The sequence below is a fragment of the Molothrus ater genome, chromosome 1 (genome assembly GCF_012460135.2).
Source record: "Molothrus ater isolate BHLD 08-10-18 breed brown headed cowbird chromosome 1, BPBGC_Mater_1.1, whole genome shotgun sequence".
Lineage (NCBI taxonomy): Eukaryota > Metazoa > Chordata > Aves > Passeriformes > Icteridae > Molothrus > Molothrus ater.
In genome coordinates, this window is record NC_050478.2 from 131,255,839 (window position 1) to 131,327,303 (window position 71,465).

At 40.9% G+C, this 71,465-nt stretch overlaps 3 protein-coding genes across 4 annotated transcripts; 2 read left to right on the forward strand and 1 right to left on the reverse strand.

Annotated features, from left to right (window-relative positions):
- Positions 1-11,741: 11,741 nt before the first annotated feature.
- Positions 11,742-41,231, reverse strand: PTDSS1 (phosphatidylserine synthase 1). Of its 2 annotated transcripts, none has more exons than XM_036406935.2 (13): positions 40,928-41,231; positions 35,569-35,660; positions 34,041-34,085; positions 31,793-31,917; positions 28,587-28,745; positions 25,862-26,013; positions 23,808-23,949; positions 22,779-22,891; positions 21,242-21,307; positions 18,331-18,430; positions 17,105-17,173; positions 16,510-16,579; positions 11,742-15,139 (listed from the first exon to the last, which is right to left on the reverse strand). In XM_036406935.2, exons 1-13 carry the CDS (start codon positions 41,104-41,106, stop codon positions 15,030-15,032), a joined length of 1,422 nt encoding a protein of 473 aa, XP_036262828.1. In that variant the 5' UTR covers positions 41,107-41,231; the 3' UTR covers positions 11,742-15,029. The 2 variants fall into 2 exon arrangements, with proteins under 2 accessions (XP_036262828.1, XP_036262827.1); XM_036406934.2 differs by having other exon boundaries at positions 11,742-15,142.
- A 174-nt stretch (positions 41,232-41,405) lies between these two features.
- MTERF3 (mitochondrial transcription termination factor 3) lies at positions 41,406-55,178 on the forward strand. Its single transcript, XM_036400187.2, has 7 exons — positions 41,406-42,218; positions 44,598-44,750; positions 45,739-45,928; positions 48,326-48,473; positions 49,657-49,728; positions 52,486-52,647; positions 54,922-55,178. Exons 1-7 carry the CDS (start codon positions 41,888-41,890, stop codon positions 55,114-55,116), a joined length of 1,251 nt encoding a protein of 416 aa, XP_036256080.1. The 5' UTR covers positions 41,406-41,887; the 3' UTR covers positions 55,117-55,178.
- Positions 55,179-57,389: 2,211 nt separating this feature from the next.
- On the forward strand, positions 57,390-63,012 carry LOC118697507 (cytochrome b-c1 complex subunit 7). Its single transcript, XM_036400199.2, has 4 exons — positions 57,390-57,513; positions 58,767-58,838; positions 60,537-60,703; positions 61,885-63,012. The coding sequence occupies exons 1-4, from the start codon at positions 57,495-57,497 to the stop codon at positions 61,960-61,962; spliced, it is 336 nt and encodes a 111-aa protein (XP_036256092.1). The 5' UTR covers positions 57,390-57,494; the 3' UTR covers positions 61,963-63,012.
- The last annotated feature ends 8,453 nt before the right edge of the window (positions 63,013-71,465 follow it).

The following is a 71,465-nucleotide window of genomic DNA, read 5'->3' on the forward strand; positions in this document are numbered from 1 at the left end:
AAGTACCCCTGGTCCTAGAACAAAAGTGTTGTGCTGGCAGAAGTCTAGACTCTAAGCCATCAGAGCATTTTCACTGCTGTAGATGGCTTGAGGGGACTGAATGGGGGAGCAGGGAGTGGCAGGGGCCAGGAGGCAGAGGCACCTGCTCAAGAGCCAGGCAGGAGTAAGATGCCTGTTGATTGGGTGATGGGCAGCTCACTGCCTGAGCGAGGAGATGGCGGTGCTCGGGAAAGCAAAGCTTGCTGAAGGCAGCTTCTGATTAGTTTTTTGCTTACTCAGGAGCTGGCTGGGATTTCAACAGCTGGTTCAACCACAGTGAACCAAACTGTCTCCTAGCAGAGCCCTGTCTGGAAAGGGGGAAGAAGAAATTTAGTTGAATCCAAGGAAATAATTTTTCAAGATCCTGTTGTCAACTGCCAGCTTCTTGAATAGCTTTTCCATTTCTCCTGTGCTCCTCAGGTCTGTGCCTGTGGTTAATGTGTTGGGTTTGTAAACAGGCAGAGTGTAAAGTCAGCCCTTCTGTGCTGAGAATAACAGCTCTGTGGTCAATAGCATAATATTATCTAATAATCTTTCTTCATTATTTTCACAGAGCAAGGGAAATGATATGCAATTGTTCACATATATATGCACACACACCTATATATATATATATATATGTGTGTATTTTCTGACATTACAACATGAAATATTCATATGGAGAGTTTTTCCATTATTTCCCAAGTTCAAGCAGAAATTTCTTACATGGGTTTGTCTGACTGGCATTATAATAGATAATCTTAGAGGTTTTTTTAAAGGATTGAGATGATAATTCCAGAACAAAATGAAAAAAAAAAATACCAGTCTGCTGATTTTGAAAGTGGGAAAGTTTTATAAGTTAAATTTTCAAATCCTTGAAAAACTCTTCATTGAGTAACTTTCAGACTGAGACAGACCCTGTCTAACTAGCTCTGTTATGCAGTGGCAAGACTGCCTGAGTAATTGAGAGATGTGTTAGATACGGTTCTCTAAATGCTATCAAAAATTATATAATAGGTCCTGTGACATACTAGTCATGATGGATGTTCTTTGGTAACAACCACCAGTCAAGTGGATGTGTGTGCTCTCCTCTAGTTAGTTAAGAAAGTTTGTGTGCCAGGCCATTATATCCAGAGTACAGACCCAGCAGTACAGAAAGGGCAGCTGAAAAAATACACTATGCCTTTGAATAACAGCTCTGAGTCCTGTCAGCTCCCTTATTTAAATCCAATCTCCAAGCTGGAAAATAAGATGAAACAAGTTTTCTGTCAGGGACTGTATCACCCACTATTCAATCCATCCTCTCAGTGGAGGATATCTTCCCTCTCTCCTCAACAGTTTGGATGAACACTTTTTTTTTTTTTGCCATTTGCATTTCACCATATTAAATGAGTAAAACTTGCACAAGAGTTCAGAAGAAAAGAGGATGCCCCATATCCCAGACACTCACTCTTTCCCACGCAGCATGGCCACCCTCCTGCACTGTCCATCTGCCAAGTAAAATTCAACATCTTGGAGACAAATGGCAAGGGGGAAAGATTTTTCATGAGAAATGGTGAGTTTTCAGAGCAAATACTATATTCATATTTGTCAGGAACAAAAAGTACCATTTATAGCCACGTGTGGCTGAATATAAATGAGTTTGTACAGCTGAGTTAACTTTAACCCTGCTGGGGAGGAAGAGATTTAGCTTAACTGGAAAACCCCACATCAGATTTCTCCAGCCACAGCTCCATGCACTCCTATACTGGCTCTTTTGGTCACACCACTGCAACCTGCCAGCAGCCTGAACGATTTGTAAATGAAATACCACACTGCAGGACCAGGGGAAAGAAATACAGTTGGAGATTTTTTTCCACTCCATCAAATCCAAGTCCAAATGCATTTGCAAACCTACCAGGAAAGCCCTCTTACTTATCCAGACTGCATTGTGGCTCCGTGAGGTCTGAAAATGAAGTCAGGGTGACCCATCTGAAACAGGAAGGGTGAAGTCAGAGGGCGAGGCAAACAAACACAATTGCTACCTTTCGTCCCATTTCAGAGCCAGTCTCTCAAGGTCTATAGTTTCTCATCTAGAGATGTGGCTTCAAGTTCCTGCTCTGACCCAGCTGTTCCCATAGGTGTTTCTGATGGAGCTGGCTGGTTTCTTGGCCTGCTCTAGCACTCACAGCACCTCTGTCCTCCCTGAGGTAGTTGGCTCTGTTGCTTGGTCAACAAGACCTTGTTTCACTCCTGCAGCCTCCCACTCAAGCCTGGTTTGGGGCTCCCTGGTAGGACTCCCCATTGCTGATGTGGAGCTGTGTGTGCAGGCTGGAGAGAGGATGTCTGCATGTGACAGTGGCTGAGTGTGCCACTTGTGGGGAAGCCCAGAGGAGACCAGGGGTGTCTCTGATGAGGGTCAAGGTCTGCCACTTTCTTCATCATTTGTTAAGGAACAGTTGGGGATACTCAGGAAACACTGTGATTAGCTGATGTGGACTCACTATCAAACACAGGCTGCCAGAGGAAAGATTAAGGGATAGAAAAGAAGGGAAAAACAATATATCTGGGATTTGTCCTCTTTCCACCCCGTGCATGTTGCCTGAGTTGAGTTTCAAGGCCTTGTACATGTGCCTGGCTGGCAGCTGAGAGCAGGAGCAGCAGGTGGGCTGTGACATCCTGCAGTGCTGGGGGTGTGCAAGCTCCAGAGCAGAGCAGGACAAGAGGTCCCAAGCTTTCCAGGCATGGCTCTGGCTGGGCCCACTCAGGAAGGCAGCAGCTGCTCTACAAGGAAAGGTGTTTGTGTGGCTGTAGGCTGGGGGAGCTGATGCAGCCATCCCTGTTGAGCTGGTAGATCTGATGTTGCTGAGATATCGAGCTGTGACACCAGTCAAGTGTCACAGGCACCAGATGACAACCTTGCATGCAAGCAACTTCTGCCCCTCTGTGAGAAACAGGTTTAAAAGATAACATCTTCAGGGTAGTACATCTTCTAGCTCATCCTTTGAATCAAAGCTAGTCAATTGTGGTTGTAAATAGGTAACCTGAATGACTTGGCCTTAGAATTCAGATGGATGGATGGATGGATGGATGGATCTACCTTTGATAAAACTCCCCCAGCCTTGGTGGCCTTGTACTAGATCAGCAGCTGTCCACATCTGGTTCCTGCTTGCTGACAGCTGGAAAGGCTGACACAGGCTGTGATTCACCTAAGGGTTGGACCGGATGATCCTTGTGGGTCACTTCCAACTCAGAATATTCTGTGATGGAGGAGCTTCTCCAGATTTTTAGTCTGTTCAAGGCCACTTCAACATCAACCAATTTCTTGAAGTACATGCAGTCCCTGGAGGGAAGGTGGAGCCCTGGACTCGGCAGGGGAGCTGGCAGGCACATGTTTAGTCCTTGATCCCTCAGCAAGAGAGTAAATACAGGACAGCAAAGAAAAGTTTTCCACAGGAAAAGGAAAAAGGGAGGGGGAAGAGTCAACTTGCACACATTTTTATATTGAGATGATCTTGTCAGGAGCCATGAAACCAACAGTTCACTGAGAAAGCAGAAGCCGTGAAGGGCTCATTTGCTGACAGGCTCAGTCTCCTGTGGCCGTTGAACTTGAGACCTACAGGGAGGTGAAGTACAATCATTTATATTGTTCAAAAACCCACTGGGCTTTATCACAGCCTGCCACAGGAGTACAGACACCTACAGATCTGGGAGTGTAGCTCAGATCAAGGGCAAGACTAGAAAGGAGGGAAAACTTCCCTGGGGGTATTGAAAGCAAAACAGCCCCTCAATCTTCAAAGGCAGCTTAGCAAGAGAAGCAGATCCCACAAACTGATTTCTGCAGGCACTGCTTATCTTTTCCAGTGCTGGAGGTTTCACACTTTGAAGACTCACTTCCTCTACAGTGCTCACACAACATCAGTATAATATTATTTCCCCCTCCTCCCTGGTGTCAGTCATTATCTTCCAGTCTCCCATATGTCTTACTCAGATCACAAACACTGTTTGTGGGCTCTTCTGCAGTCACCCCTTCACATGGACAAACAACAAATAACTGCAAATCATTCCCAAGGTTTGTTTTCCCAGTGCTGCCAGATTTTTTCAAGACATTTTATAAAACCATGCAAAATGACTTGTCCTGACCCATGGGCAGCAATGCCTGTAGCTCATGGCAAGGGAGCTGTTAGCTGCAGCCTGCCATTCTCTCTTCTCCCATTCCATCCACTAAGGTCTCTGTCTGTCTGTCCTGCCGTGGTCTGTCAACGCACAGTCCCTGGCTTTTGGGCAGTCAGGAGTCTGGCAGAGGTGGCATGGGAAACCAGGCAAAAATCCTGCTCTTCACCCCTTCACAGGCACCCACAGAAATGGTACAGATAGTAGTCCTGATATGTTCCTTGTTTTCAGAATGCTGTAATGGTCTGGGAATGCACAGCTCTGCATCTTTCTAAGTCATCCTTCCTTTAAAGAAAGTTGAAAGCCTGTTGTTTTGCATGTCATGTGCAGAGACAAGCAGAACAGACTGGGTCCTCTGCAGAAGAAAGACAACACAGAAAAATTAGTAACATTTGGGGTGATTTTACCTAACCTAGTAAGAACTGTAGTTCTGACAAAAGATAAATTGCCAGTAACTGAAGATGGCATAACAAAGAGAACCTGAAATATCCTATATTAGCATGTATGTTGGCTCAGTAAATTATCTAATTTCTGTTTTTCTATCTTTGGTCCCTGCCTATCCACAGCACTGCTTCATGCAATAATAAAATGTTTTCTAAATAAAGCTCTAAGCCCAAAGACCCCACTCTGGGTAAATTAACAGAAGTAAACAAGCAAGCAGCTAACTGGAGCTAATTATATATCTGCCAGCAGCCTTGCTTTTAAGCACCTTACAGGTGAACATTTTAATTACTTAATGTGCTCTATTGTTCTTGAATTAGATATAAAAAAATAACACTGATCCAATCCTTTTCTTATTTTTACACACTGGAGTTGGAAGGCAAGTGGCTTTGTAAGGGGATTATGCATGCGTTAATCCTCTTTAGCTATGATAAAGTTCTCTGCTTCCTAGTGAGGTTGTTTAACCCTCTTCTAACAGCTGAAGGAAGCTGGAGAAGATGAGTTACAGCTTGGGAGAGTTGAAAGCAGAAATAAATGTTTCTTATCTTTTGCCATGCTGAATACTGCTTATCACACTAGTAGGAATACAGCCTCAGATTTAGCAGGTCCTGTAAGAAAGCAGGTGAATGTCATTCCAGCATGGAACCCTTAGTTTCCTTTTTTATGCTGCAATGGGCTCAGAGTATCAGCAGCATCCCAAAAGCACACCATCAGGAAGAGGGGTTACATGTAATTCCCATGTCATCAGATGGAATTATCCATTGCTGAAGTACAGTATTCCTGCATCTAGAAACAGCATCATGCTGTGAGGACCAATGGGGAAAACAGATGGATGCCTCAAATCAGTGGAGCACTGGGAGCATGTACCTGGACTCATCCCTTGTAATTTGGGTGCTTGCAGGAGGTGATGCATTGTGAAGAAGGCTGGTGTAGCTACATGCCTGCTCTCAGCAGTGAAGGCTCCTTTGGAGATCACCTGCAACCCCAGAGAATGATTAAACCATCTACAACCTCCCTTGCTCTTTGAATATGCCTAAAGAATATTCTTGACTGGGAAGGAAGCCTATGGGGACTCTGCACCTAATTAAGGCTCTTCTGTGAATTGTCTTAAGTGGAGATGAATCCAAGCATCCCATCCTGCTGCTGGGAGGGGCTGACTGCTGCATGACAGAAAGTGACATGGCTGCTGAGGGAGAACAGTGAAAAGCCATTGTTAGGGGAGCAGAACAGAGGCTGATCCAGACTGTCACCTGCTCAAAGATGAAGCCCTGTGGGACCATATTAGGTGGAAGGATAGAGATGAGCCAGGAACCCAGCTCAGAAACAAAGGTTTTATTTTAGTTCCTTTTTCTTTTCACTTTAAAATGGCTGTTATCCTCTTATCAAGTTCAAAAAGTAATTAGTCCTTAGTGAAAGACCTCTGATGTGTCAAGGCAGAAGAGCATAGCTGATGGAAACAAACACCAGGGTCTGACAGGCTCAAGAACAGTATTTAAAAAGCAGAAATTGAAACTTTTTAACCTGGTACAAAGGCACTTGGGCCATTAACTCTTTAATTCTTGCTATAACAAAACAGGCAAAACGCCCTCATGCAAAGATCAGCTCACTCAGCAACTGCAATAAATGCAAAACCAAAACCATGAGGGCCTTAAGGTCCTGGTGTTAGTGGCAGGCCTTTACCAAATTGTCAACTTTCACAAATTAGTTTCTTCATGCAGGAAGGCATTGCATGCCTAGGCAAAAAGCCCACAGCAAACAGGTTTCTCTGGAGTTGTCCACCCAAGAACTGTGCACAGCACTGCAGGCGAGGTCTCACCAGAGCACGGCAGAGGGGCTTGAATCCCCTCCCTTGCCTTGCTGGCCATGCCGCCTTGGATGCAGCCCAGGACACACTGGGGCTGGGAGCACACACTGCTGGGTCATGTCCAGTTTGTCACCCACCAGAACCCCCAAGTCCTCCTCCTCACGGCTCTCAATGAGTCCTCCCAGTTTGTATGCAGGATCTTCTACTTTGTCCTATGTGTGTTGATCCATCTTTAGCAAACCCTAATTTTACATCAACAGCCAAGGTATTGGTCATGAAAGCTCACTGGAAAAGGTAGGTAAACTGAAGTAAGCCAGGGAAACAAAATGACATGAAGATCAGAATATAAGAATGGAGGGGGTATCACCTTGCTCCTGTTCCATCTTACATTATATTTTCATTTTTAAGGACTAAGAGATGTGGATAATATTCCTGGAGTTACTACACAAGCCCTTTATTAGGAAGTCCATGGTAATTTTCAGATAACAGCATGGAACCCAAAGTTCTGGGATTTTACTCTTCTCTTTGTCTTCAGCTTCCTGAGGAAGTGTAGACAAGTGACTTACCCTTTGTCCCCATTTCTATTCTTTAACATGAACTTACTGGCCACTCCCCCCATCAAGTTTGCAATGACCTATGCATTGTTCCAAAGAGATTTCTTCAACATGGAAGTGGTACAAGAAAAAAACCTCTGCAGCATGAAAGATCATTACTGTTAATCATGTTACCATCCCCGTGAGAAGCACTGGGACTGAATGAACAGTGTGTGCTGCCGAAACCCAAAGTCACCAAGTGGAACATTTCACCCTGAGATATTTTGGGATGTTTAGAGAACATCCATGTCACCAGGAAATTGCAATTCAGCTCTATCTGGTTTCTCCACCCCAACCTCTGTCCTGCTATTCCAGATGCATTTTAAATGTGGGCAAATGGAATGCATAGATGTGGATTTGGGAGCCAAATATGGCAAAGTCAGCAAAAGGGCAGAAATAATAGTATTTAAAATGTTACAAACATCATTTTGCATCACCTACAACCCTTACAGCACATAAATAAGAAAAAACACAAACCTAAATGTCTCAGCTAATATAATAAAAGGTCTTGGTTTTCTTCCAGGTTATTTATTTGATTAATGGAAAAATATGACTCTTTAGCAATATTTTTCACTGTATTCTTTTTCCTCTCTATTAAGTACTGAAGTCAGGCTACAACAAAAACCAATACAGGCTTATCTATATTAGTGGCTTCCCTATGCAGAACCAGATTGAGAAGAGCAAGGACACTGTTTCCTCCTGCAAGGAATGATGACTGCAATTTCTTCTTCCAGCTGACCATATAAAAGTTAAATGATCTTTTTCCCCAATAGCCATCTTAGAAGTCATAGTAATTGGTACAAGTTGGGTGCCTTGTTGAGGTTTGTGACCAGGAGGATTTTCCAAAACTTTAGAAAAAAATTACACTTAAAGGAGAAATAGGAATTTTTTGCAGATGGTATGAAGTTTTGAATGCTTGCTGATAAATACTCTGAGTCATCAAAAACTCTGAGCCTCATAAACACATGAAGCAGTAACAACCTGCACCCAGTGGCTTCCCTGTCCCAAAGAGATTAGCAGAGATGAGGGACAGCTCATCCAAGCAAGGAGGTAAATTCACAACTCCATGGCTACAGCCACAAACTCAAGGGAATGGGCAGCACTGGAGATCATGCCCTGGTTCAGCTGAGCTCCTGGGAGCAAAAACCAAACCACCTTTTCAAACAGCAGTCATCCTATCCCTCCTAGTGCCCTACACAAAGGCCCAGTGGGAATAGGAGGAAAGCCATAAGAGCCCTGCACAGAGCTTCATCCCAAAGATCCTCAGGAGAAAGTAGTGCTCCCTTCAAATCAGCAAGGTCTTCAGACAAGAAATTGGTAGTCTTTGTATGGTGGAAACCAGAAGAGAAGTCTATTGCTCTTGCTCTCCAAAGCCTAGAGCTATCATTTAATGCTTTAAATAAAAGTCTTCTCAAAGCTACTCATTTGATTTTATTTTGCTTTGGTTATTCTGCAGCAAGTTTGACAACAAGGGCACTTTGCAGGACTGTGTGCATGGCACTTGTAATTAAAGTCAACGGGAGTTATGAAATCTTTAAAACCAAGCCTGGGTGGCTCAAGCCAGTAGCCCAAAATTAGAAGCAACATTTGAAAATGCAGTCATATTCTTTGTGTGTTTGTGTTACAGCATCACCTAGGGGCTGCAGCTGAGATCAATGCCTACTGCTCCCGGAGCTTCCAGGGGTACAGACAGACTTGGATGCTTCCTAATGCTCAGGTGTGCTGCAGTCATTGTCACAGAGACTGTACTGAACCAGGCTCTAAGCATTTCGATGAGAAAGTTCATCTGGTAGATTTATGTGTACATATACAAATGCACACAACTATTTTATGCATTGTTTTTTGAGCAAGAACCACTAAAATACTGAACTGGAGGGCAAAGCAGTTGTAGAACATACTTTGGATCACAGCCACAGGAATGCTGCTGCTGTAAATTCCCCTACTCTAAAAACATTAAGTAAGCCATCCAGCTATTTCATGATCATCTGAAAACTGAGATCCTCAAAAACGATGAAAATTGAACCCATGTGTATCCTTAGTATAGTCTGGCACTCACACTGTTGCTGATTATAGGAATTCAATGTTTATAATTTGCATTCTTTCCCACACTTGCTTTTTTTTTTCTGCACTGAAGTAAAAACTTGCTTGGTCTTACCATAATACAATTTAGACTGTTGAGGGCAAGACTGCTTCTTTGTGAGAAAAACAAAATCCAAGCATGAAAGACCAATTCTGGTCTTTTACTGAGAAATGATAGAAACAGGAGAAGATACAGTCCAAATTAAAGACACAGGAAGGAGCTGGAAATAAAAATCAACACCTCAAATTTCCAAAGTTCTTTGAGATAATCATGAGTTGGACTCAGAGTACAAAGGAATTTGATACATTTTGCTGAGCAGCTGCCCAAAGTGGACAGGTCTCAAACGTACAACAGGAGACTTGTGCAGGATCTACTCTGTGTGATGTTCTTCAGATGGATAGCGTAATTGCAAAAAAAGCAACAGCAGATCTAGAATCATCCAGAACCAAACAAACCAACCAAACCAAAGTACTTTCTCCAGACCCAAACTTTGTTCCTAGAGTCACCCTCATGGTTTATGCATATGGCTCTCACGTACAGACAGGTTACTGGCTTCATTGGTACAACAGAAAACGTGAGCAAGTCTATGTATTATCTTCACACTGCCTGTGGGAAGCCCTCTGGCCCCAGCTGTGCTGACATGTCTGAAAGGTGTGCTACTCAGTGCAAAAAAAGGTGGAAGCAGCAGAGCCTGACTATCAGCTGGCTTCAGGGGGGCTCCTGCAAATGAAAGCAGCACAGGAAGGCGCCTGAGGTGCACCTGCAGCCACAGCACTGACAGAGGGGTGAGCAGGCATAAAGGTAACAGACCATGTACCCTGCTAGGCATAAGCCAGGAGTCTGGTTGTCCTTGTACCTTTCAGCCCACTGCATGAAGAGCTTATGGTTTTCTAGTCCTACTTTGAGTAACATGTAAGTGGCCAATTCCTGACCAGCCACGCTAAAGCAGAAGTAACATGGGCAGGGTGTTTGTCCAAAACACCCTGGGAAACTGCACCCTGAGGGAACTACATTAATTTGCTGAATTAGGACCAGGGCCTGCCATGGCTCCAGAGAAGAAAACAGTGGTATGGATAAAGAAGGAAGATCACAACTGCAGACAAAAGGAGCCAGAGTACTGCAGGAAGTATTTTGAGCATTCAAGCAGCTCAGAAACCTGTGGTTAAAATTAATTGTGTGTTCCTTAGAGTGCTCCAGCATATACCAGAGGGAACAGGTGGCTCAGGAGAGTAGTGCTCAGGCCCATGCATACATTAACAGGACAGAGCTGAATGTGAGCACTCAGACACTGAATTAGGCACACCAACACCTATTTCAATCATGCTGCCAGCTTTTGGCTCCAGCTTCTAGTCTGGGCCAAATCATATGATCTTAATAGTGTGCAAGTTGTGCCTCAGGGTGACTGTGCACAAATGAAGCCACTAGGCCCATCTGACACTGCTGATTAAGCTCCACCCTCAACAGCAACTACCAAGACATAAAACAAAGATTGATCGTTCAAATGCAGTAGAGCTCCATGCTTATAAAGGAGCCCATTTTTGAAGTGTTGCTTCTTACACGAAGTTTCTTCCGTTGTTCCAATTTTTTCCCAGTATTTTTAATGCTTTAACGAAGAATGAAAAGATAAACACCCTCCCCTTCTCTAATGTAGTAAGCAGTGTTCTGAGAGAGGTGGCTCGTATAAATTTTTAATCAGGTATTTTCCCATCCTTCAGAAGAGGTTTACAAACTGAACACTTGACTTCAGCTGTTCTTACCACACTATGAACAAGCTTAAGTCCTTAAGTCAGGCTATCCCTAACTTTACTACTACTTTAGAAGGCCTCTCTGTAAGCCAGAATTCAAAAGGATGTTGAAGGAAAGCCCTTCCCAGCAAATCAGAAAGTCCCAGTATTGAATGTCTGTATAGAGAAGGAACTGAAGAAGAAAAGGAAAGCTATGCTGCTTTACAAACTACACATCTGGCTCTGAAGAGCAATCAACAGCTCACAATAGCTCTTAGGAATAACAGAACTGGAAACTGCTGTTGTGGGAACTGTCAGCAGTGGAAGCCAAGGCAAAGTAATTTAGGCACTCAGTGGCACTTTGTACTGGCTGTTTACTTGGTGACAGCCTGTCCTGCAGTCCTCGTACAGGAGGCCTCGTTTCTTCTTTGAAGGTCTGCCATGAGACCATCTTGCAACTCAGCTCTCCCATCCAACAATAAATAAAACCCAAAAAAGAACTAGTAAGACAAGAACTTATCCTGTACACTAGAAAAGCTTCAGAAATGATAATGTAACTGTTCTTGTTATCAGATCTGCTGCTCCAAAATAATAAATTAGAGCAAAACCTTAGAGTGCACTGTAGGCTGCCCAGGAACCACCACATTTGTCAAAATTCATTCACTTAGAATTAAATATAAGAGCTTCTAAAGGCAATATGTCAATTTCCCATGCCTTACAGGTACAGACAAACACACATTCCAGTGCCATGGGTTGATTTACACAATTATTGCAAAATACAATACTTTGCAATCAATACAAATCAATTCTATTCAAAAATTATTAAACATGTGGTAACATCTGTGTCCTCTTGTGATAAAGGTAAAAAAAAGTTTTAACAGCTGGAACATCAAATGATGATCTTCACAGAAGAGTAACAAAAGAATTGGTTAAAGCCACGCTCAAAATATTTAATAAGATGTGGTGTATGATCCATGCAGCAACCTTAATAGTGGAATTCAGTACTCAACATGAGCTCTGATTCATTGTATAAATCTATTTTTAAACTCTCAATTTTTATTTAATCTACTACTTCGAGTTCTTGCCACTACCCTCTGCTTACACCACGCTGCCTCAAATTAGCCTCCCTTCAGTGACTGACATTGATGGACAGCCTCTGGAGGGCCAACTCCAATCACTCCACAGCAGCAAGGGAGATTACTGGAGGACAGAGAAAGGAAAGAATATCAGAAGCAGGAAAGCAGGAATGAGAGGTTGTGGCAGAACAAGTAGTTTAAAACAGGACAGCACATCCATGACTGTTACAAAACACTGTTCAAGCAGCAGAACTCACACATGGATGCTTGTTGCTAAACAGCTCAGTGATTTGTCATTTATAGGTGTTACACACATACAGAATTCAGCAACAGCACAGTAGCTGATAAAACTGAGATCACTAATTTTACAGCAGTGATCAAAAGCACCTTTCCAATGCCTTCCAGTGCAAAGCTCACATCCAAAGAGATGGGCTGAAAATACAGTTGTCAGTCAGTGGAGGACTTGTAAGAACACATGAGAATTCCAGCCAGAACTGCTGATAGAGGAGATAAAGTGCCATTTACCAAGCAGCACTTGAATAGTTTACTTATGTTTCCCTTTTCCCTAGCAATCTCTCTTTTAAAGTAAAGAAAGAAAAAACCCCAAAAACACAAGAAAAAAACCCCAAACCACCAACTAAAAAAAACCAAAAAACCCCCAAAACACCCCCAAAACAAATAACTAAAAAACCCAAACAACCAACACCTTCCCAACCCCCCCCAAATGAAACACCACACAACAACCAAAAAAACCCAACCAAACACAAACATTTAAAGTAAAAAGACTTAATTGGAAATAATTTAAATGTGTTGTCAAACAACATTTTTTCAGAACAAAGCTGTTGTAATAGTGTACAGAAGTCAGCTTCCATCAAGATGACACTTCAATATTTCTCTTTCCAGTATTTTTAGGGTGCAGTTCAGCAATGTGAGCACCAGGCCTACATGTACAAAACATGTGCTTGTCCCCAGGCAGGTAGATGACGTACTTCAGCATCTGTTTACACATGTAAGCTTTGTATACATAGTTGGTGTGTATGCCCCTTGCAAGTACAAAATAGGCTCTCACACTGGAAAACCACAGTACTTAAAATACCCAAACCATTAGATTTCAAATCTCTTGCTTTGGTATTGAATCAATAGAAAATTTACAATGCCATTCTTCAGTCTTGCACAGACTGAGTTTTTAACCAAGGAAATAAAAGAAATAACATGTCTCAGTATCCAAAGAAATCTACAAATACATTCATCAATATGTAGTACATTACAAATACAAAGGCAATATATGGAATTGCTATAGTATGAATAAAAACCAAGTAGTTGTAGGAGAGCTTGAAAGTCTTCCTAACATATTTTTTCATGTAACATTAAATGTCACTGTGGCAATGATGATACAGCAGCTCGTACTACATTACTTTCCAAGCTGTACACTCCATGTTTGATTGAAAAGCAGGGTAGGAAATTAAAGGCCTCTGAAGAGCTCAGCAGCAACACTTAAGTGCATTGAAAACATTGATAATCTGTGGCACATAGGAACTGATGGATTACACAGGATACTTTCTTCTATTTACAGTATCATACACTTGCATAAAAGTCTCTGCTGCATTTTTTCTTTAGTACCTAGCCTGTGGCAAATCACAGTAACATTAGTCAAAGAAAAAGCAAATCCTATTTTCTCATAAAGACTAAGTAACTAATGGGTATCACTTATCCTTGCTTAAGCTACCTACCCCTCTGAATGCCTTGAATCCCAAAATTTAATTGGCACTAAAACATTTTGATAACTTAATACAGAAACTGATTGCTCATGATTGCTTACCTCTTGACTTAATCATTACATTCACTGCTGGAGAATTATTCACTTTGCTAGATGTCACAATTAATATATTAAAAAAAACCAAAAGAACACTCAGACAAAAAGTAAATCACCCCTCTCAAAACAAAAAAAAAAAAAAACAAATTGCAAGAAAGAAAAGAGAGACTTTGCTTTTGAGTATCTGATGCATGACAGGAAACACCAAAGCAATGAGCTCTATCACATCATGCTGCCTCTCAGACACCAAACACTACCGCAAGTCTTCACAAATAATTGTGTTTATGGAGATAGTAAGCAACTCAGCTTCAGCAAAAAACTGCCTTATCACCAAGCTCAGTAGGGCATCTGAGCCTTCAAAGCAGTTTCTGATATCAGTCTGAAGACAATAGGATTTCTGGGTTAGTTAGGATGGAAGCAAATAGAAGTAGGAAGAAAGATTGCACACAATGTGGCACAGATGAAAAAAAGACATATTTACACTTGAAAATGCAAAACACACTACAGTAGAGGAGGAAAAACAATGAAATAACACGACCTTTGTCACTGAGAACAGGAGGCATGGCCCTCTACTATGAAGCAGATTTTTATATATGTATTTTAAAAACTTTTAAAAATTGAATGTGTATGACTCAAGCAGGAGGACAATGTAGAACAAAAAAATCCCTGTGTTTGAAAATCAATTTCACATCCTTTACAAGAAACCTGGACCCATTTCCTTCCTGGTTAAACCCTGACATAAGGCCTAAAGAGCCTTTAAATAAAAGCAAGCAATATGAAATTTTTAAATACTTACTAACAGTTGCATGGGAAAGTTTTGTTGTGAGACTGAGAAGGAAGGGCAGAGCTGCTTTTAGTCAAAGGGTTGCATACTCTTCTAGAAAACAACACAATAAACCAGACCAAAAAAATTCAGTCAACTACACCAACTCACTATCAGTTTACTAACCTTTGGGTTGAAGTCCTCAACTAATCTATTAAAAATGGCCTTGCAACACCTGAAAACAAAACAGGGAGTACCTGCTATGATAAAACAACATTTTTTTCCAGTATACCCCTCATGAACTTTTGATGCCACCTACTGATGAAACTAGATATATATCAGTGAATGGCAAGTGTCATCAGGCAACAATTTATATCAGTGAATGGCAAGTGTCATCAGGCAACAATCTGCACTACACTGGTGGCTCCATCTTCATCATCCTTCTCTTCAACATCTCCTTTTTTACTTTAATTTAAAAATCAATCTTCCATTTGGTAATTCAGAGCCAGGTCTGATCTTCTTTGTCACTTCTGGTCACACTGTAGGATATCTTTAGATACCACTCTTATTTCTTGCCAATTCCATTTGATACTTTTGATTTGGAGTGTCGATTCCTCCTTCTAGATGAATGGCTTTCACTATTGACTGAATGTTTTGGTGGACTATTGTCAGCACCTGCTGAGAAATAAATATCTATTTAATACATATATATATTTATTTAGGTGACATTGTCAAGCTCCTATCTGAAAGGCAGTAAGGCTTTTTAGAGCTACAGTGTTAACAGTATGGATTATTTCAGGCTAATACAAATTGGTTGATACTTGTACTCCATCTAGTGGCCTAGTTTTTTTAAAGCAATTCTTAAGACTCCTGTAAAATTCTTCCCCCGCCCCCCCCCCCCAAAAAAAAAACAACTTGAAGTTTGCTATAGCAGAGTACAGTGGTGAAACATCTTCCAATTTAAATCATATCAATAATTAAACTTCCCCATTTTTGTTAGTGGCAGAAATTAAGAATTATTTAAGCAAAGTCTTAAATAAGAGCAAGAATTATTTAAGTAAAGTCTTAAATAAGACTTTAAGCAAAGTCTTTTAAGAGTACACGTCTGGACTTCAGTCTTTCAAATGACAGAATATGTTTTATTCTGAGAAAAAAAAGGGAGGCAGTGGGCACCAAAACAAGAAATCAGGAACAAAATGTGAAAGAAGCTTGAAGCCTGTAATTATTGAAGTAACAGGAAGCTACAGAGAAGGGGTTTTTTAGTCAGATTTTTCCAGCATGCATAAATGGAAAAAAACATTCTGAGTACAAATCATTTTTCTCCAAAATCTAAAATTCCACAAATTTACTAAACTGAGAATAAACATCCAGAAAAATAATGTATGAAATATAAAGAAGATCTGTTTTAGCTGCTTTTCAAGCTTATGATAAATAAGAAATATTTTTAATTTTACAAACACCTGGAACACAAACTCTGACAGATAACTTCCAGGTGTGAATTTCTGATATATGTTCAATAAGCAAGACCACATCACAAAGCCTATGGAGGAGGCAGATAATTGACCTCTAGTGTAGGGAAAAGAAGTCAGAAAGAAGCTGCCTTTGCTTAGTGCAGAGAAAGCTGCTTATGACCATCAGGACTGCACTGACAAGGCAAAAGTCAGTAAGAACACAAGCTCCAGGGCCCATTGCTGACTATTTCTTAGCAAGAAGAAATAAAAGTACAGCAAATCAAACATGCAATGCTCAGAGAGAAAACCTGCTCACAACAGTTATGAAATGCATAATGCCCAACACCTACAATAGTGGCCTGGAGTAACAGCAGAAAAAAATCAGTTGACACATTAAAAAATAAATCCATTTCCAAGAATCAGAATTTAAAAGTGAGCAAAGAAAAATAGCTCTGTAGATGATTTATCTGCATTGGTCCTGCAGAGATGTTAAAACAAGTCCAGCTGAAACTAGGTAAGTTTCTCAAGCCTCATTTTCTAGAGCTGAGCCTTAATTATACCATTTCAGGAATACAGCTACAGAAGTACCAATACCTCTGCTGAATTTAGAATGAAGCCAGGAAGCATCTGGACTGTATGGACTGTCTTCACTTTCTGATAAGGTCTGCAAAACAAGGACACATGTCATTGGGATGCTGGTGATTCATGTTATCAGTACTCCTCCCACTTGCAAATGGACTTAGAAACTGTAGCAGAAGTCCTCATAAAACATTCAGACAGTACTTTGGACTTTTCCCTTCCTAGTTAGAAGGCACCACATAGATGATACAGTAGGAACTCACCACTTGCCACGTGATCTGTTGTGTAACCAAGTATTCTTAATATTCCCCTAGCATTCCACCTGTACAATGGGAACATTAGCTAACCATTCATCCTTGAACGCTGTGCTAAAATTACGACCTCATTTTGAGTAACTAAGAGGACAGCATTCTTTAGAAACCACAGTGTAATTTGGGATCTGTCCAAGGCCTGCTGAATTCAGAGTTCTTTCTCTTGACTTCAGTTACACTCTAGACCATCCCCCCCTTATCCCTATTTATGCTAACTCTGGTAAAGAATTCCAAAATCTAGGAGCTTTGGAGTCTTAACTCTGGAATGAAAAAAAGCCAGGCTTCTTTTATATAAGTACCTTTTCTCGGTGGCCGTAGTACTCTGCATACCAAACCATTCCATATAAACACAGGAAAGTTGTAAAGGCCTAAACAAGGGTGGAGAAGAAAAAGAACAACAAGAAAAACAATCTGTAAAACTTTTTCCAAATTCCTTGCTGATTCAAGGTCTCAGAGTCCCTGGAGATGCCACATTTAGACTTACATGCTCTGTTTCTCCCTGCATCTTTTGTCAGGATCAGTAAGACTCATGTGTCAACTTCAAGCTACACACAGAGCCTGCCACCATGGGGTATGCAGAACAATTCTCAATGGAAGCCCAAAAATACATCCAGATCACCCACAGGAAACACTGCCAGCAGGATTTCTGTCCACACTCTGTACAGTCATCACACAAGGGCTGCTAGGCACTTGTAGGTATATTAACAGGAACCACCAGACTGGGAGAAAACCAAATTCTCCTTCTCTGCCCCATGCTTCAGGCTAGGTCACATACTCGGTTTCATGGTACTCTGATCTGAGAAGCAATTCAGTACTTCTCTAAAGTAGCAGGAATAAAATCACCAGGCTAAATAAGAGAACAATAAATTCTGACTCCCCATCACCTGTTCAAACTGTGTTCCCAATTAGAAGGGAGAAGTATTTATCTGTCAGCCCATTATAAATGGCTTCTTTTTCACTGACTGTGAAAAATGTGCTTGGCATCAGAGTTACAAATCTGGCAAGACAAACGTCCATTTACTGTTATAAAATGGGCATTTCATGCTGCATTTGCAGTAATCACACTGAAGTACAGAAAGTTACAGGCTTAGTGAGAATGATTTGCTTGATAAATGAGGGTTGTTTATGTAGTTGTAAGACTTCAGTGTGGCACAACACACATTGCTTATTAACACTATCCATTAACTCCTGTTCATTTCCAGCAGGCACTACAGCAAGCCCCACCAAAGCTAGGCTCAATCAAACTGACATCATCTCTCATAAAGATAAAGCTTCCTATAACTACTGTTTGTTTCATTGTTAAGCACCAGTAATCTGTAATGTCAAGAAATGAGAAGTTATTCTAGTCCCTTCAATGTGAGTTCTAAGCCATCTAGCATTTGTTTTTACTAGGACATGCATAAGGCTCTTTTACCAGCATTGCCCCACAATGATCCCCTGCTGCCAATGTTCCAGAGAGGAAGCTATTTAGATGCTTTCAATGCTTTTGTCATGCTTTATGTTTCACATGAGAAATTTCACTTACCACACAGAGAAGCCAAAACACAACATACAGTATTTGTGTTTTGGAAAAAAGATCTTGTCCAAACTTGATGCACACAATAGCTTCAAGGAAGGCAATTACCCTGTGGATAAATGAAAGCAGGAAGGAGAGTGATTAAAACCACTAAGGATTTAACTCACATGTTCACAACTCCGACCCCAGACTGTCAGCTCTAAACAAGCACTACCCTCTAGTGAGCACTCACCTCCCTGACACCACCATTAACTGAAACTCTGACAAATGCAATTTTCTATCTATACTTTTCTCAGCATAAACAGCACACAAAAAGTGATTGACTGGCAGTTCACTGTTCCATGGGGCTCAAGGGAACAAGGAGTGTGTGCCAATAGCAGAGAATCTTCAATTGTGCCTACCACTGTGCTTCAGTTCTCACCACGTATGAATTTCTTTTCCATGCTGAACACCCAACAGACTCCCTCGATGGATGAACTAGAACTGAGCTTTGTTTATTTCTCTACTAGATGTAAATTTACTACAATTCTAAATTGTCTAGTTTGTTTGCTTCACATGTATTTCCCATATTTTCACATATGAGAAAATTCATATGAAACAACATTTCAAATTCTCTGAGAACCCATGCAGTTGCTCTGGTTTATCTGTAAACTCAGGTCCACACAACAGCCGCAGAGGATTTGGGGAGAAATGTGAGAGGAAAAAATGCAGTTTTTACTTTCCTCTCTGACATTAAAAGGATCAAAACAAGTATCTCAATCTCTCTCTCTCTGCTACCAGGTGTTTACATCTTTTCAGGTTCAACGCTATGAAGGCTTTTCCACTACTTGTTTATGAATCCAAAGTTTCTATTGTTTGCCATGAAAATAAATCTAGTTTGTATAGGTCCTGAAGAGAAAATTAGGTAGGTTTAACAATACAAGTGTAGAAAAGTGACACTAAAAACCTGCATTAAAAGTGCAGGAAATTGACTCATCTCAATCTGAAGCAAATAATGAAAAACACTATTAAATTTAAAGTGTAATAGTTAGCTTGCTCAGTAGAGGCTTTAAGGTTGTACATCTGAGCAATGCATGAAAACTCCTCCTCACCCATGTGCAGACACACTTAACATCACATCAAGTGTTCTACTTTCCCAAGCTTGACACTGCAGGACACATTCCCTACCAGCACTCTCAATAACCAGTTCACAAAAAAATGGCACTACTGCCTTTCAGGGAAGACCCAGTTTCCCCCACAAAAGAGGAAGGAAAATGTGTGCTTGACTAAATCACTGTCATTGCAGAGATGGTCCTGGTATAAGTAATAAATCACAGCTTTCCTTGTACTATTCAATGTGACTTCCAGCATGATAAATGGGGCCAAAACTTAAAAATGTGGCAGTAACACCCAACTGACCAATACACAAATCAATGAGATGCATATTAACAAAAAATTGAGAGCAGTATTATTCTCTTTAGTAACTATTTTTCCTTCTTGGTTTTATATTATTCTTACTGATCTAGCTGCAGAGTAAGAAATCATGAAACCAGAGTGGGAAAAGAAAGACCACTGTCAGGAAACAAGCACAGGGTTATGATACACTCAAAGGCATAAACAAAACAATAGGCTATTTTTAATAAGGACTCCAAAAATATAGCTGTTTGCCCTGAACTTATACATTCTGTTATTCCTGTCAAGAATACTTGGGTTAAGCACATTTTACAATAGGAAAGCTATTATAGCTGATGAAAAGAGAAAGAAGGATGCTAACAGTGAAGGGTGTTAGTGTCCTACTAAAGGGGAATGAGAGCACTCCATAAAAATAAATATGGTAAGTTTTCTTTCAAGCAAAATGGTCTTGTAACATTCTAACAGATTTTCCTTTTTGAAAGGCTTCATCTTAATGAAAATAGTGCAATTTCAGCAAGACTGTTGCACTGACCTTGTTCATGCTTTACATCACTTTATATCTAACAAGAGTGATGCAATAGTTATGTCAAGTTGAAAGGAAACAGTTTTGTACTAATGAAAGGCACTAATTTTAATTATATCCATAGTTAGGCTGCTTAAAATCCCATTTGTGCCTTTCGACGTGTCTTGGTTACCACAGAAATGAATGTTCCATATACTTCTTTTAATTGCTTCAGAAATTATATTCTAGATAGTTACATTACTAGAAGATTTCATCTTTTTCTGCAATCAACAGGAATTCCTAGTGATGCTCTGTTGTTTCTAGCAGATTACAGAAGTAAGCAGTAGGAAGGAGAATACTTATTCCATACCACTTCCCACTATTAGATCAGACTGTGGGTGAATGTTCTATTGGAGTAGACAATAGAAGCAATCCTGCAGACATATTTGGGTATCTATTTTTTGACACATGTTACATTAATGTGTTCAGTGAGAGCTTTGGACCAAGGATGATGGGTTCTGTAGTCCTTAACAATTTTTCAGAAGCAACCGTGCAAACTCTTCATTTAAAGGTATTCTCTAAGAGAAAAAGAGATTGCAGTCAAGGTCACCATGGCTCATAGTACACTCACAGAAACAGTGGATAACCATGGCTTGTTTCACTGTCCTCTGCTGTGATGCTGCTAACAGCAGCAATGCCCACCTTGGCAGCCAGGGAAACTTCACCCTCACAGCCATCAAGCTGTAGAGGTAAGAGCTTTTTCCTTCTCACCTGACCAAGAATATGGGCAGAAAGGCCAATGGTACTTTGAAAGAGCCTAGCTTTATCCACCAGCTCCTAGTTATTCCTTCTGTTGTCCTTACTCCATTACTTCCCATGTTCTTCCTCCAAATTCAGAATCTCCCTTTCCTCTGAACTTGCAAAACCAAAACAAGACAAGGCTTCATGGGAACTGCCTGTTCCTGTGCTGGACCCATCCTTGACACTTGTCCAAGTGCTTCCTAGGAATGCAGCAAGAACACTTACCCAAACACCCAGCACTGAGTTCCCACCCTCTTGCACTGTGTGTCTGTGAGGTAAGCATAGTATTGCCTGAGAAGGGAAGAAAGAAAATTCTTCAGTGAAATTGAAAGTCCTCAGAATATTTACATTTAGAAAAAAAAATTATGTTACAGATGTATCTATAGTGAAAATGAAGTGCTGATGGTTAAATTCACATGCAATCATTCTGGATGTCTACCACATGGCTTCAATTCTAATAGGAGAGATTATCATATATATCAAATAGCTTGAGACAACACAGAAAACAATCCTGAGAGGAAGGACTGAGAAAGTACCCAAACTAGTAGGCTAGCAACATTTGTCTCCTGCCTCTACAGAGTCTCCAATTCTTATAGAAAAACTGCAACAGTTTCAAAAGAACTAGAGAATTCCTCCTTTTTTTCCACAGTTCATCTTTTATTTATTAACAACCACATTTTCTTGAGAAATGTGGGCTTGAATCTTTAAAGAATATGGCTATTCCATATTATGTTTGAATGGTCTAACCACTAGCATGTTTTCCTCTCAAGAACAGTAAAATTTTTCACTATTCTGAAAACAGTATGGAGGCCATTCTGCTCTGCTCTTTATGCTCCAGAAATTTAGGAGTTTTGAGAGGGGAATTCCAAAGAAGTGGAATCAAAGTTTCTGTTCTCAGGTTCTGATTTCTACTGACAGATGGAGAAGACAAGTGTTATTACTCCAACAATATGAGGACTGCTAAAGAATAAAGACTTTTACAGGAGTGCAAGTGCTACAAAGGAAGAAAAAACCATACAAATTCACCTATACAAGAGCTCACAGGGTATTTTGGGTGATTTAATTAATAGTGTGAAATCACTGCACATAACTTAAGAGACTATTTGAGGAATAAACCAATTCATGGCTGCCATTTAACTGTCCAATGTAACATCACTTTGGACATGAACAGGGAATTCTCTGCTTCTAAATTCAGATCTGTGTGCATTCTGTCTACCTCCAACCATGGAATGGGGAAAAAAAGAAAATTAAGGAACTTTGCTAACAAGGTAAAACAGCACACATGACCAAAAACAGATTCATGTTCCTATACAGCTGTCAATGCTGCATAAATATTGCTCTGTTCTCACAATAAGCTACTCCTCAATCACAATCAGGAGCTGTTAGAAAAATCAACAGCTCTGGTTTTCCTCATCTACACTTTTGGGAGCACCTGACTCATTAACTTGAATACTTTCACATGCAGTCCTCAAGGATAACATATGCAGCTACCTCACAAAACAGGGAGATGCTACACAAACAGGAGAAGGAACAGACTGGCTCTGCATCCCTATGGCAACGGTTGTTATGTACATTTTACCTCATTAGTTTATTTGTGAGGAAATACATTTTATTGACAAGAGATTATTGTTTTGCATTTTACGGTGGCAAAAGCATACATTTGTGAAATGTGCCATACTTATTCACAAACTATATGTAGTTCTTGAATGCCTAGAACTTAAATTACTTTAAACTGAAAAAAACACTGAAGCAAAAAAATTACCTTACAGTGGGTGCTGTAATGATTCCTATGAAGAGAATTCTCCCCCAGCTTAAAGGGTGGCTTGCTTGGAACACAAAGATATGTTTCAAAAAGAATGTGTTCAACTCAGTTAGCTAGATCAAAAAAAAAGCTAGTTAATAATGTTCAACTTACATAATTCCTAATGAATTAGTACAGAAAATGTGCAAAGATTAATATGGAAACTAAAACATAAGGAATTCCAGCTGTGTCTTTTGCTAGGACAAGCAAAGTAATATACTAGTAAAACAAAAAATTCTCCCCTAGAAACCTCTATCACAGTATTTGCTCTCTTTCCCAAAACTATTGAAGGGACCAGACATTAATTCACCCTGTAGAGATCTTCTGATAGCTTGCATATCCTAAATCAAGTACAAATAACCAAGGCAATTTTGGGAGAAAAGCAGAAGAGATCATACATTAAAAAAACCCCTCAAACAACTATATCAAATATTTATGGTTTTTCTTTAAAACACTAAATTAAGACTTTTTTATTTTAAAAATCACAGAAGTTTTAGTTTTAAGATTTTAAAGCATTTGTGACACACTATAGAGTCCTGCTGGATCAGTGACAGTATTCTGAGTATCACTGATCCGTTCAACAGTCAATGGGAAATGAAAAAAATCCAAGAAAAGCAAAGCAAAACAAACAAACACACACCCCCCACAAAAACCAAACTTAATCTCCTGTCAGATCAACACAATAAAATAAAAATAAATTAAAAATCCACCACCAAACTCTACTGACTAGCAGTTTTTAAATCTGTGTCAATTCCAAAAAGCCAATACAGCAATCTGTAACATTTGATTTTTTCCACAGATTCTGTAATTACACTCTTGTACCACCACATAACTCCCATGAAAGTGCCCTGTCCAATTCCTCATCATCACTTCATTTAAGTGTGTACTTCAGTAACAGACACACAGTCCATCATAATATTTTTTAGTCCAACATAGGCAGCAAGTAACTGAGCTGATGGCAGCTCTGATTTCACAGAATTGATTTCTTACCTGCCAAATAATCATGAAAAGGTAGACTCCAGCCACTCTCTGAAATGAAGACTTTGGGTCAAACCAGCGGACGTAGGTCCAGCTGGCTGGGGTGAACTGTAACACAGCTCTTTTGATCTTCCCTGTGGTTGTGTGAATGTCCCTGGGAAAAATAATGCATGGAGTAAATACAAGGAATATGCCAGAAGGAAAAAAAACCAAAAAAGCAACATCTCTGTTACTGATGTTTCTGAGGAACAATCACATTTGTTTGGTCAGCAGAGATCTTCTCAGACACAACTATGTACCAGGCAAGGGGGGAATTCAGAAAAATAATCTATTAAGCATTTCAGTCAAGGTGTGTATTTTGCTAGGAAAGTCTGCCCTTCTCTATCCTCAGTCAATAACTCAGTAACTAACTACAAAACACATTTATCATTCTCTTCACAAAGAAACAAGGACAGCAATTCTGCAACTTCCTTGGAAAATCTAGAGCCTATTTCTTCCTAGTTTATGTTGCCACTGCTCTTATCCGAAACACTCCTTGTTCTAGAGCTCACTGACATCAATCCTTCAAGAATCTCTCAGATTCATTATTCATTATTTGTATTAGGGACTGGCTCCACAGTTTGATAATAGTACACCTCCAGCACACACAAGCCCTGCTGTTCTGATAGCAGATGCATGTGGAACTCCTGGAGAGGAGTGATAACACTGTTAAAAGCTAAAAAGCCCTTAAATTCCATTTCAAAAGGGAATTTTAATGCACGTTCATCTGATGTGTTACTGATTCTTGCTTTTGATAATATTAATTCAGATGAGCAACAGCATCCAAAGGACACAGAATCTAAGAAAAACTCAGAGCTTCCTCTTCTGAAGGAAAACTAGCAGGACTAGAAGCCATTTTTCACCCTGTTATTTCTCTGGCCCTTCTAGACAAAAAAAAAAAAATATCCAAAAAATTCTCAGATTTGATAATTCCAATATTTGTGTTCTTCTAGGCTAGAGAGAGCTTAGATTAGGGAGAACCTTATAAACTTTAAGATCTGTATTTATTAAATGAAAAAAAAAAGAAAAACTAAAAGGGCACAAGCAAAAGCTTCTCATTCTCATGAAGCAGCATCTTCATGTTAAAGGTCAGAAAAATCTACTCATGCATTTAAAAGAACATGAGGAAAGATTATTACACAAAGACAGTAAAGACTAGCTGTGCCATAGATAGTCTGCTGTTTAAACTTTCAGTGAGCCCCTCTAAAGACAGAAGGACCATCAACTCTAATGGAAATGCAGAAGAACTGAATTCAGACTAAAGGCTGGATGGTTCTTAGAGTAATTAACAAATCTGTGGGTAAAAAATAAAGCAGTACAGAAATTCACACAAGGTACAAATTTGGAAGTCAAGATCTGAGTTCCTTTTCCCTCTCTCAAGGCAATTTGCTGCACTTGACCCTGTTTCATGCTTACCATTGGTAATGTGCAGATATCCATGCTTGCTACCAGCTAGCAGGGAAGAAGGCAGGAGAGGGGCAAAAAGCTATGGAAGAAACCTAAACTGGACAGCTAGGAACTGACATACTAGGCCATAAGCTGTTGCCCTTTTACACAGCAAATGCCTCTTTATTTTACAATTACTCCATTTATTTTAGAAGGTCAGCAATGAGGTAAAGCAATTCACAGCACAGGTACCATCAGCCCCATGCCTCACTGCAATTACTAGTGCTGACAGACTGCCACACTAATGGCTCACCAAGGTGAGCCCAAATCTACTTTAAAAATATAGGATGAGAAAACAATCACAATTTGTTTTGCTCCCTGACTTCCTCAAAGTTTTATGCATACAAAATAAACTGAAATTTACTGCTTTGTATTGTCCATTGGCATCAGTGCTTGTAACTTGAAATTGCAAAGGAAAATCATATACAGAGTCACATTTACAAATATATACATACAGGAACATTACTATGACACTGATATTCAACATTTAAAATAAAATTACAGCACTGTTAGCACAGGAAGATTCCATGCTATTTTTTTACATGCAAAACAATGCTTATCAAGCTTTAATTTAGACCTACTTGAAGCTTGCCCAGTGATAGGTCCTCATCTCCAAGAAACGACAAACTACCATGCCCAACCAGATGCCACCCCCGTTACAAAGCAGGATGTCCAAAATGACTTGATCCCACCAGCATTCAGCAAAATTAGGCAGAAGGTGCATGAAGAAGAGCTATAGAATACAGCAAAAAGACTCTGGGTGAGGAACAGCACAAACTTAATATAAATTCACTTTTAAAGTATACATTCAAAAATCAGCTTTTCAGTACACAGCATACTTCAAAAGGGCATGAGCCACAGCCACTGAAATTTGATGGACATCCTTCCATGAACTTCAGAAGGCCTTGAACAGAATCACACAAGGCATCAGAGGTTTCCTTCTCACTGTTTCCTGTGGAGGCTATGCTGTATATAAGGATATCATGCAGCCCTTGGCTTCTCAAAGATGATACACAATACATTAACAGAAATGTATGAAACAAGCACAACAACTGCATTTCCTGGAGGAAATACGGTGGTTTGTGCTTTAAAATATAAAATTAAGAGAATCTTTGTTTCATTTTTGCTAAATAGTTTTAACTAGTATGTTTGCTAAACCAGCAACAAGATGCAGCAAATAAAATGGATGCATTTGTAAAAGCTGCCAGTACTAAAGCATGGCGGTGTTCAGGACATAGGACTTCTTTATTTCAACTCTATTTTCAGGAAATTTAGTGACCGTAAAAATATTAAGAGTTCAACAGCATTTCAGCAAGTTTTACTGCTATATTTAATACAGAATGGCTCAAGAAGTTAAGAGGACATTCCACTCCACTGATGCAGTGAGGGGAACAACTGGCCAGAGTTAAGGCAAGATATAAATATATTTTACCAAGAGCTAGAAACAGGTTCACTGCCTCTCTCTCCTTTAAGAAAAATAAATTTACTTTCTTATTCTATGAGAAAAATCTCTGCAATTAAAAAAAAAAGACTGGAGAAGTTACCTATGGACAGGAAATCAAGACAGCCATGTGTTAAGCAGTCCCTCTGCAATACTCAAGGAGATAATTAACAAAATACATAGCAAACTAAAGAATTTGCCTCCACAAACACAGTGCAATTCTTGTCAGTTAATGTACGTACAGTGTGGCTGTGGAAGATTATTGGTATGATTTTGTAATAAAGTATCTATTCTTCAGAGATGTAAGCATAAAGTACTGAAAACAATCAGATTTGAGAAAAGGAACAAGGATGTTTTCTGTACACAACAGGAATGAATTCTGACTCACTTACAGTACATTACAGTGACTAATACTGGCAATGACAATTCCTGTGAAAACTCTTGCAAAAATGTATCAAATGCAGTTGTTTTTCTTTGACCAAGCTATGTGGATTTCAACCTTTACAAAAAAGAAAACTTGACTTTCTCTTCAGGAACCAAGTGATACAGTGTTGTTCATTGTCCTGGTAAAGTTTCCCTTTCGTATTTTTGATTAATTTAGCCTGAGAGGGGCAATAGCCTACAAATGTCAGTAACATCCAGGCAAAGACACCAGAAATAACAGATAATGAGGCAGCAAGACCCAGAGCACAGGTGTTAGCCTGACAGCCTCTAAGGTTCTCTAGCAGCTTTCTCACAATGAGAGACCAAGGTCTGCCTGTTCCTCAACTTTAATCCAAAAGTATGGAGCATGAGCCAAGCTTCCCATTTCAGAACAAGGAGCTGGCTGCAATCCATGAATGCTAATAGGAAATACTCAGTTAAATCCCTAAGTAACTGCCCTGATAACTTCTGGAGGTTTCTAATTACTCTCCTGAATTATCTGATTTATCAAAAATCCATTTGAGTGGTGATAACATATCTGTGTTTTGAACCTTGTCCAACACATTATCTGTTCCAATAATCTGCCTTCCAACAAGGGGAATATTAGACACCTGATGCTTTATCAAATTGAAGACAAGAGTTGTATGATGAACAGTAAGAGTATGAGTGAAACAAATCCAAATACATTATTTTCCAGAAGGAAAAAATTAGTACAATAACTAGCTGAGGTGTTTTCTGTGAATGGGTACTTGTGAAATCCCAATCTTGATCAATTTCAAAATCACTTAGAAAACACAGTATCCTTCAATGCCACAGAACAAAAACACATTCTGAAGAGGAACTCACAGCACCAGGATTTTCAAACCCAAAATTTAATTTTAGACGAATAAATCCTTATCTATGCTTCTAAATTACAAATGCTTTGTCAGATAAGCCAAGCATTCTCAAGACAGCAAGCTTTAAAGAAAACTGATTTTAAAGACTAAGTTCAGGTGTTTACATCAAGAAGATCCCTCAACTCCATTTCACTTGTACATTATGTATCACTATACACAATGTGTGATATTGTTACATGTGAGGGACCAAGAGAGTAGATCACAGATATTGCAAGGTGAAAAAGGAGAACAGTTGCTCTGAATCAGGAAATATGTGAAGTAGAAAAAGTAGCATGATCCCCATAACAGCAGAAAATAAATTATGAGTGGCACAAATAAGCTGACCGAGACTTCTTTTCTATTCAAGCAGTAAAAAATCACTTACAAAACCCCAGCTTGCTGTTTGCTCATTCAGCTGCATAAATTACTCAACATCTGCCTTATAAGACTTAAACTGTAAACTTCTACTGAGAAGTAGAGAGCCATCCTTCTAGTAACATTCACTCTTCCCCCAAGAACAATGCACATCTCTTGCCTTTGCTGATAATTAAGATGGAAGTGGCCTACCTCAGTGAGCTCCCAGGTGATGCTGATAGTCCAGCAGAGCCCGTAGCTGCGGATCAGCAAAGCCTTCATAGCCCAGCCCCAGAAATGTCCAAAAGCAAATATGTCAAAGTGGCTGAGGATTCTCTCCCAGGTGATAACATGACAGTTCACTGCATACTCCTGTTATGAAAAGAAAAAAACCCAGAACAAAATTACTCCAACAACACACAACTTCAGAAAGAAGAAATCTTTCCATCCAGTGTATTAAGCCTGGAATTACAAGGTATTAAAATCAGCATTATTTCATTTTCTTATCCTTCTAAACTGTGGCAGAAAACTTCCAGTATTAAGACTCAGTACTGCCATCACAGTACAGCTCTAATTTAAAGGGAAATAGAATGGACCCTGGTGCCTGAAGAAGCATGTGTTTTCTAAGTGACAGAGAAACAACAAAAACAATAAAATCCATAACAATAAAACCAGCAAACAAATACTCCAGAAAATATTTATTTGCCTTTCTTTGGAATCATGATTTGAAATAAGCACCTTTCTCCACATTCATGTTGCCTGGTATTCAGATGTGGCTCATTAGTGGCTAATCCTCCTCAGTTTCTGATGTAATGTTACTCATGTCAACGTTTACTTGAGTATCTTTTGTGTCTTGTTTTCCTCATGAAAGCAATTTCCTAGAACCCATTCATATTGAGGACATTCAGCCACAGGCTTGGATTGAAAAAAAATGTATGGGAAGATCAAAGGGAACTTGCAAATGTTTTTTCACAGATGAGCAGCAGATTCCTTAAGAATACCAATTAATATTCTAGTCACCAATGACAAAGGAACCAGGTTCTCAAAACATGTTGTACAGCCAGTGCTAGAAATCACTGCCCAGAAAGAAAAAAATGTATGCCATCAGGAGGCTGCAATTGTGGGCTTCTGTCTCATCACTAGGCACAAATTGAACTATTCTTATAGGAAACACACATTTTAAAAAATCTCTGCTCTTCAATCCTCCTAAAATACATATTGCCACCTGCAGGTGACAAGGCAGCACTGCTCAGTGCTGTTAAATAAAGAATTCTCTTTCAGTCCAGAACTATTCCTAATCCTGCACAAATGAACACTAATCAAGTTGAAGACGAGATAGCAGAGAAAGATTTAAATCCTGGCCACCACAAAGAGAAGAATGCACAATTTCATATAAATCTGTCTATCAGCAGGCAGCTAAGTCCCACTGTGGAATGATAGGAGCTGTGCAGTTACTGTGAGTCACCCTTACTGCTGGTGCGTTCTTGCGCATGCCTGTGCTGCTGGCCAGAGAAAGGTGCACGGCCTGTTCTAAGGATGGTAAACCTGCACCTTTAGTGCATCAAGAGAACTGAAACTGGCTCCTCTGCCAGCATGAGAAGCAAGGAATACACCACAGAAGGTTCAGGCTCCTTGCTACACCATGATGAGTGCTTGCTCCTTGCTACCTATGATGAGTGTACAATGAGGCTAGTTCAAAAGTAAGATTTTTTTCCATGGCTCTTGCTTTTTTCTTTTATTTTTACTGGGGCTTTTTCCTCTCTATCTCATTTTTCCAGCTGCAGTTCTTCCAGTCATACAGTGAAACGTGTTGAACTTTTTTTTATACCCAAGCAACTTTGCTAGTCCTGTGCAAGTGACCAAGCTGCAGCCTTCATTACAGCTGCATTTTAAAAATTTACTCCAACTTCAAATGACAATATCTGGATTGCAAAGCAGACCAGGGCAAGTTTCCACTGACTGCTACAGTCAGGGAATCTGCTATACTGTGGTTCTGTGCTAGTAGTAATACTAGTCCTCCCCTAGCTAGAATCTATTTCTAATTTAAATGACAGGAGAGCCAGGTGAATCTGACAAACCAACAGACTCCTTGTCTCAGCACCCTTTTGTTGCTCAGCAACACCAATGACACTGGTGCTGGGGCTCCATTTACCCATGTGCCCTCCCCCTATCCTAAGGGCAGGCTGCCCTCCCCTCTCCAGCAGCACAGGAGGTTCCTTACAGAACCCAAAGTCACAGCCCAGAGCTGCACAGCATGTTCTGCTGACAGGCTGAGGTGCAGTACCTGAAGCATGCAGTTTTCCAGGCAAGGAGCCTGCATGCAGCCCTCACTATCAATCAGCCAACATGAGCTTACTGCCCTGTAAAGATTTCCATTCCCCCATGTGCTACAGAGCACGAGTTTGCAGCCACTGCTGATGAGGTGCTGTGCCTTGGTCTGCATAAGCAGTAAATTGTCACGTGTGAAAGACAGCCATTCAGTTTCCCTACTCATGAGGCATGAGCCCTATAGAAGCACCTAGCAGTCAACAGATGACATTGGTGGACAGATGCACAAACACAAGGTCAAGGGAGAATGTTGGTCAGATGGTGAGGAGTAGTTTGATGTGATAGTGAGGAGGGCAAGATCGGTGATTCTTGCCTCCCCACGCAGCCTCCTCTTCTGCTTGGTGCCCAACTGTTCGCACTGTGTTCTGCTTGCCTCCCTGCATAACTCACACCCTTCTCCCAGGCCTCCTTTTACAAGCTCAGCTCCCTGTGTTCATGTCCCCACCTAAAGGAAAATGTTCTCCGTATGGAAAACTCTTTGCAAGCTGCTCAGTGAGCAGAAGAACAAGCCTGGCTTTCTATGCCACTCCAGATTATGGTCTATGGAAATAATTTCCCAATGGTAACAGCATCAGTGCTCAGTTGCTGACTGACTGGAAGGGAGCAGAGTCCTGCAGTTGCCATACAAACACGTACTCCACAAGCTCCATAGCACAACAGTAATGTACTAAGCTCAGAGCAACAAGATAAGACCAAAGCTCTTTGAGTGCAGCACTGTGGCATCAAAAACCCTGATCTGGAACACATACCGTACAGGCTTCATTTAGATACTACCTTGCTAAGTCTATTTTCAGTATCCATCCTCATATCTATTACTAAAAAGCACCCAAAGCTACCCCACTGCAAACATATATCTTATTCCAAATTGCACACTCATCCAAACATCTACATTACCAAAAAAAATATACTGAGAAGACTCTTTTTCACATCAGCTGATTTCAATGTAAATAAATTGTTGACACAAAGGACTTGTTGACTGTCAAGTATAGGCACAAACTTGCACTGTTCATGGCAACAAATTCAGATTTATCCATTCCCACTCATGTAAAACATCCCTAAAGTATGTACAATAAAGTGCCATGGATACATACCATAATATCTGCTTCCCTTGTGGCATATCGAAGATTAGGGTCCAGCCAGTACATGACTGCTTTTACCTGCTCAAAGTTGAGGAAGAGCACGAACACCAGGAACAGAAAATAGAGCACACTGAGACCTGCAAAAAGACTCAGTTTTAAAATCATGCTCACTCACAAAACTGCTTGAAACACAGAGTTCAAAAAGCTGCTTTCAAACAGTTGTTCTACAAATGAATTTCTATATGTAGCAGCTACACACAGAAAAGCTGAAGAGACCCCAGTCAGATAGCAATGTCTGAGCACTCAGCCCTTCATACACCATCCTGTGACAAGTGATACAACACATGCTCAACTGCATAAACAAAATCAGTCTAATCGATTTAGACATGTGTAGTACAAGGCTGTGATCAGGAAGCTCCTTAGTAAGAAATACATTAGGATCCAGGATTGCATTAGTTCTGTCCTTTGCTTTAAGTATTCTTGGTCTCACTAATGTAAGTTCCTAAGCCTTTACACAGATTTTAACATAAAGATCAATTTAATAATGCCACTTGGCAATTTTGAGCTGCGCTGCTAATAAAGAGTAATTATAAACTAATGCATGTCTGAGTTACTTTTGTGAGCTGGAAAATTTGCTGCTTGAACCTTTTAAAGATAAATATGATTATTATTTCTTTTCACACCACTATAAATTATGAAACATGATTGCATTTAGGAGTACCATTTCTCTCCTCCAGTCTGAATAAGGACTATTTTAAAAAAAAGAAAAACTTATTAGAAACTGAGTCCTAGGTGTAGCTCTAGGGCAGAAGTTTTTGTTAGGACCATATCTTTACATTATTCACAAGCTCCCAGATATCCAAAATCACATTTGGAGGAGGCATACAAACACTTTTTCCAGAGCCTCAAATGTATTGTGCAGCAATGTCATGGAAGGCAGAAAGATTAATGTAAATAAACTTTGGATCTGCCATTCAAAATAAACTGCAGCAATTCTAAAAAGGCCTTTTAAACTATAACCAGGACTCATATGCTGATAGCCCTCAGTGTGCACCAGAAAGTCTCTTTTGTTCAGAGACACACACATGCACAGGAAGTATCTATATGGTCCTGTGCAGTCCCTCCCAAAAACACAAGGGCAACAGATGTCACCCTGCTAAATGAAGCACAGCCTGCAGGCCAGGGTGCATCTGGAAATGTTGAGGATGCACCAGTCCTGCCCTTCCTCTACTGAAGGGGTCTGAGAACTGAAACACAGCTGAATGAACCACACCAGAAGAAGGAGAATTACACAGGGAAAAATGCTGCTCCTGATTTTGCATGCAGCCTTTTCCCAAAAGTACAGGGGCCAAGCTCTGACAGTACCAACATTGAGAATGACCTTTCACTCTTCATGTGGTGAAACTTGAAGTGAGCAGTAGGAGCTAGTGTTTGCAGTAGGAGTAGTGTTTCCCAAACTTTCCAAGAAGCAAGTTTGTTTAATGAGTACTGTCTAATCAGCAGTATCCTCTCAATGTCAACAGATGAGTAATCAGCTACTTTGGGAACCTACTTATTTTTAGATATAAGGTGGCAGGAGAGAGGAACATTCAGTCTGCCTAAAAAATAAGCAAATGTGCAGTCTAGCATATGCTCTGTGAACCATGAATTATTTGAAAATAAAATTCCTCATGATTTTGCTGTGTAATTCAGATGTTTAAGGAGCAAGATTTCACTTGTGAGTTTTGCGGCTAACAATTATTTTTGGAACTGTAAATGCAACTGATTTTTACAAGTACTTTTAATGAAATAAGTTAAGAATATGAATACATACATGTCAAGAATATTAATAAATGTTAACCTATGCAATGCTACAATTTAGCAAACAAAGTAACAGCATATTTTGCCAATAATGAAAAGAAACCAACTACTCAACTGTGTTTAAAAATCAGACAGTATATGCAGTAGCTGAGGTTGGAAGAGCTGACAGTAGGAAAGGTGTGGGGGAAGGAGATTGGGAAGCACAAAACAGGATTAAAACTGTATCAGAATGAATGATCCCTTTTTTGTGATTTCATTTACACCATCCCAACACAGAGTAATTACAATGATATTCCCAGACATAACTAAGAATAGATTATAAGCAACTGCTCAGGAGCAGGAGGAAAGTAACATTCACACAAGTTTGACACACAATTATGTTTCGTGACAATTCCATTTATCAGAAAGTTGAAAAGGCAGGTCCTGCAAAATCAATGCAAAACACAACACACAAACTTACCAAAAACCATCCTCCATAGAGCAGGGTGAGGACGTGTAAAGGGTCCTATAGACAGCAAACAAAAAGCTTATTGGGAGACAGTCAACAAAAACCACAAAATTTATTTTTGAGTCATTGCATATGACTACTTGGAATGAGCATGGATCAGTTCTTCATCAAACTATGTAATACACCTGAAAGCTGGAGCTCTATGCTGTTAAAAAAAATTCCAGCAGATTTCAGAGTGGAAAAAGGAGACTGCCAGTTGGTAACATGAAGACAATTTTTCACTGTTTTTATGGAGTCATGTCCAGAACAGTAGCATGCTGTTTGTTCAGCAGACACCACATCTCAGGTGTCACCTGAGGATGTCCTGACCTGGTTTCCAGACTGCAGCTTGCTCCCAGTTAAGATATCCCATACAAATTCGTCTGTGTTAACAAAGACACATGGTGGTTAGCCTTCAGACCAACAAGAAATGTTACCAAACAGGCCTCCTGAAATTTCCAAACTGAGCATCAGACGAGAAGGAAGACACCCATGCTCTTTACTGGTGTCAAATTATTTACTTTAGAGCCAGGGATGAAACTGATTTATTAAACCTCTCGGCTAATGTGAACAGCAGAGAAGGTAAATCAGGTGAAACTGGAAAATGTCTAAAGATGAATCATACATTTAGGTAGTAAGAAGTGGCTCAACAAATATTTTCAGCACAAACTGCAGACCACTCTTTCACCACTGTATGCATCAAGCTCCTTTTTCTCTGGCATTCAGTTTTTTGGGCAGCACTTTGTGAAAAGCATGCATATAGAATTTTTAACATCTGGGGAAAACACATCCCAACTCTGCAGTACAAAGCTGCCCTGCACATGATCACTGTTTTTTCCTGAACATTGCCAACTGTGAGACAGTTTAGACTTAACCCAAGAATCACAATTTTGCTGACAGGAATAAGCAAAAATGAAAAAAAACCAAAACAGACAAACCAGGTATAAGCATTTCTTCCACAGAATTAAGTGACACAGAAACATTCTTACATTTTTATACTTTCTGCTCCTCACACAACTACCAAAACTTTTGTCCAGCTTTAATTTCTACTGAGCAACTGTGGTTTTACATTGTAAATGCAACTTAAATAATTTCTATTACCATCTTCTGGTAAGGTGCTGTGTCTGAGAACTTTTAGAATTACACTTCTGTTGAAACACACTGAGGCAAAGTCCTCCTAAACATTATTTAAGGGTCTGTTAGCATCATTACTTACAATCTGAGCTGGAACTGCACACCTGCAAATAGGACACTGATTTTGAGAACTTGACTTCCTTGTTAAATACAGACTATAAATAACAAGCTATAAATAACACTTATCTCTGCTCAGTATGACTACAACCCATTTTTAGACTGTTCCTTAACATAAAAGAATTCAAATGACTAAAGAAAAATACACTGAAAATTGGTATTTAAATAAAAGTTGAAGTAAATATCGTGGCAATAAAGAGAAACCCACATTTAAAAATCATGAAGTACAAGCTGTATAAACCTTACTCACCATTAGGAAAAGCTAGAACACTGATGATTAGAAAGAAGAAAATCACAGAGAGGATACCCCTCCAAATATTATCCTCTGGTACAGAATCATCCCTAAAGAGACAGACAACACAGTATTAAAGTACATTATAAGGATGAAGTCAAAAGGCTCTCAAGATATATTATTCAAATAAAGAATACATAGAAATTAAATATAAGAAATATGCATGCCCATTATGTAACAAGTTAAAACAGTAATTGCACTGGACGATTTTCACACTACACTTCTGGGTGTCTCTTTCTTACAAGAGGGTTAATTATTTAGTAAACACACGCAAGCTATTAGAATTGTTAGGAGTGAGTGTAGAAGTGTAGAAGCAATGACCAATTTTACATAAGGTGAAAAAAATCTTTCTGCTTTAATACTTACAGAAAGATCATTCAATTACTTTTACACAGCAATTTTTACTTTTACACATAAACTAAAACCTCTGGAAGCTTGGATGCAATTCCTAGGTTTCCTTCTGCTGTTTTGGTGCTACTTGCAATACCCTTCACTTCCCTTTGCCTATGCTCAACATCAAATGCCTCAGATGAGGGCAGAAATAATGATTACAATCAATCTTTAGAAATAATGAATGTACAGCTTAGACTCTGTAACAGAGACACAGCACAGCTTAAAGGATCCAAGGAAAAATATCAATTTGCTTTAAGATCTATTAAGCCAAAGCTCTGAATATAGCATCATGCATTAGTTGTGCTACTGTTACATTACAGCCAGAAGACAGACCTAAGAATTCAGTTTGGAATGCTGAGGCAAACTTGAGGGACTCTTTCTTTTTGGGCAGGTAGAAGATTAACAAAATAATCATCACCTAACTTTTCTAACCAGCAGACAGCTTCTGGGATACTTCAGTAATACAAAACAACAAACTTCAGTCTATCATAGTATAAACAGTGAATATTTCATAATACCCACTGCAACTAAAGTCAAAGTTTTACTATCTGGGTAGTTAGCATGCACTTAGGATCAGTTTATTCATTTCAGTATATTTGTTTATTTATTCACAGCACAATAACAAAATAATTCCTAGCAAACTTTGGAGGTAATAAAGCTCTTCCTGGAAGAGCATCTGTCACATTTCTGGATGGGTCAGTAAAGAATCCATGACAGCATAAATGCTCTCCACATTAGATACTTGCTGCAGTTAGAAAATATTTCTCACTTAGCCAAATTATTTTTCTTTTCCTCAAAATTGAACTTTAACAGCTTCACAGCAGGCTTTCATCACTGTGAGGCATTTAAGCACTGTGTTAGTTTAAATGTATGGAAGGAAAAAGTGCATTAAACACAAATGGTTTCTCTGCAGGCCTTAGGGACTCCCCACAGCATTTTTTTAAACCAGCTGAGTTCAGCTTTACCAGTCATTTTCCATCAGCCATGCTGCACAGGCTGACACTTTATACCAGCTATAAACTCCAGGTCCCAGAGCTTAACTCAGGCTCCCTTGGCAATCCCAAGACCTTATGCCATCCAGTGCACTTGCTAGCCAGAGCCTCCAGTTCTATGCCTCAGACAGCTAAACCATATCACTCTTTTAGCACGTGTAAATAGCACACTGGAACATTCTGTCATGGCTGCCACCAAGAGGATGAACTGGTGTTTTTTTTAGATAGAACAAATAACTACAGTTGCATCACATTGATTCATCACGGCCAACAAAGAAGTGAAAGACATTGTGATCACATCACTTAACTGCTGCACCAGGTGAGAATAAAGGTCCTCACTTTGCATATCAGGATTCTGAGTACTACTCAGCTTCAGAAAAGCTCTCCTAGTCATGTTGGCACCAATTCCCCCCAAAATCAACAAAGATGTATGCAGTGATAAACTGCAACTCATTCCAAGTGAGTGGCAAGGCATTTTACTTTGGCTTACAGATACATTTCACAAGGGATAGACACCCAACCTTCTTGCCAGAAGCAGGTAAGAACTGGTGTGAGCAAGAAACTTGCTTCTGCACACTAGCTGGTATAAGAATTATAGTGTTTACCTGGAAGAACTATTCTGGGGAATGCCAAAGGGAAAGATGCAATCATAACAAGCTGCAATTGGGAAAATGTGCTAAATCATCTCCTTACATAGCCCAAGAATTGTTGACTCTGATTTTGAAATACAAGGATTCATGCAGCAGAAGCAAGGTTTCTAATGCTTACATGGGAGGACAGATGAAAATTCTCTCAATTTTAACCCACTTTACAAGGGCATTTATCGTGGCTTTTTAGAGAAGAAATTTAAAAAAACAAAGTGCATAAAAACTGCATAATCTTTATCCCTCTTCTGTTCTTCTCCAGAGCAGTAGATACAAAAATGTCAACGAGTGAGTTATTATATCACAAAATAAAAGCTGGAGGGGGGAACTCAATTGAGGAAAAAATAGCTAGGACACTAAATTTGGAATGTGGAAGAAAGAGGAAAAACATCTTCCATAAACTCAGCCAAACCTAAATACAACTAAATAATCCAGTTTAATCAAGCCTATTAATCAAGGGACATGGAAGACAAAAGCCCCACATCCTACAGGTCCTACTCCTGCTTCCACAAACCCAGGCAGCTTCATCCCAGAAGCCACTAGTCTGTCACCCTCCTCAGTCCTGTTGTTGGGTCCCACAAAATATCCCCCCCAGGACTCACTCCTGCAGGCTGCCTCTGGGCTCAGAGAGGGCACACATCTCTATCTAGGGTGGAAGAGGACAGCAAAAGCTAGAGCCACTCCCCACCTCTGCCCCAAGGCACAGGATGGAAGTAGTGGAGCCTCTGTCTGGCTCATTCAGCAGGAAACAACCAAGGAAGCTGCAGCCATTGTCAGAAGCACTAGAAGGATGTGCTTTAAAAGAACAGAATACCCTCTATTCCCCACTTTAACATAGAAAAATAAAAAACCACATTTCTTTTGGATTATTATTATTATTACCATCACCATACCTGAAGATTCCTGCTATCTGAAGTTCAGTTTCACCCTTATCTGTCAGCTCAAAGACAGTAGCAACCGCTCTCAGTGATCCTAAGGAGGACTTCATGTTATGGATGGCTTGCTACACACAAGGGAAAAGCATTTTCTAAGCTCCTCAGAACTCTCCACATAATTCTAACACAAAGCAATTACAGAAGAGACAAGAATTTAAGGAACACAGAATTTCCTCTGTCTACGGTGAAGTTCCTGAAAAAATAAATTTTACTTCACAACATCAGCATGAATCTATCATAGAAAATCCCCCACTCAACAAAGTGCCCAGGAGAGCTAGAGAACAACTGACAGCACAGGGGAAGCAAAGAATCACTTGTGACACTTTACAGGGAAGTCTACAGGGCCTTGTGCCCAGCAAGTGGGAAAATGAACTTAAACATCACCTCAATTGCATGAGTCAGTGTAGACTCAATGCAATAAGCGGATGGAAAGGAGCACAGACTGTAAAAGCATGTGGGAAAGTATCTCCTGTTCCCCAGTCTCTTAAAGAGTGTATATGGTTTGGATAGTGTCCCAAATGAGGCCCAGAGGCAGCACTCTGGTATCACTCAGGAGATCTATGAAACTCCTACAATAGTTGAAAATAGCAGAAGGAAGAGAGGGGAAAAAGAAAAATCAGAGTACCTTCTACAACTTGAGAAGAGGAGAAACAGAGAAGAGTTAAAGAGAAGTCAACTGGTATTTAAACACAGGAAATGAGGCAGAAACAGACAGAGGGAAGAAAATGAAACTGAAGAAGTCAGTTAGAAAGACAGCAAAACAAATGGAAAGACACACCAGTAATCCTCTTGGAAAAATGCAAACAAACATCCCAGAAGTGAAGCAATTTTATTTGGGCCTAGAAGACTCCAAAGCGCTGAAATTGCTTCTTAGCTCACCCTCTGCTTGAAAGAATTAATGGCAAAATTCCTTCCCCAAAGGTGAGCAATCCATTAATCCATTAATCCTCCAGAATGACAGTGTGATGAAAATTTCCTAGTGAGTCAGAACTTTGATCTAAATTAGCCCTTCAAGGGAAAAGTGATCAGGCAAGGGGACGAGGAGCACTTGTACCAAAGGTCTGTAATTAAACATTGTAACAGAGCACAGAAATATGTCTCTGATTTTGGAGTTAAGAAGGGATCCAAGTAGAACAAGGGATGTGCTCACCAAAAGTATCTCCCTTGGGGCCATCCACATGTTGAAACAAGAAAAGGCACACCTCAGACCATCTGCAGTTACACTATTTTACTTTTCCTTATGCCCCTGTCTCAACTCAAGCCAGGCTTGGCCATTATTTCACAGCTGATGAAAACTAAACATTTGGATTCTTAGAATAAGACAAGATTACACACTGAACTGTGTATCAGGCTTAGTGACAAATAATCTTCTTACATCAAATGGAGAGTTGTCATAAATTAATGTTTTAAGGTCACTTTCAAGGGGGGAGTTCACCACAATCAGAGTTTAAGCCACAAGACCACTGAAATCCATGACTGTGTACACATAGTGCCACAAAAGTTTAAACGAGTCTAAAACACACTGCACTACCGAGCCAAAACCTCGCAGGAATCACTGCCTACATACTACACAACTTAGTCTACAGGAAGATTATACAATCATCTTCACATCCAGTGGGAGGCAATAAAAAGTATACACAACTTCAAAAAACATGCAGGATACCCCTCAGACTGCACTGCTATACCCCTTGTTTTCAAGCAAGGTTCCCGAAAAACCTGTCTGTTCCTGGCAGTATGGCCATGGATGACCGCAGGGGTGATGCCCACAGAGCCCTCCCTCCCTGTGGTGCGCCAAGGATGCGGCTAAGCCCACCCGTGCCAGGGCCTGAGCCCTGCTAAGCCCACCCGTGCTGAGCCCACCCGTGCCAGGGCCTGAGCCAAGCCGAGACTGGCCACAGACAGCGTGGGGTACAGAAGCGGTGCCACAGAACAGCCACTGCCGCGCACCGCACGCTTGGGAAACCATCTACAGGAGTGATGTCACCGCGGGGCTGCTCGATAGCCTAATAAAGCCCATTTCTGGCAACTCCCTGAAAAACCCATTTTAGTAGAGACTTTAGCAGAGATCCCCAGAACGATTACCAAGTTCCCAGGAAACGCAGTGGGGATGATACCCGCTCTGGAAAGGAGGGCAGGATGCCCGCTCTCCAGCACGGGCCTGCCGAGCGGGGGGCGCGGGGCGGTGCAGCAGCCGCCCGGGGAGCGCACCGCAGGCACGGCCCGGCCGGAGCCGCGCTGCCCCTGCTCGCCCCGGGCCGGGCACCGACCCTCCCCGTTCCCTGCCCGGGAACCCCGGGGCTGCCGGCACCCAGGGGCGGGGCTGCGGCTGCGGCTCCCCGCGGCGGCCGCGCACCTGGTGAAGGCGAAGGCCATGAGGCTGAGGATGGTGAAGCTGAGGAGGGTGATGGTGTGCGGGCGGTAGAAGAACTCCAGCGTGATGTCCTCCACCTGCTGCTCGTTGATCATGCGGAAGTGCAGGCGGTAGTTTACGTCGTCCTTGCTCAGGGTCCGGCTCCCCACGCACGACGCCATCTCGCCCCCTCTCTCCCCTCGTCTCAGCGCGGCTGTGGATGCGCGGGGCGGCGCGGCCCGAACCAGCCCGGCCGCCCGCCCGCCCGCCCGTGCCGCGTCCCGCCGAGCGCAGCCGAGCGGGCCGAGCGGGGCAGCGCCGCGCCCGCCGCGCCGAGGGGCGGAGCTCGCCCGGCCGCGCCCACGAGGCGAGGGAGGGAGAGAGCAACGGAGCGCGGGAGGAGGGGACGGCGGGGCCACTCCGTCCTTTTACAACACGCGGAGGAAAGGACGCTGCTGCCTACTCCCCCCCGTTTCCTTCCGAGTGGTCTCGCCCGGGCCGGGCCGGGGAGCGGGGCGCACACGTGGGCCGTGCCGCGCCGGTGAGGCCCCGGTAGGTCCCGCTGTTCCCGGGCCGGGCGGCACTGCCCCTTCTCCTGCAGGCTACACGCAGCGGCCGCCGGCGTGGGGAGCCCTGCGAGGGGAGGACGGTGGGCGCGGCCCGACTTGGCCTCCCCGCCCTGTGCGGTTTTACGTGGAGGGCCCCGTGCCCCCGGGAGGGGTTAGGTCCTGGCTGGGCTTCCCCGTGCTCCCGAGGGAACGGCTGTCCTAGAGGGCGGCGGCCTCAGACCCGGCTCCTCCGTTTGTGGCGCGTTTAAAGCCTGAAGGCAGTAGGTGGTGCTTTGTAGTGAGGGATCGCTGTAACGCCGGGGGATTCATGCTCCCGGCTGTACGGCGAGGCGGGCAGCGCCCGTGTCACTCTCCGGCCTTTTCCTGCCTGTAGGATGCCGTGCTGCGGTGGGTGATGGCCGTGTGGGCTCGGCACGCCTCCCGCTGGGGCTGCCTGCTGAGCACGGCCCGTGCTGCTGCTGAGCTTCCTCGGCGGCTCGGGGGTGGCGGCTGCCCCGTATGGGCCTGCCCTGCGCTGGCCCGTCGGGCTGTGCTGCCCGCTGGAGAGGAGGCGGCTCTGTGCAGAGTGCAGGGGTACAGGCAGCTGTCCACAGGGAGCTGTTCCCCGCCCGACAGCGCCAAGGATGGAGCTTTCTCTTCTCCCGAAAGTAACCTGCCTTCAGTGCAACCGGGGCAAGCAAAACCAGAAATATTGCCTGATTTGAATGCCAAAATACTGGACGAAGGTAAGAGGCTTTAAGGACTACAATTTCTCCCGAAACCTCAAATTATGTTTTCAGAATGCTGTGGTTCAACCCCAACTGGGTTCTCCTTTTTTGCCCTGTTTGCCTAAAATATATATCTGGAGTTCCTGACTTTCACTTCTGATTAGCTCCGTAGTTAATTCAGGTAGTTATGGTCGATGTGGCATGCAAAGAATACCTTTAAAGTGAGATAAAGGTATAATGTTTTGGGTAGAAATGTAGGTCTGGAGCTGCTCTTTGAAGGAGTTTTCATAACCCTACCTGCATCTGTTTGCCTTTCCCTCACAGATGTGGTGGTACAAACTAAAGGGTTTTGGTTTGGGGTTTTTGGGCGTTTGGTTTTGGTGTTTTTTAAAATTTTTGTTGGTTTTTTTGTTTTGTTTTGGATTTTTTTTGTTTGGGTTTTTTTTCCTTTTTTGTTTGTTTTGTTTTTGTTTGGTTTAGTTTTTTTGTTTGGTTTGTTTGGGTTTTTTTTTTTTGTTTTGGTGGGGTTTTTGGTTGGTTGGTTGTTTTGTTTTTTTGTGGGGTTTTTGTTTTGATTTGTTGGGTTGGTTTTTTTTTTTTTATTTTGAGTGAGGCTGGGAGATAGCACGCCTGAAGCAGCTCACACTCCACGGTTTAAGGGATCAGGAAGGACCAACAGGAGGCAGTGGTGTGAAGCCTCCTTAAGCGCTGCTCTGATGAGAAATGCTCACCCAACTGTCTTCTGAGGAAAGGAGATAAATGCAGCGGCGCCTTGGTGTTGTTGCCCTGAGGAAATTTACGTACTTTTTATCCCTACTTTTACATCTAAACAAAAATTATAATATTTCCATCCTTTCGAATTATTTTGGGTATGCTGAGGAAATTTGCTCTGAATTATTGAGCAGCTTTGTATGTTCAGATTGTGGTTTGAGCCCAGCCAGCCTGGATTATACAGAGCTTATTATTTGGGGTGGCTCAGACCTGCATCAGAGATCTGTGTGTGTAGCTGGTCCTGAAACAGTGCTGCACCAAAGTGATGGGTCAGCCAGCTGCACCTGTGATGCAGTTTATCCCCTTGCTAGATTTTTATCTGCCAGTAGACTGACGGGAAAATGTGTGTGTGTGTAGCATTTTGCCCAGTTGTCAGTCTGTATAATGGAATAAACATGATTGATAAATTTGGGGGGTTTTGGTAACTTGAAGTATGATTCCCAATAGGAAGTGTAAGGACTTTAAAGTGGCAATAAAAGACATGCATGTATCTGGAATGGACTTTATTGCATATTTGTTTGGTCCTCAGCAAGTTGAAAAAAAACCACTTGATATTCCTATAGATTCCTAGAGAGTTCCTGTTCAATGTGTAAATGTTGCTGAAAGCATTTTACTGTGCTTTTGTTTCTGAGGCTATCAGAAAAAGACAAGACCTTCAACAGCTGTCAAGCTAGTCTGTGCAACTCTTCCTGGAGCATTAGGCACATCCTAATTATTTGGAATTACTTGTAGTAGAGTTCTGGTGTGCCTTTGTTTCTTGACTTGGAAGAGTGTTACCCTGGTCTCTCAGAATCCATTATACAAAGGTATAGAGCACTGAAAATCCCCTTCCCAAAGAGTTTTTAATTAGGGCATCTGATCAGTAATCAAGCTGATAATTGATGTGGATGCTAGCAGCTAGCTTGCAAACAGCAATCTTAATCTTGCTGCTTTGAACTCCTATCAATGAAAAAAATAAATCTATTTAGAGAATTTGTTTTTTAAAGACAGTGAGTTCTGTGACTTGGAACACTTAAGGGAAAACAAGCATATGATGTTCCCTTTGAAACCTTAGTGAGTAGGAAGTTATTCTTTTTGCTGTTAGAGATAGTGGCAGTCAGCTGCCTTTCTGTAATGGATAAGACATAATAGATTGGCTGGAGTTGGCTGTGAAATACATTGAAAGTTAAAACAGCTGCATTTCAGGCTGCATATTCAGGAGAGTCACAAAGTAGTGGGCTGGTTAGGTTATGAAAAATAATCTTGGCAGTAGCCTTCTATCTGGCTGTGATCAGGCAAGAATGCATTTGTGAAAACATGAAAGACGATCCTTTTCCAGAGGGTGATTTGATCTCTTGTCTGCAGTGTCTAGGCAGCAGACTGAAGGCAGGCTGGGTACTACTCTCAGATTTGGCCATATGAGTAAAAGTTGATGGGCAGTGACCAGGAGATGGAACAGAGGCAAAAACTGGGAGCAGAGTCTATGTTTTTATGTTTTCAAATAATAGGCTGGCTGTTTATCACATGGCACAGTGTTCCTGCATTTTGGAAAAGATTTTAAGAGATCTGTATAGCATTTGGTGAGAGCAGCTTCTGAATGCAGTTCTTTCACAACATGCATTTGGGTTTTCTATATTTGTTTCTCAGACTGGGATGACATCCCACCTTCATCTGCTTTGGAAGTGATTTCTGAGGAAGAAGCTGTACAAATCATTGCAGAACCACTTCTCCCCATTCAGTCTTCCACTCTCCGAGATTATGTTGATCACTCAGAAACCCTTGCAAAACTTGTCCACCTAGGTATGTGTGATTTTGTTTGTGTGCTCTGCCTATGGCAGGAGCTTTGCAGATCCTGTCATTTGTGCTTTGCTCTTACTGATTACCTTGTAAACTTGAAAATGGTAGCAGTGACCAAGGGTAAAAAGCTGCAGAATGTTATCCAGGGTAAATTGACAAAAAGAGGGGACTGTGTCACTAGCAATGCCATACTACTGGGAAACAAAGCTGGCTGGTATTAGTCTCTTAGTGCTATGGGTGTTAGAAGGAGGCATCTCCCACAGCTTCAGAAGGTGGGGATCACTGTGTAATTGACTTGGTCTTTCTTCTTTTGGGCTGGTTAAAGATGCTTTAATTTGCTGCAAAACAAGCTGCAGCTCTTCATCCTTGGAAGGAAGGAAAGAGAATGGTTGCTATGCATAACATTAGGAGTGAGGCACAGCACACTGGAGAAGCAAGAGGCAAGGGCTTGACAAGAACCTTCCTTCTCGTCAAAAAACACTTGGACTACAGAGATGCCCAAGTTCAAGCTTTCTCACCACCTTGTTGCCCAAACGTGCGAAGAAGACTAGAAGGAGGTTGGAAAAATTAATATTTGAGAGAGGCAATCTGTCCCCATGTAGTAAGAAATTGTCATGTGTGAGTCAGTATACAAAGTCACTTCACTGCAAAATTGTCATCTTCCTTTTTATAACAGATTTGGAAATTTCATGCACACATACTTCTGTGCAACAAGAGCAGGTCTCTAAATGTGGCACATGCAGGTTTCACTGCAAAGGTCTTTCTTCAAAAAATAAACTCAGCAAAAGCTTCTAAAATGACTGCTTATTTTATCTGGAGTCTTTCCACAATATACAAGGTGGTGTAGCCTTGCTGTGTTGAGTAATTAAAGTATGCAAAATCAGTGCAAAAAATTGAGTAGTCCTATACATTCCAGCATGCCTTTGGGAAGCACTTACAGAAAGCAGGGTCTGTGTTTAATTAAAACAACTTCTAATTTTGTTTGTTGTAGGAGTTGACTTATCCCAAGTGGAGAAACGTCAAAAGGCAGGTCAGCTCTTACTGACTTTGGACTTTGAAAAAGATGTAAAAAAAATACTTCTGTTTCTTAAGGATGTGGGTGTAGAAGACAATCAACTGGGACCATTCCTGACCAAAAATCCATATATCCTTGGTGAAGATCTGGAAGCTTTAGAAACCAGGTAAGCTTTTCAAGAAGTAGCAGGGTGTTAAGCCCCTTGCCTTGAAGATCTGGTTTCCCAGTTGGTTTACTTTGTCTGAAGGAGCCTGCTGCCTGCTGCCTCCTTTCTTACTCTTACTCCTTTCTTACCCTGGCTGCATATTCTTGTGCCTCCCCATCTGTTGGCACTAACGTGTGATGTTATACAATTCTTGTATAACATAGACCTAACTTCTTTCTCCTCTGTTCTTCCAATCTTGTGTTCAATAAGTGGCCTTTCAGAAACAATATCCAAAAAAATACCCTATGTCATTTTTCCAGAAGCAGTTTTGAGTTTAGGTATCAGACCAGACTGCTCTTCTGAATGCTCTTCTGAAGAGAGGTTTGGGGTTTTTTTTTGTGATAAATATCCTAACTCTTCCATTAAGTCAGACTTTATTTTCAGTGGCACTCCTGTGGCACTGGCTGATTGGTAAAGAAGGGGCTAAACAGAGCAATCCAATTTCTTCTTAATTGTCTGCAGTACGATTCTTCTGTAAGTTTGACACTGGTGAATGATTTCCTGCAAGCTTTAAAGTAAGTAAGTGTGCTGTAAAGGCTGTGAAGTGAGTGTGTCTCAAATAGCTGTCTTTTGAAAGCTGAGTATCACCTTTGCATAAACAGTTCGGTGCAGATGGACGTGGTATTGGTTACATCACTCTGGAATGTTTTATTGCTATGGATCCCATGTTGCCAGGAAACAAAACAAAATTTCAATAGGTTTGGCATTTGACTTCAGATAAACACTGTAAAAGTCAAAACATTCCATAATTCCTAACAATTTTGACAGTTGCAAATCAGTGTCTGTACTGCAGCTGCACCAGATGCTTTGTTTTATGCTGGTGTTAATGATGACTTAAAACTGTTAACATGCTACATAGAACTGCTGAGCCCTGTAGTGGAACGAGGGCTGACCTTGGTGCCAGCAGTCACAGATGTATCTCAAGCTTTGGCCAGGTTGAATAGCTGTGTTCCTTTAATATTCCAGTTTCTACAGTCAGGTTACTACAATCTTGCCATCTCTCTTTTAAGTTTCTTGCCTTTCCAGGAAGAAATGCTTTAAGTGTGAATCTTAATGATTTGTTAACAGAAGTGGAGTCAGGAAAGCCAAAAGATTTGATTTTTAATCTGCTCTTTTAGCTGTTTCTGGGATGCTTGGAAGATGTGCCAGTTCCATTGTCATTGCCTGGAGCCTAGGGTCCTACTTTCTGTGTTGGGGTGCCTGCTCAGTTAGAAATTGGTCCTCTAGATCTTGCTTTTCTATCTTCCATCTGGGAGTTTTTGGCTTGTGAAAATTTCTGAGGATTTGTGGAAAGGGGGAAGTTGAGTGACTGGAAGGTAATTTTATTTTTTTTCTTTCCACAAGACATGGTTTAACAGAAAGCCCATTTTTTGCTGAATATCTGCTTCTGCAGAATATTCTGCAACCCATTTATTATCCTAATTACTACCAAATAAGGCAATTCTTGTTGTATGCTCTAAGTTGATCTGACTGCAAATACTTCTCATATTGCAACTACTCTCATCTATAACCAGAGGAAGCCTCTCCAAATTGTAGTTTAGTTGTTTAGTACATGGTAGTATGTGGATTAATTGTGTCTCTTTACTTGGTGTGCTGTATTTCTCCTCTTCAAGCATTTTTTTCTGGGAGCTGTGGTAATCATCTACTGCAAGTGGGACTTGAAATAGGATTTCACTTTCACTGAAATCAAAGTTTGGAAAAAGTTTTGACTTGGAAAGAAGGAAGGAAAGCAAGCTCTGTTAAATATCAAAACTTGAGTCAACTCCTCTTGCTTTCTGACAGCCAGATGTTTGTTACTCATTTGTTAGACCAGTGACTGAAAATAGGGCAAACACAACTTCAGCTGATGTAGAAATATCTTTTTCAACAATATCTATACACACAGCATCCTTGTATGATATTTCTACTCAAATGCTATTGGCAAAACAGGAGTGTATGAGGTATAGGACTCCATTCTTTCAGCAGCAGAAATGGAATTCATTAAAATAGCAAAAGGCTGTATATATCTTCTTGTCCATACCCTATTAATGTGTTTGCAATCTAGGAGACAGACTGGTAGTTAACTGTAGGTTAACATTGTTATCTGCTTAAGTACAGCTGGAAGGAATTAAAATCTATCTTCAGTATTGACATTCTGCTCTGAGGTTTATTTTACTTCTAATTAATTGGAAGGGAGGGTATTTTGCTTTTACGATAACTGCAGATTTCACCTTAATTATTTTTGGCAGGGTTGCATGTTAATGCTAGAACATCTGTCCATTTATAAGATATCACTGAGGAATTTAAGTGATCACTGAATAAATGGAGGCAATATAATTTTCATCACTGGATTTTATTTTGTTTTTGTTCTCTTTCTAGAGTGGCTTACCTAAAATCAAAAAAATTTGGTAAGTCAGAAATTGCTCAGATGGTCTCAAGAGCTCCATATTTGCTGTTGTTTTCAGTGGAAAGATTGGATAACAGACTGGGTTTCTTCAAAAATGAACTTGGTCTCAGTGTAAAAAAGGTAAAGACTGAAGTGTTCACATATTTTATTAGTGACAGTTGTAAGGTCTTGCGATATGAATACTCCAAAGTCTTTGGAGATTATCAACAAACATTGTGTTAACATCAGTAATGTTACTAGAGGGTTATAGGAGGGTAACATGGTTTTAACTGTCTATGGAAGTGATATGGACACCTGACATTCAGAGGACCTGAAGTACAGTTTCTGAAGATGACCTGCTACAGTTTATTATCAAATAAGCATGTGGATGTCCAGTTCTGTTATTTGAGGTGGGTCAGAGGACTGAATTAATTACTGAAACAGCAAGCAGCTCTTTTAACTTCTGGAAAATTATTTGGTGCTCTTCATCTCTTCAAGATACTTCAACATAAAGAATTTAAAAATAGTCTAATTTGTGAGTATCTTATCTAGATAAATGCCAAATCATATGCTCAGCTCACCAAGAGTGACCTCTGTGTTTGCTCATGGGTGCACACCACATTATGCACTTAGCAAGTATTCAGCACCTTGCTTTGAATCTTAAGGGCAGGTAGTAGCTGGACATGCCTGGAGTACCTGGGCAATTTTAGTTGTCCTGAAGTAGGTGGGGATTGCAATGAATACCAAATTCCAAGTGGAATCTTGGGCTCTTCTGTTAGCTGAACAGTCATAGCTGCTACAGTGCCCTGTTGCTGGCCTTTCCATATTTGAGGTGAAGACATCTCCTCGGAAAAATGTTTAGCCATCACCTTGTACTCAGGGTGGACTACAAGTAATCAGACACTTCAGGGAATGTGGAGTATTTCTTGTAGTGCTGTTACATGTGGCCTAGCCAGATTCAGAAGTTAGCTCCACTGCCACTAAAAACCCTTTTACAGCTTCCATTGGGTAGTGTGTTGTTTTACTTTTTTTAAAAAGATGGGAAGAAACAACATGAGGGCTGAGAGAAATTGGGCACTTGAGCTTACTTTCCCCTTTTGATGCATGCTTTTACTCCCTCTTCCTACCAGCTTTAGAATTGTATTATTTTTTGTTTTCTAAAAGAACATATTTGAGTAGTGTTATGTGTCTTAACATACTGCTGTTTCATGCAAATTCATCTTTGGTGTAGAGATAAAATGAAGTGAAAAAAAAAGTTTATATAGGATCTTTCTTTCGAAGCCTTCCTTAAAACTCATTAATTTATGTGTTTTTCTGATTGTAGACAAAGGACTTGGTAATTCGTCTTCCAAGACTACTAACTGGCAAAATAGAGCCTGTGAAAGAAAATCTTCAGGTGAGCTTATGAATAGATATTAAAAGTGTATTGTATATAGTTGAAGAGTTGTCAGGAGATAAAATTCTTGTAGGGAATTGTGTACAGAAAGAATTTAATTAAATGATTTTGGTGGTGATATAAAGTAACTGTTAAATCGTGTATTTTCCTCTATAGCATGCATACTTACTCAATGCATGCAGCATTACCTTATTCTCTCTTCTACTCTGATGTATTGCTTTCCTGCCAAAAGTTGCTATATGATGACATAAATGGTTGCCCATTTTTTAATGAGTAGAAAAATACTCAGTCTTTTTCCCCTCCCCTTAATTAGTACGTTTTTTTTGCTAACTTGGATTGTCCGTGAGTATTTAGGAGCAAGACATGTGCAGTTGATTATTTTTCTCCTGGCAGGTAACTAGCCTGCCAAAATGTGCATTTGAGACCTATTGTCTGATAGCAGATGGTCGTTAATTGTTGGGTAAATAACTTCAAACCCCTGGGGATTCCTTTCCCTTTTGAAAATGTAAGTGTATTGCTTTAATTACTGTGCTGCAAAGCCATCGAGGCCAAACAGCATGATGTAGTGTAACAATTTGTGAAATTCCATTATTCTATAACAAATAACTATAAATCAAAATGTATAATTTTCAGACAGACTCACTGTTCTGAAACTATTAAACACTAGAAGTCTTGCAATCTGAAATGTGTGTGTGGTAAGGGAGGAGACTGGAAAGTAGCAGACTGTTCTAATTAATAGTGCTTTCTTTTAAACACACATTGTTTCCACAGGCTAGGGAGCCATTATTATAATGAATGTGTTTTTGAGGTCTTTAGTTCTATGTGACTATCTTGTTTATCCACCAAGAAATACAGCATAGCACCTCTATTTTTAAAATGTGTGAGAAAGGGAAAGAAAGGAAGGATTTTTAGGTCCCCACTGTTGGAATCTACTAATTCTTAAAAGCTCAAGCTTTTCAGGAGGTTGGATTCAGAATCTGTGTTCAGACCTGTATGTCCTAAACTGCTGGTGGGAGGACAGTACTTGGAAAGTGATATCACATACCAACAGTTCAGAAGTGATCAGGCTGTATCCCTCATTCTGAATGGACTGTTATTTAGAAACAAGTACAGTAGCTGATCTTGGTTGTCGTAAGATACCAGTCATGGACTGAATGTGCTGAAGGATTGCTTAGTCCATCCTCTGAGGGTTTAATCAAGCACAATTAGAGATTCATTGACAGGGTAAAACCTGTCAAAGCTTTCATTACCACTGCCTATTGTGGGAATAATACATACTTTGTTGACTATTGCTGAGGCTTATGCAATAAGGATATTAGCATGTGTGGCCTAGAGAGTTATTGAATATTAAACATGTTTGCTGTCAGACTGAGTGCAGTCAAAGCAGCTTACACGTAAGCTCACTGATCATGTCGAGGGAGCCGTTCCATGTCACAGAGCAGAAGATAAAAGCTCAAGATTCTTGCCACAATTACCTCTATAGTGGGGCCCAGCTTTATCTCTGCAGTGATTTAACACGGGGTCTTAACTCCAGTTTTGTATCTTGATGCAGGAAGTTAGCCCTGCCAGCTCAGGTCCACAGAAGATCCTACTCATGTGCAAACACCTATTTCCATACTTGAATGCTGTCTTAGTTGATTGGTATTTTGTATGGTGAACAAATATTTAGAAAGCAGAAAAGCTAAAATAAGGAGTTGAAAGACCTGACTATAGTTGCCTCTAGAAACAGTTCCCTGCAAGGATTTGGAAGTCCTAAGGTAAATTCAAAACCCAGATTCTAAGCCCTGCCCTTCATATTTGACAAGCAGTTCTGGAAAAAAGCCGCAGTCTTGGCACATCAAATTGGTCGAACAAAAACACCACCTTCTTGCCAGTTGAAGTACCTTAGTTTGATATGAAAGTCTGGTTATGTTAGCTGGCAAGCACACCCACTTCATGACTGAAAACAAGCTGCTTGTAAGTGTCACTGGAGGATAGAAGAAATTACTGAGTTAACAGACACTCTTGTATGCTGAATTCTTTCTCAACAGCTCAATGACTTGCTTGCCATTCTGCACTTTGGGAGGAGTGCTCATGATTTTATTGAAAAAATGTGTTTTGTTTTCCTTTTGGGAAATGATAATTGAAGTCAAGTCAGTCTCTGAAAAAGACATCTTACTTTAGACTTTATTGAACTGTAGAATAAATCGAATACACTATGTATTCTACATATCTCTTTTAGGTTCAGCAGTGTTAAATTGAAAACTATAGAAATTATACTCCCTATTTAAAAAAAAATGTACCTTGGATACATTAGCAAAAGAAGTAACACATTAGCAAAAGTAGGCACTAGCTATTTGGTTGCTGTGCTTTACAGAGCTCAACAGCTCCACAGGAAGAAAGTCTCTTGACAGCTTGGTATTGAAAATGATAAAGGACTCTTAGGGGGAGATCTTTATGCTTTTAACTGCCATACATATGGAGACGTGGCTTTTTTGTTCATATCTCAGACAAACTGAAAAATACATAACATTCAGAGAAGTTATCTTTATTTTGGGGATATTTTATAAACAAATTACACTTTAATCTAGAACAATAAATAATTTGCATTGTCTGACTTGAGAAGAACTGAAGTGGCAGATATTTTTGTGGTTTGCATTCTTGTTGCTGTGTAAAAAAGAATAGAAGAATTTTGCATTAGTTTATTTAAGTGGCACATTAAAATAAGCTGAGTTTGCTGTAGCTGACTTGCAAAGATAAAATTGTGCTCTTTTTCAGGTTTGTCAAATTGAACTTGGTTTTCAACGTAATGAAATTCAACAGATAGTGTGCAAAACTCCCAAGATTTTAACTGCAAGTAAAAAGAGACTCAAACAGACATTTGACTACTTACACAACATAATGGGCATTCCCCACCACATGCTTACTCGCTTTCCTCAGGTGAGCTGTTGATCTGAGAATAAATTGTAGGTGCTTTTGTCACAGCCACTTCACTAACGTGCTGAAGGTGGAGCCTTGCTCTGTGCAGAACATAAGTGAATTCTCCAGCTAGCCTGTGCCTTTTACTCTAATTTGGATAACTTTAATTAGCAATCCAGAAACTATTGAAGATTTCCGATGGAACTGCTGCTTATTTTCCCTTAGCACATGTGACATCACTGCCCACAGTCTTGTGATATTTAAGGTTTTTAACAGAGGCAGTCATGCTCATCTCTTCTGTGTTCATGCAAGAGAGATTACTGCCTGCTTAGGGATTTGCTTGTCCTGAAATCTTACCTAAGAAACACAAGAGAAGACAGATAATGCAGAAGATCTGTTCATTAGATAGCATTATATATATAAATATAAACATTTCTTTCAGGTTTGTCTACTTAAAAAATAACCTTTAGAAATTTTAGGACCTGAAAATACAGTGTAAAGGTAAGACAAGTTCTGTCTGTTAGACAGTCATTAGATTATCATTGGTCTTCTTATTGCTGCAGCAATTGCTAAATTACCACAGGATTGAAAATAGATTTGTTTCTTAATTACTATCTTGGGTTTTTTCTACCTCCTCATTACTGCTATTTCCTCATAAATTGAAAGCTGAAAGTGTTAGTCACTTCATTCAATGACTACAAGCAGTTGTACTATCTTCTTACAAGGTAAAAATGAAAGTAGAAATTACAGCTTCTGAACTGCAGTAATTTTCTTTCTAAAGCAAGTCTAGTAGAGAATCTAAGTGGCTAGAAAGCCAAAATTGCATGGGGGAATAAAACTATTCCTCAGGATTTTGATTATATTGCTATTTAATCTATCTTTAATTAACAAGGATGCTTGCTTTTATGCTCATCTTTGTTACTTTGCCCTCCTTCATCTGTAAATTACCACAAGTTTTGCTCACTTCTTCTCAGTTGCCTTATTGTTGGCTTTATGGTGGTTCACCTCATTATTTTTCTTCCTTTTGTTTGGTAGGGTAAGTGGAGTGTTTCCTCTATTCCTTATTCTTGGCACAGTCTCTCCCTCTCTTTCCTGTTCTTCCCTTTCACCCTTGAAAGCTGTGAATTCCAGGATACAGGTAGTGCACATCAGTCTGTGTATGGTTGGGCCTTAGCTTGTGCCTTCACAAATACATATTTTATCTCCATCCATACTCACTTTTATCCTGATTGATGATAACGTTAAAAATAGGAAGTATACAGGATTTTTTTTTGGTCAAATTCTCTCTGATGTTACAGTTGCTCTTCTAACCATTCTGTCAACTATAAATGGTGGTTAAGTGGTTTTTTTTTAATTTTCTCCTGTATTTTGACTGCCTCTTAAAATTCAAGAGGGGCAGAGGAGGAACAGTAGTTTTGTTTTTCCCTCCTTGTTCAAATTAATTTCCATCCTCATGGAACTCTTCTTCCATCAATGGAGTCTCGTTTTTAGTAAAATCTCTTCTTCCTGTGGCATTCACATTTTCATCATTATTGCCTCTAAAGCATCTCTCTCTATTCAGTTGTACTGCTCAGGAATGAACTTGTGACTTATGAACTTTTATGACTTAAATGTGCATCTCATCTTCCCCACTTCCTTCTCTTTTTAAATGTTCTACTGATTTCTTTTGTGTTTCCCCTACCATTGTCCTCATCTTTAACTGCCTAGATTATTTTTTTTGTGGCAGGTATCTTCAAAGGTAGGCATTGCTATGCAGCAGAAGACAAATGGTTGCTTTGAACCACCACACTGTGCCTTTTAGCCACATTATCATGACAGGAGTCACATCCACTCACCTCTGCCCTTGCCACCGTGCCAGTTTGTAATTTGCATTATGCCCTGTGGTCACCTCTTCATTTCTTCCTTGTAACAGTGGTTATTTGAATCTGTCCGATGCTAGAGGGGAAGTGCTCCCTGTTACTGAATGTCTCCACTGTCTTGGCTGTGATTACACAGTAATTACAAAGTAATATAGTTGTTATATAGAAACAACTCTCAAGCACATTAGGTTTTTTGTATCACTCCCTGGTTGTTGTTGTGTATGTCAGCATATTGTATTGGAGTATTTATTTAGAGTTTAGATAATTTATATATAAATGTAACCTACCTGGTGTTTGACGTAAACTAAAGGAAAATAAGCATATTATTCGTTTGCTTCCTAGAGCTTCAGTTTGTCTAAAAACAGCTCTAATTTTTGATGCCTCGGGGTCTGACATTTAGACAACCTAAAAAATGGTTCCCTTTTTTCTTTCTTAGGTTTTCAACTCAAAGCTATTACGAATCAGAGAGAGGCATATGTTTCTTGCATTCTTGGGAAGAGCCCAGTATGACCCAGCCCAGCCCAGCTACATCTCCCTGGATCAGCTGGTATCCCTGCCTGATGAGGTGTTTTGTACAGAGATTGCCAAAGCCTCTATGCAGGACTTTGAAAATTTCTTAAAAACACTTTGATTAGTAACACATGTAAAAAATTATAGAATTAAGTTGCAAAATAAACATACTTTATAAAACTACTTCCCTTTAAGGTCTCTTAACTTTTTAATTACTGGTTTAAGAAGTCATTGTTTATGAAGTGTGTAGGATTTAAAGGATTACAGTAATACTTATAGTAACTTAAAAATGTATTTCAGAAGGATTGAGCCAATATGTTGATTGCTACTAATGCAAGCCTTGTAATTAACCACTAACTTAATTCAGAGTGGATGATGCAGCACATTAACAGAAAGGTAAATTCAAATTCCTCCTTTTTTGCTTTTGATAATAGCAGAATTTTGGGAGATTGGAAAAAACTGGCTGGTGACTTATTCCCCATCTTGCCCTCTGTTATCTTCTCCTTTCACCCTCTTCCCCAAAAGTTAGAATAGCAAGATAGTGTGATAGTGAAGTAATATGTTTACTTGGTTGAGCTAATAATAATAATGTTATTCTTTTCCTTGTATGGTAGAATCACACCATTAATATGTGAAGCTCCTCATACAGAAAGGCATTTTCTCAATAGGTTACAAAGGTGTTTCTTGTCGAAGCTGGTTGCTGAAATTGGTATCCTAAAAGCTGGTTAGAAATGTCCAAAAAAAACCCCAGCAAACAGAATTTAGGAAAATTATAAAAAGAAAAAAAAAAGATGTTACTGTCCCTGAAATCTAGAAGAACTTTATTTTAGTTACTTTTCTCTTCGCTGTGTTCAGTTTTTCTCCCCCCCCATACCAATGAGATTCATGTGGCTTTAATACACAAGTAACCATGTGAAAAGAGGCTGTAGTATATATTAAGGTGATAAGAGTTGATCAGCTGTAAAAGCTGAAGTAAATTCTGACATTGGGCATCATGGGAGTATTGAAAATACTTAAACTTATCATTAAACAGAGCACGTTAATATGGAATTATCAAATGCTTCACAGTGTATTTGTGAAACAAATTCCCAAACAAAACAAAAAAGCTGCCTAAACCCACATGCAGAACTATTTGATGTTGTTTAGAAGTTTGAATTCCTTCATTAAAAATAGCTCAGAAATCTGAAATCCAGATGTTTTAATTTGGATTTAAACTTATTTAATAAAAATGCCTCAAAGTTTTAAAACCTCACTGTTGAAGCTAAAAATACCAATTTTTATGCACACAGCAGAATAAAATCCAAAAGGCTAAATTCTATTAATAGGTGGGAAATAAAGATTAAAGAGATCTAAAGAATGAGAATAGTAGCGATTCTGGATTATGACTTTGGAGAAATTCTTATTCGTTCAAATTAAGAATTAGAAAAACAAGAGCTTGAAACACATTGAAAAACTACATTCATTGTCTGCAATAAATCTGAGATTATCTCTTTTGTATTTTTCCTCATGTTTTCTGTTCCATTGGCCTGGAAAGATTGCTTGAAATACTCTATTGAATAGACTGTTCTCGGAGGAGATGCCTAACAAATTTCATGGTGGCTGAAATGTGCTGACTAAGCACTTCCCCCCATTGCCTCCTGTTAAAGTATCCAAAGTCCGATATGCTTACTTGGATTTTTGACTGTATTAAATGCTAATAACAAACTGTAATCGTCAAATAATATTGTAAAAAATAATGTTCACAGTAAAAATGTTAGTAGAAAAAATCTGGGCTCATAATGTTGGAGTTAATTTTTGCAGATTTTCTCCACTAGCCTTATGTGCCAAACCATCGTAACAGAAATTATATTACAGAGTCTGTATATGTCGAATGTCTCAAAGTTTGAGCTTTAAATTCCTTTACTATTTTTAAATGTAGGAATGATTGCTGCCAGAGCAAAACCAGTTTCTTTGAATTGTTGAATTCACAAGCTTCTGCCAAAATAGCTTCCTCGAACCACGATGAAAAATGGACGGAAAACATTTAAAGGGAGTGCTAAAATGGAAGGGGAGAGGGGATCAAAGAACTTTTTGAGGACCGTGACAAAACCTTTGTGGCTTTACGATTAAAAATAAAACAAACCACAAACTTTTCTGGCTGAAATTACCCACTGCGTTACCTACTACCAATTTCTGTGCTCCCCCCCACGTCGGCATTTTGTTTCTTTCAGTTCGCAGTGGTCCCTTCCTGCAGGAAGGCCTGGGCAGATGCAGCGCTCTGTGCCACCCGCTCACCTGGCGGCTGCGATACCTGAGCAGAGATAGCTTTCTGCTCCTTGGCGTCACCCATTGTTGCTTTGCTTTTCGTGCTTTACAAAACGAATTTTTATTTTTCTGTTGTTTCCTCTGTCACTTATTCCTGCCCCCCGGCCAGAGCGCAGGCGCCACCGCCGGGCCGGCCATTGGCGGGCCCGCCCCCCCCGCGCCGTACCCAGGAGGCCGCGCGGCGCCGAGGTCAAGATGGCGGCGAGGGCGCCTGGTGAGGCGACTGGGGCGCTGACGGGGCAGCGGGGGCGCTGAGGGGGCGGCGGGGCCGGGCCTGTCCCTGGCCCCCTCCCGCCTGCAGTGCTGGGCTCACCTCGGCCCGCGCTGGGCAGCGAGGCGGGCCGTAACAGGGAGAGGGGGAGCTGGTGTGCACAGTATGCCCTTGACAGGGACAGTGAGTGCCGGTTCCACAGTCGCCGGGCGAGTCTCCTCAGCGGCCTTCCCGCGGCAGCGGAGGGAGCCTGGCCCCCACAGCTGAGCTTTCTGGGCGCCGAGAGCTCTCGGGAGCACTAGAGGAAGTCTTGGGCTGCTCCTGAGGGGCCTCGGGCATTGCTGTCCTGCGCGGGTACCCCCTCGGCGCGCAGTCGGGCTAAGGTTATTCCTTGTCTGGCCCTGAAGGACGAAGGAGTAGCTAAGCAACCTGCTGAGGTAGTGCTCTAATGAGCTCTTTTGGGATGTTTTGGGGATGAGCTGGTAAGACGGATGACTTAAAAGTCACGTAAAACTGCTCGCCCGCGCTGCGTTGCTCGTGTCGTGCCGTTCGTGGCCTTCTAGACCCCTTTTGAGGTATTTGCTTATGTGTAAAAGCACCTCTGCCGTCCCGAACCACATTTAAAGGAAGGTGAACGTGCTATATGTGGCATGGAGGTCTGGTTTTGTTTTGTTTTGGGGTTTTTTTTGTCCGATTAATTGTTTTTGTTTGGTTGGGGGTTTTTTGAGGTTTTAGTGTGGATTTCATGGTTGACTTTGGCAGCTCCTTGAAAAAGGAATAGCATTCAAATATTTGGAGAGGAGAGCAGAAGTATAATTTATAATTTAACAGTATAATAATAGCTAGGCTTGAAGTCATATAGCGACAGCCAAGGAACCTAGATAAATTATTGGAAAAGCCTGATGGTTTTGCTTTATGCAGACACTATGGGTTTGGCTCACGTAAATGTTACAGAGTCTAAGAGTTTTGTTGTTGTCTTTGATGAGGAATTGGTAGCATTTTTCCAAGTCTTAAAGCAGCCTAATATTCCGATTTAGTGAAATGGGTTAAACTCTTGTATGTAATGAGTTCAGTGTCAGTTATGGGATACTGAGAAGTGGAGGCCAAGTCATGTATGGTCAAATTCAAACTTGATGCAATGTTACATTGCTGCATGTGTTGGAGGCCAGCAAATATTTGTGTACTGCATAGTACTGTGTAAATGTTGAATTTTACCTTGCTGTGCAACTGATGTTCATGTTCATTTGCATGTTCAGTTGCAGGAGGTGGTCGCCTGTTTGACAGGATTTGCAAGTGGTATTATAATGCAGCTGGATTCAACAAATATGGTAAGTGTTTCATTGAGTTTTAAAAATTGCAAATGTAACAGTTCTCAAACTAGTTATGGTTCATAGCTGGCATATGTACATGCAGGTTGGCATAAGTCCTTTTGATCAAAACTAGCTACTACTTCTGTGGTGAAAAAAGTTGGCAATAGCTTCAATTATTTCTGTTATTTCCATTATTTCTGTGTTTGCTCATGTTCCAGTGAATTAACTTTTAACAGCTAAGGCCAAGCTGGGGCAGTTGAAAAAACTTTGACAAAGCAGTCCTGAAAACTCAATTATTTACATTTCCCCACCGAGTCACTTTCACTGGCCAGTGTCTTCTAACCCACAGAATGCCCTTGAAGCTGGAGAGGCTCTCACTGATAGTAGTCAGCCTATCTGCACTACTTACGCAGAGTATCCAAAGCGCAAAAAGGATTATAGTTGTTCTGCCCTTTGTGTCACCATAACTTCAGCTGGCATCACTCTGGCCTGCACAGTGGTGGAATAGGTATCAAAACAGGGCTTCCTTAAGGAGAAGAGGGTCCTGTAATGGTATTGCCTTCAGTTTATTCAGAGTTTTTACCGAGTTTGTTTCAACCATTTAGATGGCAGAACAGTTCTTGTATGACAAGAATCTGAATATTCAGATGCTGCAATTTATTGCTCACCACAATACAAACAAATCTCTTAAAGGAAGTTAACACACCTGGGGAAGTTAGAAAAGAATTACAAGAAAACTGTAAACAAGTAGCTTAGCTCCTTCCTCCAGAGATGCAATGCTTAATTCCTCTTTTATAGTGCCTGTCTGCTGAAATTCTTATTTCTGCTGCTTCTCTGGAAATGCAAGTAAAAAATTAGAGAAGCACCAGATTTAATATAGTGATTAAACTAGCAGCAGTGCTCCCTGTGCCTTTGAAATAAATTACAAAACTGAATTTAAAAATATGTGACTCAAATTTTTCTTTTATTGAGACATTACTGCCAAATCAGTTGCATGAGATGAAAACCTTTAACAACAAGTCAGTAGGTATGTTGTAGTAATCACCTTGGAATGCCAAAGAAGTAATGTTTTGTCCTATTTTCTTAATTCTGAACCTTACAGAAAGGTTGGTTGAGTTTCAAGAATCCTTTGTTGCACAGAAGGCGTGGGAGTGTGATTAGTTTTGAGAAGTCTGGGTGTTTCTCCCTGATTTAACTTCTGTTTTGGAGCTCACACACCAAGATAGAGCTTTGGGTTTCCATAGCTTCATATAGTCAGCAGAGGTCTGGTCATCATGAACAGGGCAGTTTAGAGAAATATTCTTCCGTACTGATGGAGTCTCATCTGTGGCTGACTGACTCTAATGGATTCAGAGCTCTCAAAAACCCTTTACCTGGACAGTCATCTTTAACAGAGATACAAAATTAGATGCACTGAAGTTCTCTCCTTAGATCCAGAGAAGTTTTTGTCTGTCTGTGTATATTCTCATGAAACACATTGAATGAAATACCCATTTTCCTTATTCCTCTTTAAGAAAAGGAGTGAAAAAAGTAAATGGAGTCTGTGTTAGGATTGCATGTTCTCTCTGAGCAATTAGTGGCTCTCCTGGATTAGTTTGACTTTTCTTAATAATTTTGTGCTGGAAGTGTTTTGCTCATGGTACATGGGCAAGTGTCAATCCTAAATCTTACCGAAGAGCATTTATTCAGTGGTACTGTAACTTCTTCTTGGTGCAGGGTTAATGCTGGATGATACATTGCATGAAGACGATGATGTGAAAGAAGCACTGAAGAGACTTCCAGAGCACCTGTACAATGAGAGAGTGTTCCGCATAAAGCGAGCTCTGGACTTAAGCTTGAAACATCAGATCCTTCCCAAAGACCAGTGGGTGAAGTATGAAGAGGTGTGTGCATGGAATGTTTCCAGGGTGCAGCTCTTAAATGGCACTGGTGGTTGGGATTTGCATTCTCTGAGGAGACACGTGTTTACATGTTCTATGTAGTGAATGAATCAATATCTGATGGAATACCTCTGGAAAACACTTTGGATTGCAGTTTAAAAATCTGGTTTTCTGTTGGAATTAATAAATTTTTCTCAGGATGACAGAAGGTTAAACTGCAGCTCAGAATCACAGTGCATTGTTTGCGTTCAGACAAAATATTTCTTCTAAGCTGTCAGATCAAGAAATACAATGTAAATAGCTTTGGAATTCTTAAAGGAGGTCTCCTGCTTTTCTGATTAATTTCTTAATCTTGCAGAAAATCTTGAGCCAAAGCTTTTATTCATGAAGGTGCCAAAGAAGAATAATTTGAAGGGAAATCATGCATTAAAATAAGTGCCACCTTGTACTTTAAAAAAACAAACTGCACTTTCCTTATCAGATGTAACTAAATTTTATTTTTTGGTAATGAATTGGTTGACAGACTTTGCATCACTCCCCACCTCAGCTTTCTCCAGATTACCTGGCAGAGAGGAATTTTATCGTCAAACTTTTGACGATAGGAGAGTATAAAGGTATTAATGCATCTCTGAATAAGCAGAGGCTGTTTCTTTTAGTCTCATATCTCATATTTAGGTAACTGCTGCATTGAATAATTGGTCACATATTTCCCCAAGCAGCAGTTTGGTTTGTAGGCGTTAAATATGGTCAGGGTGTTCTATCAAATACAAGTTTGCAGTGCTGTTTAGAGGTTATGCTCAAAAAGAGATTATCTGGAGTATTATTGTTGAACTTTGAACTAATTAAAGTGGATCTAGTACATTTGAGTATCTGCCAAAAGGAACACTGTTTCTAAAGGCATAACTGGAAACATCACTTTGCCTGCTAACATTGATGAGGCATTAGGAATTAGTGGTTGCTGCAGTAGAGAACTTGTCATCACAGACTTGGCAGACACAAGGTTTGCATTTTCAGGGTAAGAAAGGCTGGATTTTTTTTGTTTGTTTGTTTGTTTTCCTTGATAGGTTGGTGTTTAGTCAAACCTGGGAAGGAATTAGAAAGAAATAGTCTGTAGGAATGACTTGAGATGTTTCTGGACCTTGCTGTAAGTTTAAATATATTTCTATATATCTCTTCTTTTTCAGGATCACCGTTATCTTGAACCATACCTAAAAGAAGTAATCCGTGAAAGACAAGAAAGGGAAGCATGGAACAAGAAGTAACTATTGAACTACTTCATGCAAATATCCAGATATTTCTGTTATTTTAAACATTTGGTTGTAGAAGTCCATAGGGAGGCAGTTGTGGGGCTGAGGAATACTGTTTCAGCTTGTTCATTGAGTCTGATCATCCAACTAAAATAAACATGTCAAACTATAAAAATCTTGGAAGAGTTCTTTTTAAATGTTAACAAGCTAATGTTCAGATCTTTCCTGTGAGCATATACATTACACATTAGCTTAGTGGTATGCAGTCTTCATTCCAGCTTTTGATTCTTGCTCTTTTCATCATACAGCTGTTTTCTGCAGTAGTAGAATTAGGTAAGAAATGTTCAAGGCTGTTGGTGCTAGTTGCTCTCTTAAGTTAAAGAAGATTTGATACTCATTCATCAATTGTTACTGTGGACAGCAATACAGAACCAGTATTGATGTTACAATGGTATTGTGAGACAGCAGAATGTAATATCCTGTGTACCCCAGCAGATACATATTGTAAAAATGGAAAATATAGATGATTCCTTCATCATAAAATAGGAAATGTTTCACTAACGTTTTATACCATATACATTGTTAAGCCTTAAAAACTATTTTCATGTAAACCATATTGACTGTCTCACTTCTGCTTTTTGAGACTTTTTATTCTTTTAAAGAGTAAAAGTGGTATTCTGATGTACTTTAAACAACATAGTACTTAACATATTTAACTTCACACGGGTTTTTTTCATCACCTAAAGCATGCTCTAGTTTTTAGTGATTCGTATCCAGAAAATACTGGCCCTCACTGGCTGAAAACCTGGAGTTTAGTCTTCTGTAGTTCAATGGTAGTGTGAATTTGAGGCAGATACTGGTATAAAGCATAAAATTCAGAGCCTGTTGTGTAACCTTCTGCATAAAATACAGAATCTTGCATGATGGCCTCAAGGTTTGCTTTTTTCCTTTTGTTATGCATGCTTGTCTGCCAAATACAACACTCAGTTTACAAAAAGAAAAAGGAGCAAACCACATCTGCAGTTTTGAATTGGTATAACCAAATAATAAAATATTGAATTAGAAGCTTTTAGCTTTGCTCATCACTCTGTTGCTAACATTTCCTTGCTTGCTTAAGTCCCTTACATCTGTAGGATTGATACAGTGATCCCTCAGAACTTGACAGCCTGATGTGGCAAAACAAAATTCTGCAAAAATACCTTCATTGCCAATATTCCTCTAAAGTCTGCATGGAAAATATATTAAGAATTTGAGGTTTCGTTTTTCTCCTGTAGTAAAATCTAATGATTGAACCATACATAATTTGATGTGTTTTTAGGAACTTTATGATTTTCTTCCAAGAGACAAATAGGGCATGAAGTTTCATACTTCTCCTTATAGAATTATTAGAGTATAGCTTTCTAATGAAATTAGAACTATTTCATTATCTCTTAGAATTATATTGGAAGACTTAATTATATAGTGAAAGTAGTACTTTAAAATCATAGCTGGTAAAATTTCTACTAAAGCTAGAATTCTGTGGAATTACTTTTATCTGCTTATTTGACCACTGGTTTTGATTTAAAAAAAAGCCTCTCAATAATTACTTGCTTTATACAAAAGGGCTTTGTTGGCATAGGGTGCTTAAAAATAGGCTGACCTTTGAGGGAAGTGCAAAGCAGCCACACCACAGTTGGCCTAAACAATCTGAAATCACTGACTCCTTTACTCTCAAATGTAACATCTTAAAGAGTCAGAGGTCAGTAGTAGAAGTTAATAAAAGCATCTTTCCAAGTGTTTTTTTGGGCAGCTCAAGGGAAAGAGGAAAAAGGAACCTATCCTGTTAAGAGCTAAGCTGTTAAGAGCTTTCCTGTTCACTGAAGCTTCATTTAGATGAGTTTTCAGATGCTTCTGATTTGGATTGACAATTTTTAACTTCAAATTTCCATAGTGTCTGAAGTAGTCTTCTGTCAAAGCATTTTGAAAAATTTACTATTGTCTAGTTGTATCTTGGAAGGCTATTAGTAAGGAAAATGTTATTTGCCATTTTTTGGCAGAGATGGGTGTGTATTTGAAACATTTAGGAGTATCTAAAAATGATGAGGAATAGGGAGGAAGGAGGTTGGTGTAAGAGTGGCATCTATTGCCTGGGAACCAGGAGCTATGGCAGCTTTGTGTTAGAGACCAAACTCTTCTTTAGGATATGTGGTGTGAGATCTGTGTGCTTCTGCTACTGGCTAATGAATGAGTAGCTTGGGAGACATTTCATAATTTGCCTTCTGGTGTTCTCCTCTATGCACACTGAGTTGACAAGCATTAATCTTAGCCAGAAGGAATAGGAGTTTTCTTGTATGTAAGATTTGAATCCTGCTGGTGACAAGTTGGAGGGTCAGCCTGATTCCCAATTTTGAATGCTTGCAGTTATGCTTAAAAATGTCTGGGATGGGAAGGAATGCATTTGCAAAAATGGAGTTTCAGAGCTGTAATTTCACTATATTGATTCTACCCCACCTGTCCATCTCTCTGTGGGATCCTGCCCTCTGAATCATCCCTGCCTGTGCAGCCATCAGCTTGCTATCTGCAAAGCTGCTCATTTTAAAGAAAAGCTCAGTAACAGTAAAGGGGGTCAGATAGTGAGGGGGGAAAGGAAAGGAGGGGAAAGGAGGGAAAGGGGAAAGAAAAAAGGAAAAAGAAAAAGGAAAGGGGAAAAAAAAGGAAAGGAAAAAGGAAGAGGAAAGGGGAAAGGAAAGGGAAAAGAAGAGAGAGAAAAGAGTCTGATGCGGAAGGAAAGGACATAGTGCATTGGAGAACTGGGATTTCTTTATTCTGCTATCACAAGGTTCTTCTGTTTTACTAAGCAAGACACTTGGTTCACAGAAGCTCCATGAGAATTTTGCTAAGTGCTTAATATATCTGTGCTTGGAGCTACATCTGCAGAAGTGCAGAGTAATCACATCTATGTCTGGGTTCAGTTCATCAGTTCTGAAAATATTAGGTGTGAGTGTTGGTATTTATCCATACACACAATGGTTACTACAGGTGGTGGTAGCAGGAGCAAATTTCACAGGGATTCTCACTACCCTCATTCCTCTGGTGGTAAGTGCAAAAATACTTGCATAGAAGATGATGTATTTATGGCCTGTACCTGGTACTTTCAGAAAGGAAGGATGAGTCGTGCACTGAAGAGGATTGTAAACAATTTCTGAATGAGAAGAGTGCCTGAAATGTGAACCTGCAATTTAAGTTCGTATCATCATGTACAATGCAACAGCAAATTTTGCATCTCCTTATTCCTGATTTCAAAACCTTCACCTTTGTTAATGTAGTTTTTTGGATATAAATTTTGTAGGGATTCCATAAATTACTGAGGTGTTTTTGCAGTTCACCACATCCAAATTATGTGTGTAAAATTTAAGAGTCTGAGCTGACATTGATGATAGTTTTAGCTTAAATTATTCTTCATCACTTTTGAGCAAACCTGTGCTTCACTTGAAGTTCTCTCTATTAAATACATAATGAAATACAAAAATACATTTTGATTGCTGAAGATCATGTTTGCTATGTCAGACTGATTTCCTTAAATTTTGAATTGGTCAACCCCAAAACAATGGATTTTTTTCAGCACTGTAACAAGAAACATATGCTTGTTTTACATCCAACTTCCATCTGAAAGAGAGCTACAGCAGATACAAATCCCATAAGAATTTTGATGAAACATTGTGCTTGTCATTTTAGTGGAAGAGTTTTAGCATTAGTATGGTAAACACATTCTGACTTGAGGCATTTTCTCTCTTGATAGCAAAGGTCAAAGATGACCATCAGGATTTCTCCAGTGTTAGCACTCGGGTTTCATGGACTGAATCTGTGGCCAGGGCAAGGGCTGTTCCTGGGCAGCAGAACAGGCAGAGGCAACCCCTCCAGGGTGACACCAGAGTAACTTCACTTCTCATAGCCTCTCTTAGCTGATCTAGGGCCCAAGGGGCTAACATCTTGAAAAATTGTAGGCCATGAACTTCATTATAAACAACTTGTGTTAGCATCTAAATACCATGGGGCCTGATCCCAACTGTTTCCTCAAACTGCTCTGCAGGCCATGTGGAGCTGTAAGCTTGCTTCAGTGTCAAGAAGTCCCTGACTCAGCCAGAGCCTCTGCTGGTGTTACTGGGATGAAGTGACAGGCAAGTGTGCTGTCCCAAGGTGCAGAAAGCATCTGCACCTCTGCCTTCCTGGCAAGGTACGTGTTAAGACATGTCTGTAGAAGGAGCCCTCAATGCCTTCTGCTCACTGGTGATTTAATGCTGAGTTATGCTGGCAGCCTGTCAGCTCGATTTTTCTTCACAAAAGGTGTGGATTCACAGTTCCCTTCTTGGTGAATGCTTACATATTTTACATAATATTTACATATTTTCTGGAGCACAAGGGGGATTAATCCTTTTGGCTATCTCTCTTCTGCTATGAAAGATCTGATAAGCTATACCAGGAGACACGAGGACTCAAATTGGTTGCTTAGAGCTTTTCTCTAGGCTGGTTAATGATGTGCTTCAAAATAAGGTCAGTGCCTGACTCCACCTGCCTAGAGGCACTTGCCTGTCTGGGCAATTACTGCCCACCAGCTTCTGCCCTGCTCTCTCCTGTAGTACCTGAGCCCTGGCACTGGATCAGGGAGATAGTCCAAGGGCTTGAGTGAGGAATGCAGGGTGGGATAGGGGTTGAGGTAGACCCAGGATTAGGGAATCATGTGCAGGGATCTGAAGGAAGTATAAGGGATATAAGTTGACCTCAATCCCCTTTGCCTGCTTTAGATGTGCATGCTGAGGATGAGGTGGAGTTGATGCATTTATGTGCAAACACGTGGTTTAATAAATTTTGGGAAATGGGACCACTGAGTATGAGCATGTGGAGAGAAGTATGAGGTAGTTTGACAAAGGCAAAGGTGCTTTTCAGGCCACTGCAGAGAGTGACACCTGTGTGTTCTAAGTTTGGGAATGCCAAGTTCATGGCACTCATTGAGGCTTAAGTTTCCCCTAAAGAATATTCAAAGATCATCCACTGAACCTTACTGTGAGTGGAACCCAAGTTGTCCTTGCCCTGCCTCCAGGATGCCCAGACAGGGCCTCAGTGTCCATCTCCCGTGGCACAACCTCATCTGTTTCTTTCATGAAAACTAGAATATCTTCAAGAAGATGCCCCCACAGTTACATGGTAGGTCTGAGCTTTGGATGCTCACATCTCTGCTGAAAAGAGGAACACTGGATCTTTCTCTTCCAAAGCCTAAGCAAGTGCTGGAATTGTTGTTGCTGCTTTATGAGAGTGTGCTGCTTTGGTTCCTGTGCTGGGAAAGGACCTGGAGCCTGAAATCTGATCAGAAGGAGATAACTCAGCACAGCTGGGCTGTGCTCTCCTCAGCCCTTCCTAAAGTGGTTCCCCACTGGCCTGCATGGATCTGGTTCTTTGTGTCTAAATCTTCTGGATTGCAAAGGGTGGCTGCATAATGAGACATGGAGTTAAGCACTGCTGCGCTCAGTATTCCAACACCTAAGCCCTTTTATGAAGCCTCATACTCCCACTGTGGCCTAGCAGATTGAAATGATCGTTTATAAGCAGCAAAGTTCAGAGTCCAAAGCTCAGATCTCTTCAAGGCACTTCAGAGGGTTTTCTGTCTGCAAGTTGTGTTCCCCAGTGGAGTATTAGTTTAAAAAGATATTATTATGAAATAGTCATAAAAGCAGCTTGAGCTGTTTGGTTTGCTTCAATTCTCCATGTTTCTTCAAGTTCTTCATGTTTCTCAGTGCAGTCTCTAATCCTGAAGAAGGTGGGTGAAAACTCCATCAATGTGCAAGTGAGCCCTCAGCAATGCTCAGCACTCAGCCAGCCTGCTGGAGCTCTCCACACTGTCGTGGCAAGGTAGGGGTGGCTCTGCTAAAAAGCAAGATGCATCCTGCTGCCAGGTGAGGCTCTGCCCTGCTCTGAACACTGCAAAAGCCAAGGTACCAGAGGAGGGGTGAGATCATCATTTCAGAGCTCTATGGAGGCAGTCATCCCTGCCTAGGAGCACCTGGGCACCTAGGACAGGGCAAAGTCAGGACATGGGGCTGCACTGACAGCAACTAGACATGCCTTATTTATATATTTTATATAGCAAAAACACACAAAAAAATTCTAGAGAAAAGTAAAAGTAACAGACCATATTTCCTTTCAGAAGTACAGCTTTGATTTTTATCTAGTCACAGACTCTTGCTCTTCCTCGTGGAAAGGAGGGGTGCAGTCACCTTCACCTTTGGAGCTCTGGGGGATCTCTTCAATGAATTTCCATCCTTAGCTTTTCATAAGTATATCAAACCCAGTGGTGCATCTGAACATGTCTAAAACAGCCATTAAAGCCTTATTCAACAAGCTACTTCAAAAAGAACAAGAGGAAGTGTGCTTTGAAAGGGGACTTCTCCTCCAGCTGCTTCCACCCAGCACTTTAAAAACACATAAGACACAATAAAGCACGTGTTGACATAAGTGAGCCTCAAAAAAACCATTGGATTATTTTGAAGGAGTATAATCTTAAGTGAGGAGAGTTATCATCCTTCACCCAGCAAAACAATTACATCAGTGCAGCTTGGATTGGGATCTGCCTTAAGATCTCCCAGATGTTGCAAATGGTGTAGTTGCCGACCAGTTGCTCTGGGTAATTATAAGCTGTCAGATGGAGGAGGGGAGGTTGGTTCTCAAATGAAACAACATAAAAGCTTTTTGGGGAATTGTAGAGAGGAAGATCCACTGTTCACAGCTGACACCAAGAGCCACAACAGTCTCTGTGCCTGGGTGGACATGTCTCAGAGCCTACCTCAAACCTGAACTATGGCATGCTGCATAGAGATGAGCCCTGCAGCAAGGGGTTTGCTGTGGACTGATCCTAGCAAATCTGCTCAGAAATCATTTTAGCAGAATCTCCTAGCCTAGAATGAGGGACCTGCTGCCCACCTCACTAGCAGAAACCCATCTGATCCTGAGGAAGCAGATACCAGCCCTTACACTCAAATGGAAAGAGGCAACCTGGGTAAAAACTGCCACTTTGCTGGCCCTGGGGGAAATCAGCTTTCCCAGCCACAGGACTGGTCCCCTGCTCAGACCTGGCCTGAGCAGCTGGAGGACAGAGCTCCAGATGAGGTGTTGGTGCTGTGCTACAGCACAACCAGAGTTCAAGACTCTGGGAGCTGCAAGAAGATGGGGAGCAGGTCCCTGATGCTGTAGCTGGGTGGCTCAAACACTTACCAGAGCCTGTCCCCAGCTCCAAGGTTCATTTTTGTGCAGTTTCTCTGAAGCATTTGTTGTTTGTAGCACAAAAAAGCAGTGGGAATGGTGAGCTTATGCCAGAAATAAGCCCGGCTCCTCTCCTCATTGCATGTGACTGCTACTTCCCTTAAACACACCAGCAGGTCACTGGACTCATGGAGCATGCTCAGGTCATCAGTGACCCTCTGCTCAGCCCTTTGAAGGATTTGGGAAGGCACCAGCATCCTGAATGGCCTTTGGAAATCAGCTAGGAAATGCTTCAGCCTTAGAAAGAGAGGGGATTTTGGAAATCCCCCATGCTGGTGTTTCCATGGGTAACATGAATTGGTGAACTGCCTCTCCAAGGTCCCTTCTGAGAGCTCCAGATCACAGTCCCACTGAGCTCCAGCCATGCCATCTGTCCAAGTGGTGAGTGTCTGGGGTGTCCATCCAGCTCCCTGCAGCCCAGGGCATGTGACAGAGCCATGTCTGCCAGCTTGCAGCCGTGCCTCAGGCTGTGAACAAGGGCAGGGGAAAGCATGGGGAGGGTGAGGAAGCTGGGTGGCAGCAACCACCCCCACATGGCCTGCCTGGGGGTAGCAGCAAACAGCAGCAGCAGCTAGCGCTGCCCAGTGCCACGGCAGAGGGAACACAGGCTCCCAGCCCATGGCTCTGGCCACTGTTACCAGCACTTTGCTGCTTCCCCACCACCTTCTCAGTGGGGTTCCTGAACCCCTGTACAGACAGGGATGCAGGAGGGAGGGTGTGCTCAGCCACCACCCTTGCAAGAGCTGCCCAGTGCCAGAGATACAGGTGGCTTCATCAGCACAGAAAGGTGACAGGCTCAGCATTAGGTCAGCTACACAAAAATGAACCCTGGCAATGCCAATGCCCCAGGTGGAGGGCTGGCTCTGTCCTGGACACAATGATAACAGTGGGGAAAAACACATCACCCATCTCCAGCATCACCAATCAAGGCCAGCTCACCCTGACGCAAGGTGGGGCTGTGCTGTAACAGAACAAGCACCACCAGAATGTCCTGGCATTGTCTTCTTTCCTTTTTAAATTTCATTTTTCAGGATGACAACACTTTAGAGGTTTATGACCAACAGGAGAATTTACTACTAAGTCATATACTGATGTAATGAAATCTAATATATGCTGTGTAATGAGTTATGAGATGTTATTTAGTTTCAGGGTTTTATTACTTCAATCAGTTATGACCATATTTCCTTTTATATGATTGCTCACCCTTTAAACATACCAGATGACTGTATAAAGAACACCTAATAAAGTCTGGAGATGTTAAAATATAAATGTTTTAATTTTTGCCATAAATTTGTTTTAATTCTACCAATGGTGGCTTTTGCACTGGAGGCGGTGCAGTCCTTGTTAGCAGTGCAGACCCTGGTAGTGTTGACTTGTTCCTTTGTGGGAAGGAGCTGGACAACTGTGCTTCATTACAAAGCACAGTTAGTCACCAACGCACATCCTTGGTGATTATACACAGAAACGGGAAGTTTTTTAGAATATAGACAAGTGAAAGACAACACTGATCTGTGATAGAAGCCATTATCTTAATTAACCTCTCACATTACCCTTGCAATTGCAACATACACGTGCTGTGGTTTCTACCAGTCTTCAAGAAGGGAGGACCAAGTTTAACGTCTTCAGTATCAAGATCAAAACCAGGGATGTTCTGCCCATGTACCATTTGGGAATCCTCCTAATTTTTCCACATTTATGCATTGTATTCTAAAGTCTTTTGGGATAATGTCATAGCAGTGGAATTATATAGCTGTGAAATAAGATCAGGATCAAGTCTTTAATAAATCAATGTTTTAGCAAGCAAAGGACAATTGCAGGAGTAGAGTCTCAGTTGTGACGTGTTCATGGTGAGTGAGGAGTTCTCAGAAATTATTGTAGAATGTATTTTATGATGTTAACAACTCTGCAGTAGGAGTTTGTGTCCGAGTGGGTACCGACTGGTGTAAGACTGCAGCATACGGCTGCCCTCTGGTGAGCCACCCACTCCTGGGAATGCAGAGGTCTCCAGCTGCCGGCAGGGGTCCTGCAGGGGTGTCACCTCTTGGAGATGACACCTACATATAACAGATCTAATTGTAACATTCTAATTTCCTCCCCACCTCTGCAACAGGCAGCACTGAAGCTGGTGGAAGTCCCCGCTGCGGGGTCCAGGGCAGGGGAAGCCAGGCTGTGCTGTGCTGCTGCACTGCTGCTGAGCTGGCAGGAAAGAGCCTGGTCAACCTGGGCCA

Excerpts from the sequence above, each read along its gene's own strand:
- PTDSS1 (XM_036406934.2), bottom strand. The coding sequence starts at position 41,106 with ATGGCGTCGTGCGTGGGGAGCCGGACCCTGAGCAAGGACGACGTAAAC. Across the intron at positions 34,086-35,568 it reads TGTTCTAGCTTTTCCTAATG|GACCCTTTACACGTCCTCAC; the intron begins GTGAGTAAGGTT and ends TGCTGTCTATAG. Across the intron at positions 21,308-22,778 it reads ATTACAGCACCCACTGTAAG|GCAATACTATGCTTACCTCA; the intron begins GTAATTTTTTTG and ends TTCCCTTCTCAG.
- MTERF3 (XM_036400187.2), top strand. The coding sequence starts at position 41,888 with ATGGCCGTGTGGGCTCGGCACGCCTCCCGCTGGGGCTGCCTGCTGAGC. Across the intron at positions 48,474-49,656 it reads TTGGTCTCAGTGTAAAAAAG|ACAAAGGACTTGGTAATTCG; the intron begins GTAAAGACTGAA and ends TTCTGATTGTAG. Across the intron at positions 52,648-54,921 it reads TGCTTACTCGCTTTCCTCAG|GTTTTCAACTCAAAGCTATT; the intron begins GTGAGCTGTTGA and ends TTTCTTTCTTAG.
- LOC118697507 (XM_036400199.2), top strand. Across the intron at positions 58,839-60,536 it reads AGCTGGATTCAACAAATATG|GGTTAATGCTGGATGATACA; the intron begins GTAAGTGTTTCA and ends TTCTTGGTGCAG. Across the intron at positions 60,704-61,884 it reads AGTGGGTGAAGTATGAAGAG|GATCACCGTTATCTTGAACC; the intron begins GTGTGTGCATGG and ends CTTCTTTTTCAG.